Raw genomic sequence first — 60948 nt, forward strand, 5'->3', positions numbered from 1 at the left:
TTTTTATGGGTGTCGTTGGGATCGCCCATCCTTCAATGGCTTTGACCTTAGAAGGATCCACATGTATCCCTTCTTGACTAACAACATGACCCAAAAAGTTCACACTACGAAGCCAGAACTCACACTTAGAGAGTTTTGCGTATAAATTTTCGGTTCGTAGGGTTTCCAAGATTTGCCGGAGATGTCGACCATGCTCCTCTTTGCTTCGAGAATAGACTTGGATATCGTCGATGAAGACAATGACAAAACTATCAAGGAATGGTCGGCAGATTCGATTCATCAGGTCCATGAATGCGGCAGGGGCATTCGTTAGACCGAAGGGCATTACAACAAATTCGTAATGCCCATAACGAGTTCGGAAAGCGGTTTTGGGGATATCCTCTTCCCGGACCTTGAGTTGGTGGTATCCGAATCGCAGATCTATCTTACAGAAGTAACTTGCTCCTTGGAGCTGGTCAAATAGATCGTCGATTCGCGGAAGTGTATAGCGATTTTTGATAGTGAGCTTATTTAGATCCCTGTAGTCAATACACATCCTAAAGGAACCGTCCTTTTTCTTAACAAAGAGAATCGGAGCTCCCCAAGGTGAGAAGATGGGTCGGATAAATCCTTTGTTCAAAAGTTTGCTGAGTTGACTGGACAGTTCTTGCATCTCCGCAGGAGCCAACCTATAGGGCGATTTTTTTCGATGGGTGTAGCTCCTAGCACAAGGTCAATTTGGAACTCAACTTGTCTTTCTGGGGTATCCCCGGAAGATCTTCAGGAAAGACATCCGGGAAATCGCAAGCCACTGGGATGTCTCGAATATTGATCTCCTCCTTGGACTTATCCACTACGTGAGCCAGAAACGTCAAGTCTTTCTTTCGTAAATACTTTTGTGCCTTAATGCACGAGATAAGACGAAGGTTCTTACTAGGTTTGTCTCCGTATATAATTAGGGTTTTGCGGTTTGGGTGGTGAAGGCGAATGACCTTCTCGTGACACATAATTTCAGCATGGTGGGGGCTTAACCAGTCCATGGTGATAATCACATCAAAACTCCTAATAGTTACATCCATCAAGTTTATTTGAAGGACGTGATGATTTAAGGTCAGGGTACATCCTATGTAGATTTCCCCAGTGGATTATGTTTTCCCATTAGCCATTTCCACCGTAAAGGTTTCATTAAGCTTCTAGGGTTGTTGTTTTAGCAAGTGCTTGAATTTATTACTCACAAAGCTTCGTTCGGCCCCGGTATCAAATAGGATGCATGCATATGTGTGGTTTAGGAGAAACGTACCAGTGACAACAACGGGATCCTAAACCGCTTCTCCTTTACCCATGGTCAACACCCTCCATGCTTCTCCATTCCCGGGGTTGTTGACATTGGGGAAGTTTCGATGAAAATGCCCAGTCTTTCCAAATCCATAATATGTGTGGCTTGCCCCGACGTTGTTGTTGCGGTTGTTGGTGTTGTAATTACGGTTGTTGTTGTTGTTGTTGTTGGTTCCCTGATGCTGGTTCTGGGGAGGATAGGTCCTGCAGTATTTTGTAGTGTGACCCTTTCGATTGCAACTAGTACAATGCATCTCCCTGCATTCGCCATTGTGATGAAAATTGCACTTGTTGCACTTTGGGAGATTCCCGGAGTACTGCTTGGGGGCACTTGAGGTAGATGAGGTTGGAACATGTGGTGTGGAGGGAACTTGAGTGGTTACAACATGAACTATCGTTGTTTGTTATTTATTCGACGACTCTTAGCCTTGTCACCCATTTCTCTTGTTATTCTTTCCTTTCTTGTTGTCACTCTCCTTCTTGCCTTCAGTTTCCCCTAACTTCTCGCCCTTCTTCTTGTTGTGGTCGTACAGCTTCTTGGCCAACCTCTTGGCAGTGTCGAAGGTTTCAGGATTTGCAGTTATCGCATTTCCTTGAATTGGGGAGGTTAACCCCAAGATGAATCATTCGATTTTATTTCCCTATGAAGTAATCATGCTAGGGCACAACAGAGACAGTTCACTGAACCTTGATATGTATGCATCAATGTCGGAGTTTCAGACGGTGAGATTCCATAACTCTTGCTCCATTTCTGAATTTCGCGACGTGGGCAGTACTCGGCCATCAGCATTTCTTTCAACTGTGCCCACGACATGGCATTGGCTACGAGGAGAGTCATGGCCTCTATATGTCCATTCCACCAGGTGAGAGCTTGGTCAACGAATGTGCATGCGACAAACTTCACTTTCATCTCCTCGGGGCTTCACATATCTCGAACACCGATTCCACCTTTTCAATCCATCTATTTAGGGTTATCATTCCCCTTGTGCCATTAAAGGTTCGTGGCTTGGCGTTGGTGAAGTCTTTGTAAGAGCATTTCTTGGTAGTCCCTTGATTTATTTTGTTGTTCGAACTTCCAACCCCTTGTCCATTGTGTCCATCATTGTTCCCATTATGGATCTATGCTAGTGCCGCTGTGACCGCCGCAGATACAGCTGAGTTGATTTCTGGTGGTATCGACTCAGGGTTTCCACGGGCGGTTTGTTGTGGCATCTTTCTGTCATGGAGCGGAAAGATGTTGAGTGCCTAAAATTTTTGTGAGTTCGTGGTCCTATAAACTAGGTGTATTGTTTATATATTTAAAAGGTTAGGTTGATGCGCTCTTCTTGGTCACAAAGGGGTATGTTTTAAGTTTACTGACCATCGCGATTTCCACAGGGCATGCAATAGTTGTATTATGGAGGAAATGTAGTTGATCAGGCTATATTCACCCCCTTAATACAACTATGAACAGTCTCGGCTTAACCGAGATGCCAGGATCATCTTATTTGATTTGGTATTATATTCTTCTTCTTATATCGCACAAGTAAAGGTGTTTTATCGTTATATATTATTTGTTTTGTTCAGAGTTGTTTTAGTCCCTCTTTGGTTTATAGTTTCATATCAATGTGTGGTTAGATATGCCAGTTCACTATAAACAGAACTCTGATACCAACCTGTCACACCCCTGAACCAGACGGCGGAAACGTCCGAGGGCTCGCGTGACTTAAATTGAAATATCATCACAATGTATATATATGAAACATAACATAAACATCACCATGCATCAATATATTACAACTGACATTGTTCACATCAAGTACCTTGTCTAAATATTACATTTCCATAGTGAATTGATTGATAGTTTTTCAAAATATAACATCCTAATACACTTGGTATCGTTCTTCAATTTATCTGTTACCTGAGAATACAAATTATTTTGTAAACGTCAACATATGGAATGTTGGTGAGTTCATAAGCAGGGTTGATATGAAAATGTTTTGTGCAGTTTATAAAAACCTAGAAAATCCGATATTTTCTGAAACGACAATTGAATATACAAAAGTGTGAAGATCCATAGGTTTATGCATGAATGATTTCAAAAGCGTGTATAAATGAGAAGTTTTGCATTATAGTTATTGAAAATACAAGTGAATAGTGTTGATTTCCCTGAAAAACCCGATGTTATCCGATAAAATAATATGATTGTTTCGAATTATTATACCGTCACAACGAATGATTATGAACTCTCTTGATTACTTAGATAGTATTGGATTTATTATGTGAGTCGTTATAACCATGCATGATAATGACTAGTTTGTTTGTCTTGGTATTCTAGTGAACGCCGGAATTGATCTTAAGATTTTGTCACCGTAGATATGCCGAGTCTAACTATAGCGAACAACTGAGGTGTGGGGGAGTCACCCCCGTATAGATCTATACACAAACTCTCGCTCTCCCTCCAGGAGACTTTGATTATGAACGAATGATTATGAACTCTCTTGATTACTTAGATAGTATTGATTTTGTCAACGAATGATTATGAACTCTCTTGATTACTTAGATAGTATTGGATTTATTATGTGAGTCGTTATAACCATGCATGATAATGACTAGTTTGTTTGTCTTGGTATTCTAGTGAACGCCGGAATTGATCTTAAGATTTTGTCACCGTAGATATGCCGAGTCTAACTATAGCGAACAACTGAGGTGTGGGGGAGTCACCCCCGTATAGATCTATACACAAACTCTCGCTCTCCCTCCAGGAGACTTTGATTATAACTACAGGCTACGACCGACACTTATTGGTGTCGCCCGTTATTACTCACTTAATCCAATTGAATTTGATTAACCTTGATTAACGACCTGATTTTTGTTTACTTGAATAGAAGGTAAGCCTAACAATCGAGGAGAAGATGACCATGAGGTCCTACAAATCACGTTTGTTATTTATGGCTGTCGAGTATACGAAGGAAGCGTTGGCCTATTTCGCATATGATTTATTTGGACCTTACTAGCAATGTTAATGAGCCACAGAGGCCCAATAAACATGTATTATTTGTGTTAGGCCCAAAAGTCATATTAATGGGTCACAAAGGCCCAATAAGCATGATTAGAATTTTTTAAGCCCAACAATTTGAATGTTTACTTGTTTTTGTATAGTATAAATGTCAGGAATTTTGTTTGAACAATTGTTGGATCGCAAAGGCACGAAGTTTGTCGATTGTTTTATAACGATATTTAAATTTAAGAAAATATATGTATATTTTTTATTCTAAATTCATAAGTTATCTTAATAATAAAATAATTGACTCAAAAATATTGGTTTGACATTTTCAGCTCTTCTTTAAATAAAAATGACCATTTTAGTCACTTTTTATATAAAAAAAATGACATTTTAGGTCCTTAAACTATCTTTCTTGACTTTTTGGCCCAAGGACTTATTTAAATAATGTTTTCAGCCCAATGTTTACTTTTTGGCAGTTTCAACCCCTTTAGTAAAAAGATTTTCATTTATAATCCAAACTTTTCGCAACTTTTACAAATTTGACCCAAAATCAAAAAAATTTATATTTTTAATCCTTTTTGGAAAATAGGTCATTTCAACCCCTAAAATAGTTTTATTTACCTTTCTACCCATTGTTTTGAGAATTTTACCATTTCAGCCCCTTAAAAACCATATTTTTGCAAGTTTGGGCCTATGGGCCGAAAAGCCAAAATTTTAGCCCAATAGGGTACAATTTACATTTTTAGTCCTTTGAAAAGCATAATGTTCCTAAAAACTTCTATTTTAACTATTTAGACTCTTTTTATCCTTGTAAAAGTCGTAAATGACAACTTTTTCCCAACTTTTGTTTATTTGACAAAAATAGTCCAAAAATGAATTTTATGTTGTAGCATGCTTATTACAACCTTAGATGATAGTTTTTCTTAACCTTTTAAGTGTAATACATCCTAGATAACATATTTTTCCTCCTTGAACTATAGATCTCGAAATATCTTTCATTTTTGACACATATTTACCACATAAACACAAGAAATCACACATAACATACAAATACACATAGATCTACACATTTTACTTATATTCTCCCCTATAAAATATATGAAAACCAAAAATAGATGGGAATGAACTCACCTTGCTTAGTTGTTTTAGTTTTTGAAGAAGATAAGAAGAAGAGTTTTGGTCCTAACAACACCTTGATGTGGATCTCGAACTTGAGGTGATTCTAGGAGTATGATTACCACAAATGTTTAAGAGAAGGGATCTAATCATGAGAAAAGAGTTATATAATCCTTGGATATATATAACTTACCAAGAAGTGATGGTATTCTCTTGAAATCCTCTTGATACACAAGCAAAATTTCAAGATTTTGGAGTGGAAAGGAGGAGAATACTTGAGAGAGTTTGGAAGAAGTTTGATGTTGTGTGTGTGTTTTCCTTGTGCTCTAGGCCGAAGAAGAAAAAGAGAAGGGAAGAGAGAGGTGATGAAATGACTATCATGGATATATGTTGGATCTTTGCATGGAGATATGGGGTGTATTAAGGAGGTGGCACCTCCAAGGTCAACCCTCCCAAATACATCTTTTTCCATTTTTTTTTTGTTTTTTACATAGGCTGAGAGAGAGAGAGAGAGAGAGAGAAAAGGAAAAGAAAAGATTTGGGCCTTAGTGTTTGAGTTTTGTAATGTGAAGCCTAAATTGATAGTTTTCGGCCCATTTGGCCTTTGGAGTGGGTTACGGCCCAATCTTGCATGAAAGAATGGATTTGTGGCTCTTTAGGGCTTATTGGATTGTTATGGCCCAACAAGGCCCATTAAGGTAAACTAATCCATTTTAGGCCCATTATGGCCCTAAAGGTTAAGTTTCATGAAAGTGGGTCCAATGAGATCCCATTTAGGGGTTCTAAGCCCAAAATAGTTAAATTGGAAGTTTATTGGCCCATTAGGCCCAATAAGGAAATTCTAGTCCATATTGGACTTAAACCGGGATTTCTAGGGATTCCAACCTTTTGTTGACTATTTGAGTGTTTGTATAGTATGTTTGATGAAATTTTGTTGTCATTGAATAAGCATCTACATGCTTTCAAGTTTTAGTTACAATGTTATCCTTGCTAAGTGTTTACAATGCATCAGAATTCCTAGTTATGACAAGTGTTGATGGTAGTGATGTGATGATCCATGTTGCCCTTGTAACGTGATTTGACATCTTCTAGAGTATGACTTAGGCGAAACAAGATAAGTTGGTCCAGCTGATTTGCAAGTTCAAGTTCAGACGGAGCGACAACCTTGATCTCGAAAAGAGATTTGAGTACCAGGACCAGTTTTGACTCAAGGTCTGCTACTTGCTGAGTGACCTTGTCAACCGTGGAGTTTTCTGTAGCAACGTTATCTCTGAGTTCCAGCAAGGCAAAAGGATATGTAGTATTTTCATCGGAGGATCCAGTATCCAAAGTGGAACTTTTATACTGGTGATCAACATCATCTTTGCTCTTGTAATCACCCCGTGGAGCTTTTTCTAGTAGGAGAATCTTGATGAACTTCTAATGTGTTTTCTGCAGGAGGAGGAACAACGTAATTTTGCTCATATTCAAAATTTTCATCTGAAGCTTCCGAGGACGAAGAGACTCTAAAATTGAATTGAGCTTTAAAGGAGGATGGCTTGTAAAAAATGTTGAGCAAGGAGGGAATATGAATGACACCGACAATTGTGTTGTCATCTTCAAATACGACTTCTTCTGAGTCTTCATCATCGACAACTGGAGAAGAAACATATGCAACACTCACAAACTTTGGAGGAGGATCATCTAAGATATCGGTAAGAACATGAAGTTCTGAACTCTGTATATCCTTGACTGCATCGATGGAAGATTGAAGCTCTTGATGAATTTCTTCATTCGATGGATACACAAAGAGGATGCGACTATTGATTGCTCGTTGGCGCATCGAGATGAGAGTGTATTCCACTTGTTCTCTTGATAGCCCAATTCTCCTATGTGTGTACTGTAATGTTTTGAGCATTCTAACACTCCTAAGGTGTTCATGCAACCCTAGAAGCCTTGGATCTATGTTTGACTATGATACATGCAAAATTGATTTTCCAAGGGTCATGATCCTATCTAGCATACATGGGGAACTTTTAAACATAAAAGTAAGCTAGAAAACAAACCTTGTAGTAGTTTGGATTCCTTGAAAACCTTGTGAGCCTAGCACCCCAAGTGTGATGCCTCAAATGTCTCACACAACTCCAAATGCTATTGGAATGACTTTAAGAGAAATGAAGAACACTTAGAGATTGGCTATCCCTCTTCTTTCTTCCTTAATTGCCGATTTTGGTGAACATAAGGATCCTTATATAGTGTGTTACAATTAGGGTTACACCATGTAAACCCTAATTGTCATGACCTTTCATTTCCATGACCCATAGGTTCTATAAACACCATGGAGTATCCATGGAGCATCCTATGGGTTTTAGCCCAACTTGATAATCCATGGAGCATTAGCCTACTATACAAGTATGAGTGATTTACACAATCAATCCATATATTTAATTAGTCTTCTTTTGATCACTTAATAAATTCCAAATTAATTCTTGATCAATACTAATTAAATAATACTATTAATATATTAGAACTTATAATATATTAATAAACCTTAAGTGTTATTTCTCTCATTTTAGTCTATCAAAATGCATGATACCATGCAACCCAAATAGACCATGCTAATCGGGTCAAGTACATTCCAAATATAGTTATGAACTTAGACACCTAATCCAACATGTACGACATCAGTACGCTTAGCGTACTTGACCCTTTGGTCGTAAACACTGCGTACGCGACCTTACGCCTAGAATACAACCAAATCATGCACAAAAGTCTATTAAGTTCTTAATGCTTAAGATTTCAACGTACAACTTCAGATCTAAGTCTATTAAGATGTGTTAGGGTATACATTTGGAAACTTTATGCGCTTGCATGCCACATGGGTCCCCAATACTTCATTTCTCCCATTAAGATCACATTTTGAGACCTCAAACTCATGCATGGTCTCAATACAACCTTCAAGATGGAAACTTTATGCGTCAATCATGCTCAAGGAGCTGGAATTGCACAACTCACATAAGAGGGTCTAAGAACCAAAAATAGACTTCATAACAAAACCCTAACTGAAACTAGCAAAAGAGATGGAAAGGTTTGAACTTTTTATCTCCCCAAGCTTCCCAATGAGATCCAAATGTAGGATCCAAAAACTTTTCCACGTCCAAGGCTTGCTTCCACTTCATTCTCCTTGCTAGAACACCAAAAATGAGGTATTGGAGGCACTCACATGCTTAAGAGGCACACATAAAGGATTTTAGGGTTTTAGGGAAGTTTGAGAATGATGGAGGCTGGTTAGGGTAAGGTCCAAATGAATTAAGGATGTTTAAATATGTCAGAAGTCCGAATATTAGGGTTTTAGTCCTGAGCCACGCACACCTCGCATACTGCTTGGTACACCCTGCTTATGTGGACCACACCCATGACCAACTTCCCCCCCCCCCTATATGTTAAGCATACACCTATTTACGCCCAACGTACGTAGGGAACCTTTTGCAAATAAATTTCATTCCAAGGGAGAAAGAGTAATTACCCGAACCTTGATTGTTACAAGTTTTTATTACTAAGTTGTATAGTTCAGTTTGTAACATACACGAAACTCACCTGCATATTATGGGTGTTTACGACCATATTTTTTTTCTCCATTGTTTCAGTTTGCTTTCCAATTCGGTTTGACGATAATCCTTATCTGTTTTTCCATTTATTTCAGATTTTCAACTTAAATCGAAATGGGTTCTAGTGGGTAACGTAAATATGTCAGAAAGAGGTAGTTGCATTGGTGATGTAGCTAGAGCAGATGGCTGAAATGGAGGTAGTAGCGTCGAAGGAGCTCATAGTTGAGTTAACAAAGGCGGAGGTTATCCTAGCAGGTCATGATAGAAGCGGATAAAGTGGTGAGGGAGGCGACTGTAAATGTGGTAAGATAACATGCTAGGGTTAGGGTTTAAAATAATAGATAGAAAAAGAAAATATGCATCTTGAATTGGAAGTAGATTCTCTAACCTCTTTTTCCATCTTTTCAATTACACTCTTGGAAACCAAGAATAAACGCTTTAGTTTAATCCCAATGTATGAAACCTTGAGAGACTTTTTAGCAATAAAACAATTTTTAAAAAATGGAGAATATGCCAACATGCAGATACGAAGAGGACTCCTCATATCTTCATATGAACATAGATTTTGAGTATAGTAGACTTGTTCCTGCATATATTAGCAACTAATTGGTTTTCCTTGTGGTCATGTGATAATGGTACTAACGCACTTGAAAAATGAAAACTATGGGCATATGGCTATAGACGCGTACAAAATTGAAACGTATCAAAGAACCTATGATGAGGCCGTCTACCCCCCCCCCCTTCCAGGACATTGTGATTGGGAGGTTCCTGATGACCTTATGGTTGTTAACCCTCCGGTAATGGAAATACGTCAAGGTAGTTGATCGAAAACACCAACCGTATCCCCTCATAGGGTGAGGAACCGATAGTAAGAAGATGTACTATATATATATCATAGTACAACACATAATGTAAGGACTTGTAAGGAAATTTTCCTAAAGAAGTAAAAGAAGAGTAGCCAACGTAGTGGTGCATCAGGAGGTGGGACAAAAGCGACAAAAAACCAAGGGACGCAAGCGACAGAATACCAAGGGACGCACACGATAGAAAACCAAGGGATGCAAGCAACACACAACCAATAGACACAATACGAAGACGAAGCTTACTTTCCATGGTTCAATTTGAAAATTTTATTTTATTTTGAATTTTGTTTTTTTATGAAGTTTGTATAAGACAAAAAGTTGAGTTTTCCAACTGATAGGTGCATATTTAATCATGTATTTTGTGCATATCTGATACATGTGGAATGTACTAGTTTTAATCCTAACTAACTTAAACAAAAACAAACACACGATAGGTAGTGTACCTATCGATTAGTAGTTTAGTGAAGGTAACTAAGGTATCGAACACATGGAACGGTAAAAACAATCAAAGCTATTACTAATTTTAACTAATTTAAAACAATCATTAAATAAGCGGTTTTTCTCTAGTTTTGCAAGACTAGAAACTTAATCAATTACTTAAACACATAACAAAGAACAATTAACGACTAAAAGAAGAACAAATGACAACTAGATTCAATAATATTAAAAAGACTCCCGTTTAGATTCGATTCACTTATTCCTATGGTTGATTTCATGGCAAGTGCAATGGATTAATATATCATCAATTACCGATTTCTAATGTGATTAGGCTCATGTTCACTATTACTAACTATTTAACAAACAAGTCAATTCAAGCAGTGATTAACTGATTAAACTAACAAGTTTCCAAGTGTTCAGTTCGAATCAAGCAAGACTTGTAATAGTAGTTAATTAAATTGGTTGGTTCAATTAACTTATATATGGTTGGTCAGCATATATAGCTTACACATTGATTTACTTATCTCTAGTTAAACCTAGGTTATGTTTACAACACTAGGCTTATAATCTTGTTTTCACAAAATCATAAGAGGCAAGCAATCAAGAAGATGTTTATACAATCTCAATTTACTAGTAATCAACATAAAATAATTATCATTAACACATAAGGTTCTTTTAACAAGCTTAACATGATAAATATTCAAATCAATATAATCCAAAGCCACTTAATCAAACCATAATCTTAAGATCCTCTACTCTAAACGAAAGTAAGTTGTTTAGCCCATGACCTTAGCAGAAACAATCATAAAAACTGAATTCATCAATGCAAACATGATGTAAACAAAGGAATTAAGTAAGTAACCAATGATTTTTGCCATAGATCTCTTCAATTCAAAGCTTCTAGTCAAATTCTGAAATCTACAGCTCATAGGGATGTCTATGGCATCCAAAAGTCAATAAAAACTCCAAGTATTCATTCGTTATTCGAACAGAAACGATCCAAATATATAGATTCTGAAAAGCGGTGCAACACGACGTGTTTATGAATTTAAGACGTCGTGTTCTTCAAGGATAACACACTGTGTTCTTTTGCATTTTCATCTTCTTTCTTCAAAATCCAAGATTGAAGCTTCCAATCGCCAATTTCGCTTCCTTTTCCTTCAGAGATGTCTTTGTTGCTGAAAATGAAATTTTAAACTAATTAAGTATCTTTTATTCAATATTTGAGACAAAAACAGTATAAAGTATTAAGATGATGCATGAATTATATGATTAAATATGCCCATATCAATATTTCTACTACTTTTAACTACAATTATGTTTATTTTGGGATATAAGATACTTATTATGTTTGAATATGTTTTGTAGTAGCAAAGACATTCTTAGGTTGAAAAGGAAGCAAATGAGGAGCTGGAAGCAAGAAAGAGTGGGCTAATGAAACGACCCAAAAACACGACCCAAAAATTTCGTTTTTCCATATAATCAAAACCATAATATAAGTATCATAACATAAAACATACGCGATGTATCCCCAAAACATAATAAAATATTGTGTGGAAAACTGTATCATACTACATCATTCCAAAACATCAAGAGACATCCCCAGGATAAAAGCTATGCTGTGGTGTGTGCGATGCTGTCACCCCGAGCTCTTCCCTTTGCTTGCGGAAGTACCTGAAACCAAACTGAAACTGTAAGCACGAAGCTTAGTGAGCTCCCCCAAACTACCACATACCATACAATAACATATAAAACACATATTGGGCCTTGCCCACTGCATCGGGCCGAAGCCCGGAAACTGCATCGGACCGAAGTCCGGAACTGACTAGGACCTTGTCCCCTGCATCGGACCGAAGTCCGGAACTAACTGCATCGGACCGAAGTCCGGAACTGACTGGGACCTTGTCCTCTGCATCGGACCGACGTCCGGAACTAACTGCATCGGACCGAAGTCCGGAACTGATTGGGACCTTGTCCCATGCATCGGACCGAAGTCCGGAACTAACTGCATCGGACCGAAGTCCGGAACTATCTGACTGAACATGGCATAGCATAACACATCAACTAGCATAACACATATACGACATGCTACATCGGGCCGTGGCCCGGAACACATAATACTTAACACATAAAACATAGCACACAAATCTTGTTCGAACCACGAAGGCATCGAACATACTAACTACTGCATCGGACCTAAATCCGGGAACTACTGCTAACTGAATGGGCCGGCATTGTGGCCTTAGACCCATTCCTACTGGAAGGAAACTCACCTCGTAAGCTGGCTGCTGAGTGTGTGGCTCGGAAAGCTAACGGCGGCTGCTCCTGAATCTCCTCGGCTACAAGTCCATAAACACACTCAATCAAATACTAAACACTGCGCTTGGGGTAAAATGACTCTTTTACCCTCGGTCAAAGTCAACTCTCTTTTGGGCTGACTCGCCGAGTCCTACTCTCACTTTTCACTTTTACTCACTGCTACTCGTCGAGTCTGGCATCGACTCGACGAGTACCCTCTTGATCCAAGAACTCAGACAATCTTCATCCGACTCGCCGAGTCGTATGAACAGACTCGACGAGTTGTTCTTGATCCCAAGAAGATTGCCTTGGACTCGCCGAGTTGATGAACAACTCACCGAGTCCCTCCATCACTGAGTTCACCCTCAACTCGCTGAGTCCACTCCCTAACTCACCTCGTCCACTCGACACTGATAAAACTGAAGAACTCGGGACTCGCGACCCAACTCGTCGAGTCGTTCTTCTGACTCGCCGAGTTTCCGCCATGCAACAGATTTTTACTCGATTTTGTTTGAATCCAATGCATACAATTGATAGATCTGAGTCCAATAAGCTGATTTACCATGTAAAGTTTCCAACTTTACGTGCACAACCTCATGAATAAGGGAAATAAGGCTAAAAGATGCATAAAATGGGTAGATCTATGGTTATCATGCAATATAACTCCAAAAAGACAGTAGATCTGGGCTCTACAACACCCCAACATTCAGATCCATAGATATATCGACTTAATAAGACGTTCATGCAAGTGTAAGGCTTGGAACAAGCATCAACTAGCTCTTAGGAGAGCTCTAATGGAAGTTTAAAGCATATAACAAGATGGAACTCCGAAAATACCTCAATTAACTCTGATTTGGCCTTGGATCTTTGCACTACAACACTTCTCCTTGCTTCTTCCTTCTTCTCCTTCTTCACACCTTCACAAAATGGCACCAAAACACATATAAGCTCTTTAAGGGAGGTTTAAAGCTCTATCACTGCGTTCTCAGGGTGAGGGAGGCGAGAATGGGGGCTATAAGGTGGTATAAATAGTGGGCAACCCGGGGATTTTAGGGTTTCACCCAGACAGACGGACTCGCCGAGTCAGGGATATGGACTCGTTGAGTCCCCGGCTCACGCGTGCCCTCAGGCGCGACCCTACTCGGCGAGTCAGGCTAGAACTCGCCGAGTCCCTCTTGAAAAACTCACTATAATTACCAATAAATCAACATACCGGGAACGGGTCGTTACAATTCTCCCCCACTTGTCTCGGACTTCGTCCTCGAAGTCTGCTACGGCTGGATCTGCAAATAACTCTAGGTAGTGCGCTCTCGTTTCCTCTTCAGCCTCACACGTCCATTCAGACCCCTTCCGGTGCTGCCACTGCACCTTTACTAGCTGAATTACCTTGTTCCTCAAGGTCTTGGTCTTCCGTTCCAGAATCGCGACTGGCTTCTCGATATAATTTAGGCCGCTATCAACCTGAATGTCCTCTAAGGGAATGACTGCTGTCTCATCCACCAAACACTTCCTCAACTGCGACACGTGGAAGGTGTTGTGTATCTGACTAAGCTCCTCAGGGAGATCTAACCGATAAGCAACCCGACCCACCCGGGCCAAAACCCTGAAAGGACCAATAAATCTGGGGCCCAATTTTCCCCTCTTCCGGAACCTGATGACACCTTTCCAAGGTGAGACTTTAAGAATAACCATATCTCCCACCTGGAACTCCAAGTTCGAACGCCTCCTGTCGGCGTAGCTCTTCTGCCGACTCTGCGCAGTCTGCAGCCTACTACGGACCTGCTGGATCAACTCAGTCATCTTGAGCACCACTTCGGTGCTCCCGATGACTTTCTGACCGACCTCGCCCCAACAAATCGGGGTCCTGCACTTCCTGCCATATAACATCTCAAAAGGAGGTCGATCAATGCTCGCATGATAACTGTTGTTATACGAGAATTCCGCTAACGGAAGATACGTATCCCAACTGCCCCCAAAATCTAAAACACATGCCCTAAGCATGTCCTCGAGAGTCTGAATCTTCCTCTCGCTCTGCCCGTCAGTCTGAGGATGAAAAGCGGTGTTGAAATGGAGACGAGTACCCATCTCATCGTGGAACCGCTTCCAGAATCTGGACGTGAAACGAACATCTCGGTCCGACACCACCGATACCGGCACTCCATGACGTGCCACAATCTCTCGCACATAGATATCGGCTAACTTTTCCGCCGATATACTCTCCTGAATCGGAATAAAATGGGCACTCTTTGTCAACCGATCCACTACTACCCATATCGAGTCCACCCTGCGTGCAGTCCTGGGGAGTTTGGTGACAAAATCCATGGTGATATCCTCCCATTTCCACACGGGAATGTCTAACGGCTGCATCTTGCCGTGAGGTCTCTGGTGCTCCGCCTTGACCTTCCGGCAGGTCAAACATCTCTCCACATACCAAGCGACATCTCGCTTCATGCAGGGCCACCAATAATCAGATCGAAGATCTCGATACATCTTCGTCGCTCCTGGGTGGATAGAAAATCGAGACTTATGAGCCTCGTCCATCAATACTTGTCGTACCCCACCCCAGTACGGTACCCACACCCTACCATGAAGCGTCAACAAACCCCGACTGTCGTAATCAAACGAAGCTACTCGGCCCACTATTCTCTCGCACTTCTGCCTCTCCTCCTTGAGGCCCTCCATCTGAGCCTCCTTGATCCGCTCCAACAACAGAGTGATCACTGTCATCCTCATACACAGATCTCTGATAGGGGCCGTCGACACCTTGCGGCTCAGGGCGTCGGCCACCACATTGGCCTTCCCTGGATGATAAAGGATCTCACAGTCATAGTCCTTCAGCACGTCTAACCATCTCCTCTGTCTCATGTTCAAACTCGGCTGATCCATAAGATATCGCAAACTCTTGTGATCCGTGTAAATAGTACAGCAGACCCCATAAAGGTAATGTCTCCAAATCCTGAGGGCAAACACAACTGCCCCCAGCTCCAAATCGTGGGTAGGATAATTAGCCTCGTGAGGCTTCAACTGTCTCGAGGCATAAGCTACTACATGGCCTCGCTGCATCAATACTGCTCTCATACCTGTGATCGATGCATCACAATAGACTATGAAATCCTCTACTCCTTCTGGCAAGGTAAGGATCGGAGCCTCGCACAATCTCTGCCTGAGAGTCTCGAACGCCGCCTGCTGCTCAGGCCCCCAACGAAAAACCACCGACTTCTTGGTTAGCCGGGTGAGCGGCACTGCTATTTTGGAGAAGTCCTGAATAAATCTCCGATAATACCCTGCCAACCCCAGGAAGCTCCGAATCTCAGATGGAGACCTCGGGACCTCCCACTGCATCACGGCCTCAATCTTGGCCGGATCTACCAAAATACCCTTCTGGTTGACGAGATGACCAAGAAACTGCACCTCGCGCAACCAGAACTCACACTTGGAGAACTTTGCGAAAAGTCTCTCCCTCCTCAAAGTCTCCAACACCTCCCGCAGGTGCTCCTCGTGCTGCCCCTGTGTCTTGGAATACACCAAGATGTCATCTATAAACACTATCACCGACCGATCCAGCATCGGTCTGCACACGCGGTTCATGAGATCCATGAACGCGGCTGGGGCATTGGTGAGCCCAAATGGCATCACCACGAACTCATAATGACCATACCGGGTCCTGAAAGTAGTCTTCTGTACATCCTCATCTCTAACCCTCATCTGGTGATAACCGGAGCGTAGATCGATCTTGGAGAACCAAGACGCTCCCTGAAGCTGATCAAACAAGTCATCTATCCTCGGAAGTGGGTAACGGTTCTTCACCGTTACTTTGTTCAACTCCCGATAATCAATGCACATACGATGCGACCCATCCTTCTTCCTCACAAATAAGATCGGCGCTCCCCAAGGTGAACTGCTCGGCCGAATGAAACCCTTGTCTAACAGCTCCTGAAGCTATGTAGACAACTCCTGCATCTCAGGGGGAGCAAGTCGATACGGTGCTTTGGCTATCGGAGCCGCACCAGGAACTAGGTCGATCCTGAACTCAACCTGCCTCTCTGGAGGTATCCCCGGCAAATCCTCGGGAAACACATCCGGGTAGTCACGAACAATGGGAACATCATCAATCGTCGTCTTGCCCTTCTCCCGGGCATCCAAGACGTAAGCTACATAACCGGCGCAACCCTGCTGAACATAGCGCCTCGCCCTTGCGGCGGAACAAAAGATCGGTCCTCGCTGGGGCCTCTCGCCCTGAATCACTATCTCTCCCCCACTGGGAGTGCGAACCCTCACTAGCTGTAGCTCACAATCAATCACCGCCCCATTGGGGCTCAGCCAATCCATGCCCATAATAACTTTATTCCCACGCCCACAATAACTTTATTCCCACACAGGGGAATAGGAACCAGGTCCACTGAAAACTGCTCATCAAATATCTGAAGGGAACACCCTCTATGTACTCTGCCGACCCTCACGGTCCTATCATCTGCTATCTCAACCTCTATTGGACAATCCAGCTCCTCGGGAGCTCTGCTAAATCTCTTGCTAAGCGCAAGCGATACAAATGATCGGGTAGCCCCCGAATCGAACAATACCAAAGCAGGGATGCCATTCACCGAGAACGACCCTAAATAAAACATATCATCAAGTAATATTCAAACGATATAATAACAATTAAAGATGAAGGAAAGATTCATACCCGTCACCACATCAGGAGTCGCTCGCGCCTCCTCTGCTGTCATCTGAAATGCCCTGCTCTTCGCCACCGGCGCATCAGCTCGGCCCTGCCGACCATCCGTAATCCTCAGGGTGGCAGGGGCAGGTGCAACCACCTTCCCTGCTGCAGCTAAACTGGGATACTGGGACCTTTTATGTCCCCTCTGATTGCACTGAAAGCAAATCAGATCTGATGTTGTAACCGTAGTAGCAGGGGCCGTACAATCCCTACTCAAATGCCCAGTCCGACCGCACTTGTAGCAGCCGGAACTCCCTGCCTTGCACGCCCCCTCGTGCAATCTCCCACACTTGCCACACCGACCTTGGCTCTGCTGACCCCTAGACCTGTGATCTGAAACCTTGGGCTTTTTGCCCATACTGCCTGAACCTGAAAACGCCTCCGGTTTCCTCTTCTTCTCCATCTCAAGATCAATCTCCCTCTCTCTAGCTCTGGCAATCATGTCGTCCAGCGTTTTACAACTGGACCGGCTCACAAACATGCGAATGTCACTCCGCAGCATCTCATGATAACGGGCCTTCTTCATCTCCTCATCGGCTGCATACTGAGGAACAAGAAGGGCCCTCTCCCTGAACTTGGCGGTGATCTCCGCCACTGTCTCTGTAGTCTGGGTAAGGTCCTGAAACTCCCTAGCTAACTGCTGCACCTCAATGACTGGTGCAAACTCCGCCCTGAACCTGGTAGAGAAATCAGCCCAGGTCATGGCATCCAATACCGCATCATCCCCGATGGCATGTCCGACCTCCTCCCACCAATCCCGTGCCCTGTCCTTCAGAAGACAGGACGCCAATCTGACCTTGTCCCCCTCGGGACACCTGCTAGTGCGGAAAGCGTTGGCCACATCCGCCAACCATCTGGTACTCGCTATGGGGTCCCGCGCCCCATGATAGTCTGGAGCCCCGCATGCCCTGAACTCCCTGAACGTAAGTGTGCGCGACCCCATCACGGCCGCCATCTCAGCACGAAAAGTACTCAATCTCTCATCCATCAGCTCTAAAATACCCTCCTTGATCGAACCGAAGATCACAGGAGTCTGCTCTATTATGATGCGGGTAACCTCAGAAGAAAGGAACTCCCTAGTCTGCTCATCCATCTGCCCGGCCTCTGGGCCTGATCCCGATCCTGATCCCCCTCCGGCATCTGAACTGCCGGCTGCTGGCCTCGGACGCAAAACTACCATTCTGAAACATATCATAACAACATCAGAACACTGAAATATCTCAAGGGACCATAATACTACTACTAGCTTCCTGGTCTTGTCTTGGCCTTCCTTAATTCGAGTACGGATCCTCTGCTTTCAGTAGTATGGGCCCCTACTACCTTCCACATCTATCCGTACTTTCCTCAAGAACTGCCTTGACTCCACCAAGTCACTTCTACTACTGCCATTCTCTGCTACTCTCATCCTAGGCTTGCCCTAGGGAAACTTCAAGCTCAACGCGACTGGTCCTCAGCGCTGTAGGTCTCCTCATAATGCCAGTTAGCCACCACCTAAACACCATCACATGTGATGAGGATCAGATAATCCTTCAAGTAAAAGATCCGTCCCTACAACGGTTGGACTCAAACAAAAGCTGCGCAATAGGGCCAGTTCCAGCACTCTGGGATTATTCAAACCTGATCACATGTGGTGTGACGTGTTCACCTAATGGCTAACTCCCACTACTCAGAACCCCACCAAGCACGAAGCAAGCATCATTCGGACAAGGGAAACAGACTCAGGCAAAACTATTCTTATAACAAGAAACTGCACTAGCATAGGATGCTAGGCTCATACTATCAGGAATAACCTAAACAGGCTATCCTACTGCTGTCTACTCAATTCTAGCATGCAATACTCATAAAGTTGTAGCACATAAGCAGGCACATAAGGCATTCTCCTAGATCCTTAGCCCTATACTAGCATGCTGTTCTACTGAAACTAAAACTGAACAAATAACTTGTATGGGTAATTTGGGAGTACTTACTTGAGCTCGGTTGACCGCATGCACACACCTCTATCTTGTTAAAAACAATTCTTTCTTTCTAAGTGCTTTCAAAATTCTTTTTGTAAAACATTTTTATTCTACTAAAATCTTTTATTTCCCTTAGTTTGAGTTCAGATACACCCGGAAGTGTATCCGAATCCCTCAAACCAGGGCTCTGATACCAACTTGAAACGACCCAAAAACACGACCCAAAAATTTCGTTTTTCCATATAATCAAAACCATAATATAAGTATCATAACATAAAACATACGCAATGTATCCCCAAAACATAATAAAATATTGTGCGGAAAACTGTATCATACTACATCATTCCAAAACATCAAGAGACATCCCCAGGATAAAAGCTATGCTGTGGTGTGTGCGATGCTGTCACCCCGAGCTCTTCCCTTTGCTTGCGGAAGTACCTGAAACCAAACTGAAACTGTAAGCACGAAGCTTAGTGAGCTCCCCCAAACTACCACATACCATACAATAACATATAAAACACATATTGGGCCTTGCCCACTGCATCGGGCCGAAGCCCGGAAACTGCATCGGATCGAAGTCCGGAACTGACTGGGACCTTGTCCCCTGCATCGGACCGAAGTCCGGAACTAACTGCATCGGACCGAAGTCCGGAACTGACTGGGACCTTGTCCCCTGCATCGGACCGAAGTCCGGAACTAACTGCATCGGACCGAAGTCCGGAACTTTCTGACTGAACATGGCATAGCATAACATATCAACTAGCATAACACATATACGACATGCTACATCGGGCCGTGGCCCGGAACACATAAAACATAGCACACAAATCCTGTTCGAACCACGAAGGCATCGAACATACTAACTACTGCATCGGACCTAAATCTGGGAACTACTGCTAACTGAACGGGCCGGCATTGTGGCCTTAGACCCGTTCCTACTGGAAGGAAACTCACCTCGTAAGCTGGCTGCTGAGTGTGTGGCTCGGAAAGCTAACGGCGGCTGCTCCTGAATCTCCTCGGCTACAAGTCCATAAACACACTCAATCAAATACTAAACACTGCGCTTGGGGTAAAATGACTCTTTTACCCTCGGTCAAAGTCAACTCTCTTTTGGGCTGACTCGCCGAGTTGGGCCACCCAACTCGCCGAGTCCTACTCTCATTTTTCACTTTTACTCACTGCTACTCGTCGAGTCTGGCATCGACTCGACGAGTACCCTCTTGATCCAAGAACTCAGACAATCTTCATCCGACTCGCCGAGCCGTATGAACAGACTCGACGAGTTGTTCTTGATCCCAAGAAGATTGCCTTGGACTCGCCGAGTTGATGAACAACTTGCCGAGTCCCTCCATCACTGAGTTCACCCTCAACTCGCTGAGTCCACTCCCTAACTCACCTCGTCCACTCGACACTGATAAAACTGAAGAACTCGGGACTCGCGACCCAACTCGTCGAGTCGTTCTTCCGACTCGCCGAGTTGCCGCCATGCAACAGATTTTTACTCGATTTTGTTTGAATCCAATGCATACAATTGATAGATCTGAGTCCAATAAGCTGATTTACCACGTAAAGTTTCCAACTTTACGTGCACAACCTCATGAATAAGGGAAATAAGGCTAAAAGATGCATAAAATGGGTAGATCTATGGTTATCATGCAATATAACTCCAAAAAGACAGTAGATCTGGGCTCTACAACACCCCAACATTCAGATCCATAGATATATCGACTTAATAAGACGTTCATGCAAGTGTAAGGCTTGGAACAAGCATCAACTAGCTCTTAGGAGAGCTCTAATGGAAGTTTAAAGCATATAACAAGATGGAACTCCGAAAATACCTCAATTAACTCTGATTTGGCCTTGGATCTTTGCACTACAACACTTCTCCTTGCTTCTTCCTTCTTCTCCTTCTTCACACCTTCACAAAATGGCACCAAAACACATATAAGCTCTTCAAGGGAGGTTTAAGGCTCTATCACTGCGTTCTCAGGGTGAGGGAGGCGAGAATGGGGGCTATAAGGTGGTATAAATAGTGGGGAACCCGGGGATTTTAGGGTTTCACCCAGACAGACGGACTCGCCGAGTCAGGGATATGGACTCGTCGAGTCCCCGGCTCACGCGTGCCCTCAGGCGTGACCCTACTCGGCGAGTCAGGCTAGAACTCGTCGAGTCCCTCTTGAAAAACTCACTATAATTACCAATAAATCAACATACCGGGAATGGGTCGTTACAGCTAAGATGTTTGAAGGCAAAAGAGGCAAAAATTTCTGAAGTGCGCGACATCGGAATTCAGGCCACGTCGTGGGGAGTAGAAGTTTCTTGATTTGAGAAGCTAACTTGGAGAATGCGCGAGGAACCAAGTTGCCATGCCGTGGAGCCTATTCGCCATGAGAGTCGGAATTATGGAAACTATATATATTCAAACATTAGGTCGAATTGAGAGAGTTTGGGCCGATTTTCTTAGGGGGTTGCGATTAAAATCATCTAGAAAACCTTGGGAAGATAAGATATCATTTGGAGCTCAAGAGTTAAAGAGATCTAGAAGAAATCTACATAGATCTATTCGGTTTGCTAGCATTACTCATGTTTAGTCTTAGTTGCATTGATTTAGTGTGTTCTTCTGTACTTCTGTTTGGTGAAGATAAACCTGAACCTTATGTGTTGATTTTGATTTATGGATGATTATTGTTGATTTTGCTTATGTTTGATAATCAAAACCCTATCATGTTTTACGTCTAGTCTTTGAATGACTTGATATGAGTTTATAATGTATATTTATGCATAACATTATGTTTTGAATGTAAAAAATAACCTTGTATTTATATAAAAATGTGGTTTTTAAACGAAAAATATGTATTTAAACGGTTTAGAATGTAATAAAAAATATATTTATACGGTTTCAAATGAAAAATGGTCAGCATTAAATAAAATTGGAAAAAATAATGTTCGATTTGAAACGCAAAAACAATGTCAAAATTGAAAGAAAAAAAAATTACCTTAGTGTCAAAATCGAAAAAAAAAAATTAAAACTTAGTGTCTTTTTTGGAAACAAAATTCAATTTTGACATGTCAGCATGCCACATCATCAAAAACGATACGTCATCATGCCACATCAGCAGGTAACCAGGTTGACTGGTCAAGTGGTCAGAATTGTAAAAAATAAGAAAACACAGTGTCAAATTAGAATTTTGGTGTAAACTTAATATCTTTTGTGCTATTTACCCTTTAAAATGTTTGAGTTTATAAGAAAAATGAAAAAATTATTAAATTAAAGTGTTTTTTCTCTTTTAAATTTAAACAAATAATTTAGATAAATAAAAAAGAGAAATTAATGAGACTTTAATTTAGTAATTTTGAAATTATAAGGAGAGTCCACTAATGAATACGATATCATTAATTATTACATTTAAATATTATATCAAACTAGGTGTGAGATCCTATTACTATGCAGGTTGATTAATAAAATATTAAATATTAAGATGTAAAATTTTGAAATATATACGAACGAAACGATGAAAGCTATGTCTTTTTGATTAATAAATTTTAAAATAGATATATCGTCTTTATAAAAAAATGGGCAATGCACGGAACAACAACGCAACATATTACCCATTTGAGAAATTAAATATCCTCCTACTTTTCTTCCTAAAAATCCTCCTACCCAATTAAATGATGACATGTGTCATATTAGTATATTAAAATATCATTAAATGAGCATTAAATGTTACACATATCACTATTTCATTGAGTAGGACAATATGTAGGAACCAAAAGTAGGAGGATATTTAATTTCTCTACCCATTTATACTAACAAAACATCAAATAGTATTTGTGTCTACTAAAGCTGTTATATTTTCTGATTTTTGTTGATAGTTATGTTCCAATAACTCAAGAAAAAGTTGGTTGTATAACATACGCTGAAGTTGAAAAAAATTATATGACATTATTAATTTAGGTTATCCGATGATGAAACTGTAAGAAACTATATATATATATATATATATATATATATATATATATATATATATATATATATATATATATATATATATATATATATATATATATATATATATATATATATATGTATTTATTGATGATATTTGAGAAATATGAAACTGTGATGTAGGAATCTCATTCCCATTACACCAGCAAATATCCAAATCAATGTTTTTTACTGCAATACCCTCATTCTATACAACTTTTGACACATTGAACAAACTTTTTAAAAGAAAATTAAAAATTAATCATTATACCCCTAATTATTTGAAAGGAAAATGGATTTTATATTCTATTTAAATAAAATAATAAAATTTTGATAAAATTTTATAAGAATGTTGCAACTTTATATTCTATGTCATGGTGGGATGAAAAAAAATAGTGGGAGGAATAGTATTTCCTTAAACCAAAATATTTGATTATTATACCATCTTGCTTTCATTTTTTCTTCTACAACATTTATTTTAGAACTTGTCTTGCACAATCCAACCCTACATAAGAATCATTGGGTAAAAGAAAAGAAAAAGAGCAATACTTGTTCATAAGAGAAGGAAACAGTGTTTGGTGGATGTATGACCAATGAGTTAACTTACGTCTTGATGAATCAAAATCAAAAAGTGAAAAAAAAAAAAAAAAAAAAAAGAACAAATGTAGAACTTGGTCAAAGATACTTGCATAGTATTTGACAAACTCCAAATAATTGTCCCCATTTCCTTATAGTTGTGATTTTTTAAATCAGTTTTAAATCCAACTTCAGTTGTTTATGCTTTTATATCCATTATATAGTCCATCTTCTTTCAAACTATATGGATAAGTGTTGGCACATTGATCCACCTGTAACACTCTCTTCTAAGAAGAACATCATCACCCATAAATGCAGTTTTATCAATGAACTTCGGGTATATGATTAAACAGACATCAATCAGAGAAGCAAACTCTCAAAATTCCATGATTGCTCCAAATTTACGTAATAATCATGATGAGATTCTCAAACTGGAAAATGATTAGAAAAATGTTTACGCACTAAAATGCCTTAGGAGGTACAATGTAGTAAATGGGTACAACTTTAAAGTGAAGTTGGAAACTAAAATAAGACATCAAACTAAAGTAAAATCATAAGGATGGAGTAGGAGACATAATCAATTAAATTCAGTTGTTCCTCAATTCAACTACTTCGGGCATCTGTGAAATTGGCAAGAGTTTCATCATTGGAGATTTGGGGATAAACCCCCAAACATTTTTGGGTTTCAGAACGTCAGCTGCATATAAACAACAAAAATTTCATTAGTAATTAAAATCATGGGGTAATTCAAATTATAAGACGGATGATTAAAGTCAGAACTATACCAACAAAGCCCCGAATTCCGATATTGGAAAGAAAAAACTCGGCCTGTAGCGTAGCAGCCAAAAACAAAGCCCACTTTTTGTGGTAAGGGTAACATACGAGCATGGGCCCAGTGCCAGACTTCCGATGCACGGTTTGAAGTAGAACTCCTTTTTGAGTTGTTACCGAAAAAGACATTTCTTGAAATACAAGGCTTAGGTAAAAACTGAAGGAGTGGTATTTTAAAAAAATAATTACCCATATATATATATATATATATATATATATATAGTTAGGTTAATGTGAGATGATCTAATTTTGTAAGACCGTGAGACGCAATCTTAGTCATTCATTTGGTAGATAAAACAAAAAACATTTTTAAAATGGAAAATAATTGAAAATTTTCGAATTTTTTTTTCAAATATTATTTTTGAAATTTATATTTTCCAAAAAAAAAAATACAAAAAAATATAAAACAAAATAAAAAAAATACCTTTTTTACATAGTCTAGTAGAATAAATAAAATATTCAATATATCTAAGAAATCTAGTATAATATTCTAACATTCTAAAAATCACATTAAAATATTTACAGTGTAATATTCTATTAGAATATTTCACGTATTTTTCAAAAAAATAAATGGTAATTTTATTTATTTATATTTATATTTTTTTTAGGTAATCAAAGTTCCGAAAATAATAATTAAAAAAAGAATTTTTGGATTTTTTCTTTTATTTTGCATTTTAAAATTATTTTTAGATTTGGTCTCACAGTCTCATAAAATTAGCATGGTATCAAATGAACCTGAAAATATATATATATATATATATATATATATATATATATATATATATATATATATATATATATATATTCAAAGTAATTATTGTGTTATTGTATGCATAAATATGGGTCAATCAATTTTACTTATTTATTAGTGTATATTATTGAATTAAATATAATTGAAAAATATTATCTAAATTAATTATCAGGGTATTTTAGTCAGTTAATATAGATTTAATAAATGAAAATTGCATATTTTAAGGGATCATAGATTCTATTAATTTTAAAAATCCAATTTTAAGAATTATAATTCTTTTTATTCGGACATTCGGACCGAATATGTTTATGAGTATATTCAAAAATAAAAATATTCTTGAAACATAAATAATAAAAATATTCTTGAACCTATTTCTTGATCATGACTTTAAAAACTTCTTGCAAAATAACAAATTCTTGAACAATCAATTGAAGAATAAAAACAAAAAATATATTATTTCTTATAAAATACGGATAACAATTGTTATTACATTTATTGTTAAAGAATAAAACTAAAAAAACTTTCAAAACAGGAAAGAAAACATCAAAATCTAACAACGACACTAATACATTCTAAAAGAATAATGTTGCTTAGAATCACTTTCAATTGTGTGGTACGTTCTTCAAACATCAACTTATGTGAAAACAAAACCAAATTGTAGTTTAGATTCGAATAATGCATTAGCAAATGAAAAATAAAAAACTAAATTCCTTTGGAAAATATGTGGACTTGTGAATTGCACCAAAACCAATAACCAAGAATTGTAGAACATGCATATGTCAGTGAGAAAATATTCATACTCCATTCCAACAGAATTAGAATTCATGATTCCATTCCAACAGAATTGGAATTTGTAAATCCATTCCTATAAAATTGGAATCTCACCGATATCATCCATTGAATCATCTACAGAAACAAATTGATTTTTATCATATAAGAAGAAGTAAATTTGATATGAAAATAGTGACAAACTACCTTCACTTTGTACTTTACATATAAGAAGAAGGTTATTGACACAACCTCTTTAATTTTTCATGAACCTAGTCCACCATCAGAGGAGAAGACCGACGATCAGAGTGAGGATGAGGGCCGACTCCTTCGCATGGAAGAGAATCAGCCAGAGCAGCAGCATCCGACGACAAGGGAAAAAACGGACGATTAGCGTTACCGACGGGAACACGAACCAGATTGGCCTCCATAGCCATAGGAAGAGAGTTCGAGACCTCGACAGAAAGCGGTGGTCCAACATCAACACTTTTTTCATAGAATTTCCATATTAATTCTTCAAGACTTAACCCAGTTTCAATAAAGAAGGAATCGAAGAAGGTGAAACCTGATGAGCGTCGACGATCTTCATAGCACCATCAGAATGCGACAATGACATTTGGGGAGCCATTTCTCTGGATCAATATCCTCTGGTGTATCGACAATAGATGGTGGTTTTAAGAGGTTAGTAAGATCCAACAACAAATGATGGTGGTGATGATCTTTTGTTTTGGAGCTAGGGTTAGGGAGGACCGAATGGGATAAAATACAATATTGTTGATTGTTTTAAAAACGGATAAAGGTAGGTCAAAGTAATTACCATAATTATAGGGGTGTATTTGTAGAAATTACTAATCAAATTACTAAATTACCCTTATTTATTTGTTTGATTATTTATTTATTTTTTAAATTTTGATTGGCCCACATTTATGCATACAATAACACCATAATTACTTTAAACACCTGAACCTATATATATATATATATATATATATATATATATATATATATATATATATATATATATATATAGGAGTAGGATCAAATGAGAACACTTAAATGTTGAGAATACGAGAACAGATCACAACCTTGTAAATAATTAGATCTATGACAATTATTAACTGGACCATTTTTGAATATTTATAAAACTGATGTGCTAAATTTGTAACTTTGAAATGGAGAGAATGGTACAATAGGAAATCCATATAATTTAATTAAATAGAAATTCCTATAATTTCTCTATCTCTCTCTCTCTCTCTCTCTCTCTCTCTCTCTCTTTCTCTCTCTCTCCCCCTCTCTACTTAACTAGAAAACACTAATCTAATTATTTTGAAAAAATCGGCGCACACCCCCACCTTCTTGACCACTGTTTTCGTTCATCGTCTTTTGCCATCCTCCATCGTCGACCATCGCACAACCACCATCGAGCCTCCTCCTTAGTCTAAACTTGGTCATTCACACGATTGCTCCCCTCTTTGGATCTTCACGATTTCAACAACAATAGAGTTCATTTTATCTTAAATGGGCAAACATAGGGGAGAACCAAAAAAACAGAGAATCATTCGATCTAGGGAGAGCTTTCTGGAGCGTGTAAATAGATATGAATTAGAACCAAGAAATCATTCATCTTCATCACGCATATACTTTCATCTTCTTAACTACACTCCATCGCACCATCACTACCCATCTACGCAGCCTACGCCACATCGACTTCAGCCCACCATCTTCACATAATCAACATACAACCTGTAACAAATCGATTGCTCCAGGAGGATATCATCAACGTCACTCCATCTTTGTTGATTCACCGATTTCTTGTGATAAACATCATAACTACACATGTAAGTCGACTTATTAAGAGCATCATTACACACACCCCAGAAAGCTCTCCCCGGTTTGCCACTTTCATTTTAACTTTCTTTGTTCTTCATTTTTCTAGGTGAATTGTAGACCACTATTCTTCATTTACAAACCCTATATCTCTTGGTTCTAATTCATCTCATACCAGCCCTTATAATTAATGGAAGAGATAGCCACTCAAAGCTGTAATCAAATTCAAGGTAAAAGGTTGTGCACATAAGTTGTTTGATGAAATACGTGAGAGAGGTAGTCATTTGTGAATATTAGGGTATTCATTTGTTAATAACACTATATTCATTTGTAAATAGAAGTGTAACCATGTGTGAATGAGTGTATTTATTTATGATTAGAGGTATTCTTTTATTCATTTGTGAATACCAGGGTATTCATTTGTTAATAACAATGTATTCATTTGTAAATAACAGTGTAATCATGTGTGAATAAGTGTAATTATTTATAATTAAAGGTATTCTTTTATGAAGAATGATAATTTTTACACCCCTTTTATTTTCGGTTGATTAAAAGAAATGAATTGAATTACTTGTAAATTGATATGTATTCATTTGTGGTTGTAGTATTATTAGTTTTTTTTTTTTTTTTTTTTTTAATTTTATTTTTTAAATCATTTATGAATACAAATGTATTGATTTGGTGTTGGATTTCTATTAATGTTTTTTTTTAAAAAGACGTGAAATAGGAGAAAAAAATATTTTTTATGAAAAAAAATTTAATTTTTTTTAGTTTTTAATTTTTTTTGATAAAAATGTATTTTTATATTTCATTAATAAGAAAAATAAAAAATCAAATATTTCCTTCTTTTTTGGTAATTAATCCTAAATTTAAGGGAATTTGATTGATTTTATTTTATTTTAATTTAAGTAAAATATACAATTACTAATATGCCCTTATATATTGATTGGTCTAGAACTATTCTCGCGTTCTCAACCTTTTCTGTGTTCTCATTTGATATATATTATTAATACTATTGACGACGGTGAGTCTAACAACCGTCATCCAAATCTGAGCCGTTTAAACTCCACGAACTTTGAATCTCAGCCGCATAAACTCGTATTTTACAGTTAATCGGAGGTTTTCAGCAGACGACTGCCCCACCTCCCACGTTCCTCCGCTCCATCTTCTTCGTCGACCACATAATAGAAACCGTAGCAGCGATTCCTGATAGTTCTCGGTGATGTTACATCTTCCTCGGTCACGTCTCTTTCCTCTTTGATCTTTGTTCTGCTTTACATAAAACTAGGCGAATTCCCGCGTGTTGCGCATAATACAATTATATTGTGTAATATCCTGATTTTTTAACGGGTGGTTATTGGTTAGAAGTTTGTATGACCAAGTTAATAAAATTCATCAACATCAAGATTAAAACCCGAGATATCCAATTTAAAAGACAAAACCTCTACTAAGTGGCTTCACTCTACATTGACATTTAATGAAGTATACATTTCGGTTTATGTTTTATATTTAAATATATAAATATCTTTTTAACTATTAGAAAAATATTTCTATGATGTTTGATGTATGCTTGTCATTTGAAACCATATTTATGTCAACCAATAACATATATGTATATACTTGGTGGAATACTGAAGAGTTTGTTTTAACTTAGACTAATAAATGATTTTAATGTATTAAAAAGATCAAATTAATGAGGTTAAAGTGAATGATTTAATTAAGTTAAAAAAAACTTATGTGAAAGTTCAAAAGCTTGTGTAACTTTCAAATGAATAATATGCAATAAGAAGACATTTATTATAAAATAAAATCCAAGATTAGTGAATAACTAAAAAAATTCATATTTTTAACAATACTAGTACTTTTTGTTAGATGTTTGTTTTATAATTTCAAAATTTATTATCATTTCTATTATTAATTATTAAGAATTTTTTGTAGGTTTAAATTGGGCAAGTAGGTTGTTCGAGCTATGTGTCTTTTAATAAAAGCTCAAATATTGTTTTATTGCGACTAATATGTTTAATTCATTATTCAATTAGTGTTGATTTAAGAAAATCATTGCATTGATCATTTTCAAGAATATGAACCATGTGAACAGAAAAAAAAAAATAGAATTAAAAACCAAAATATACAACTTATACAACAAACAAACAAAAATTAACGATGGTAAAGAGTAAAGTTTTGGGCATCATCTTTAAAAACATCAACACATTCAAATATTTCATTAAAACAACTTATAGAATATATAACAAAAAAAACTACCAATTTTCTCAAAATGCGATAAACTTTTGAGCTCATTAAAGTGAATTTATACATCTCAATATGAACTTCAGCACAAAAACTTGCATATTATTCAAATGTGAGGTAATATTCAACTTAAATATTTGTTCAATCTTGGAGTGTTTATAAATCAATTCAAAAAATTATACATATTACATAATAAGTAGAGTTGGAATCGTAAAACTTGAAGTTAAATCATCACCCTTGATTGTTCCATTCACCAATTCAAATTTACCCTCAATAATAAAAACTTATAAGAAAGGGATGGTGTATAGCCTTTCCTTTCAAAAAAATTTACCGTACCTGTATGCTAAATAGAATATAGTACCTGTAGTGAATGGAATAGTGCATCTTTATGTAATAGTTTTTACCCCGAATATAACATGTGACATACCGAAAACAACCATACAGTGACCAGTTGGTAAAAACAAAAAATATATATTGAAATTTATATGAAAAACAATACACTCATAAGAGTCTTTTTTTCTTCTTTAAAGGTCCATAATCCTTGCAAAATATGATAAAGATGTTCCTATTATTCACCGTATTTATACTCGGTATTGTTATGTTTAATGATGTTCATGTTATTTTTACATTAAAGAACCAATTAATAATCATTATTAAAAAATCTTTTGAGTGGTATTAATTAAATTATGGGGTTTCAAATGCATAAGAATCAAGGAAATAAGAAATTTTTGGGGTTTCAAATGCATAAAAATCAAGGAAAATTGCTTCCTTTGTAAGAACATATGAAGATCGATGGTGTTGGATAGAGTATAGAATAGGATTAGTGTCGACGCATTCTTCCCCAAATCTTCTCCCACCTTCCCCTGACTTTGTGCTCCTCCAACTACTCTCTGTATGGTATTTATACCAACAAATTACAGAGGGAGAGCGTTTGATTTAGGGTATCAGGTTAGGGGTTTTGCTTTCCCACATCCCCTTCTCTACATATGCTACCCCCATTCTTGCCTCTTCCTCACTATATCTAAAATTTCTGCTTGAATATCTTTGTTGTTTTCGTTAACATGTGATTTTTGATTCATTTTTCATTTGGATTAATCGGTTTCTTCAAATACATCGTATCAACTTTTAGTTGTTTTTATAAGTTAATGAAATTTTGTTCGTGATTCCTTTGTCCAGTTTTATGATGTTAGTTTCATGTAATCGTCTATGATTTGTGCATGTTACGGTTCTGATTTAAGGGATTTTTGATGTTAATTACCGAAACAGGTGAATTGAATAACACAATGAGAAGATGATGATGATTTGCACTTCCTCTGCATCATCGTTTACATTTTTCTCAACTCTATGATCATCCTCCATTAATCAATCATCTTCCATATGCTTATGCTTTTGTTAAAGTAACAATTTTGACTTCTGGGTTATTTGTTTAATTTTCTAAATTGTTTATGCACATAATGATTTGTCTATTTTTGTGATATGTATGAGACTGCACTTGATTGGTTGTTGCTTGTGTGTGGGTGAACAAGAAGGAGAATCAAAAAGAGGAGTCGTGCATCAGGTGGTAATTCAATCTTCAAATATGTTTCTTGCTAGTTTTTTTTTTGTTGTTAGTGATGGAACAAATAATATGATAGTTAAATATATCTCTTTTTTGGGTTTGCTTTTAGTTGTAGAAATCAACATAAATAGACAGAGATGTTGTATGGTATATTTCTTTTGAGTGCAATCATAAGGAAAAGAAAAGTTTTTTCTTGTCTCAAAAAAATAAAAGTTGTTATGATTCTTAATGTGATAAAGTCGTTTAGAACTTAATATTCTCTATTGAGTTACTTATTTCTAATTGAAGCAAATTCAAAGTTGTTTAGTTTTAATGTTCTTATAAAAGCCACAAGGAAGTTTCGTTTTTTTCTTTGCTTTCCATCATAACCATGAACTATGATCATATCATAGATTCGTAGATGTTTTTTTTAATCTTTGTGTGTATGTTTAGGGAGAAGAAATGCTTGAGAAAGGAGGAATGACAGTTTTGAAGGCTTATCAGTTCCATTATCATGAAGGTTTAGATCAAATCCTAACGTTACATATATGATGATATATTGATATAGTGTTTCTTCCATGGCATGGTTTATGTCCAACCAAGAGACAAGTTTTGTTACATTGGAACAACATGTTTTGGCATATCCTCCAAGTAAGTCAGAGTTACCATAATTAATTACCCTTTGTCTTTACCTTCTTATGTATAAACTCAAAAAATAGAAATTTTGATTCTTTTTGAGTGATTGATATATATATATATATATATATATATATATATATATATATATATATATATATATATATATATATATATATATATATATATATATATATATATATATATATATTGCAGGTTCCAGATAATTCATAATTATATTATATTTATTTTATTTTTATCTAATCTTTCCATGTGGGTTGGTAAAGGAAGAGACGTTGGGTTAAATCAAATAGCCCTGTTTGAAGGCAAAGTCGTAGGTGGAAATGGAGTTTTAAGCAAGGACGTGTACAAAGTTGGTGAAATGTTTGACTTTTTCAGAATGCTCTATTTCTACTTCACTACAATTGGTCAATTTACAAGTGAACTTTTTTTTTTCTTTTATTACATCTTTTTTTTTTGTACACTTGAGGATAATTTTATTGTTTTTTGTAATGCTATATAAGTACTTTCATGTTTCTTCCATTTATTTGAAACCATTGTATACTTACTCTTCTGATGGTAAAGTTTCAAAGTTAGGAATTTGTGATTATGATTCCAATTCTTTTGTTTCATGCTGAAAATAATAGAAAGTGTAATGAGCGGGATTCAAAATTGGTTTAAGTAATATAATGTTAAGATAATGTGGCGTAATAAAAATTAGCCCTTCTACATGTAAGAAATTGTTTTTTTAATGTTACTTTCATCAGTTATAAAGTTTAATGAGACAATGTATTTGTACATCAACACCTTCTCCACTTACACGCTATGAATGTATCTTGGTAAGTTTTAATTGCTAAATGTTTATTAATTTTAATTGTAAAAAGAACTATGCTAACTAATTATTTAACTTGGTATAATATATTATTCATTAAAATTTCCAACTATCCATTTTGAAAAAAAAAAAAAAAAAAAGAAGTAATCAATCTCATTACACATATTTTGAAAATGGTAATGGGATAATCTATTATTAATGATGCTAACTTTTGCCTAATTTAGGAGCACTTATTTGTAACTCTTTTTTTTTTTTGATTTTCAATTGCTTTGTCCCAAAAATACTCTAGTTTTTATGTAAAATTATGAGCAATGAGCCAGTTTTTAGAAAATTTTTCCAAAATACCCTTATGTTTTTTTAAGTAAAATCATAAATACAAGTATCATACTTTATGGAGCACATTTGCAACTTAAAGTATGATGCTTCTTTTCCATTCTAGCTTTGGTAAGAAAAGTAAAAGTAATAATTATGGGTTATTTGTCATACGAAAATTATATATATATATATATCCCCTCCCCTATTCTAATAAATAAAACCAGCAATCAATCAGCCTCCCTAAATCGATTTTTCCCGCTCTTTTTTCTAAGTGAATTTCCAAAATTACCATTTGGTCAATTTTACTCATCCCTCAGAAAAATCAGGAACATGATCTTCACTGTTTAAAATCCAAAAATCAGGGATTTGAATCGGTGCTCTACTTATCTTTCGGTCTTCATTCTCTTCCTGATTTTCTGTAGTGTTTCCTTATCTGATCCCTGATTTTTTGAATTCAACAGTTCTTAATCTGTTTTGAAATCACGATAAATTTTTTTACAAATAAGGAACGTAATCTATCCAAAATTGAAATCGATAGAGCATGGCTTCTATGGTAAAATTCGGTTCAATACTTGTCCCATTCAAACCCTCGATCCAATCAATGGTTAATCATTAATGGTTATCCTTATTCTTCTTCTCTGGATTCAAGGCGATGTCTAGGTCGTGAAGCTATGGCGCCGTCTCCACCCTCCCAGCTCCGATAATTCGGTTTGAAATTTAGGTTTGTCTTTCTACCCTTCCCCTTGATGTTTCCGGGTGGGATGAAATTGAAGTCTTTTCGGTATTTTTTTTTGGATGAAATTGATGTATTTTCAGTATTTTATTTGCTAAGATTACGGTTTTGGACTCTGAATTTTTCCATTTACAGACCAGACGCAGTTAAGCACATTCTATCCTCACCCCTCTTCCCGGTTGAGCTCTCTGTCAAAGATATGGTCAAAAACTGGGTCAAACTATTTTTAAAATTTGATAAAGTTGAGGTGAATTCTTTAGAGAAGATGATGGAACAAAGGCAAAGGTTTGTGAATGGGTTATTTATGCATATTTTTAACTCAAATGGGATTATTTTTTCCTGTTTTAGTTTGTTAAAATTTCATCTGTGCACTATTTTTTAGGTGATTTCCACCTGGATTGCAGGTTTCAGCTAGAGTTGCGAAAGTATCTTTCACTTAGGAGACATAAGTAAGATTTCAATTTTTATAAAGAGAGGTAATTCTTATCTTTTCTCTATGGTTTGTTTTGATTAGGGTTGTTAGTCTAATTTTCATAAGTAATAAGTATGATGGGAACAATAGTCGTGATGTAAATAGGCCAACCCTTTTGCAACTCAATTGAATAAATTCAGTAGGTTTATTTCTTAGAAGATGATTATGAGTCAAGAACCTTGTGAAGCTCTTTGATTTCAATTAGCTATGATTGTTGAAAAATCATTTCATTACTGATTCAAATTTCAAGATTGCAGCCCTCAATTTAAGGTATGCCCGCTATAAAATCTACATATTTTTTGATACCATTCAATTCTACCCTTAAAATCATGCATTACAAATGACCTTGCTAATTGCTATCAATGCGAATTATATTCGTGATACTTCAAATGGGTATATTGTTAACATTTGGTGATCAAATGCCGGTAAATTCTTTCTTCAATCCTTACAGTTTTCTATCTTTCAAAGTTTACCCAATTTTTAGTTTCATTATGATTCCATATTTATTGTTACACAGAGAATATGAAATCTGAATTCATGTCAACATATTTGAAATTGATGGAAGACAAATGATAAGGCTTTTATATAACCTGTATCCTTTTAATCCATTTATATAAAACTGACATTATATATTTCTTTTCATTTCACCTTAGCTATCAGCTTACAAGAAGCCTGTTGTGGAAATATTAGATGATAGGTACATTTTTCCATTTTTTTTAAATATTTTATGATCAAATACAGTCAATGTATTTGATGTAATTTTCGTTTTCGGTATGCAAGAATTTATATTCTATTACCCTTGAAGGTGAACCACACAATTTCCTCTAATAAATTGGATATTTATCACTTAACATACTTCTTTTTGTTACGATTCTAAGCATATTTCCATTTATTTACCATTTTACCCTTGGCTTCTGAGTTGACAAGGATGACCAGGATTCAGTTGAAGTTATTTGTAGAGTTATGAATTGTCTTACTCCTCAGACATACCTTTCATCAACTATCATGAACTTTTATATACGGGAAATTTATCATTTCATCTTTTAACAATTAAAAAAAGTATTTTACATATATACCCTTCAAAAATATGTCCAAGTAGCCGACATGACTTGCTTTTTTTCGGCTAGATATCTTCAACAGATGACATCATCAGAAAAAATATAAGCAAATTTGCATTTTTTTCAATACATATTTCTATAACAAACTCCAAAAGGTATCCACTTTTAAGTACTTCTCTAAATTATCTTTGTTTACTAATTTGTTTTTAGAGTTAAATGCAAGAATTAGCAACATACTTAATTACTTATGCTGATTTGTTTATTATAGCATATTATTTTTATTCCTCTTTATTATAGCATTCTACTTAGAAAATTTAACTCAGTTAGAGCATATTCATCCACATATTTGCTTAATTTTTTTTTATTGTTGATTGAAATTTGTTTGTTGGTTTTTAGGTGTGCGAAGAAGTGGGTCAACCTATATGCCAAAGACTACAAAAACTCAAAAAAGACTATCTGGTATAGATTGTGTGTCTACTCTGATTTTGGTTGTATGTCTTAAACAAAGGTAAAAGAAGCTAAAGAGTAAATTTTTAGCTAGGAATTAATTTCAGCGTCAATGATTTTACACTTGCTTTAAAATTTAAAATTATTTCTATCATTTTTAGACGACTTGAGTTAAATTTAATTATTACAGTGTAAATGCATGATTAATTTGAACTACTTGGAAGGAAGATAGTAAAACGTGATGGGATTTCTTTTAGATCTATTTTAAACATAATTCATCTAATCCTAATCCAGAAAAAAAAACATCATGAGTTACAAACATATTATGTACCAATGTAACCAATTTTGATTATTTATCTTGCATTTAGCCCTTTATTTTTTTTTTCTTTCATATAGCAAAGTGTGAGGGAAATTTTCTTTTATCCTTCAGCATCATTTATCCAGACATATTTGGTTAGATTAAGATATTAATAATTTACTTTTAACTTATTTTTAATAATAGGATTCTACTTTAACTTTTCCTATTACAACATTGTACTTTGAAAAATATCGTCCAAATAAGTCAAAGTGTGTTTCTATTTCTTGCATCTATCCTTACAAGTTTGGGCTAAACACAAGAAATATAGAATTTTTCACTTTTCAGTCTGTTATAATATCCCAATGCTTTTGTTATTTCTTGGTGTGCGAAGTATGATCTTATCTTCTTCTACTTGGTGTTCATAAATTTGATGTTACTAATGGTTGATGATATCATAGATTACCAAACATGTAAACATTTTTTTTGCAAAACCAACTCATTCTTCTTATACTTACATTAAATTAGGAATGTTAATTTATTTAAACTTTTGAGAATAAAATATTTTTAAATATCTAGAAACCGGAGAATTTCAAGTGATTTATAGATCGGTTTCAAAATCTTAAGAACCGATATAATCAATTTCACTTCCAAAATTAGTATGTTCTAAAAACCAATTAAAATATAAAAATAATATATTAAGATCAAGACAAGCTTAGAAGAAATCTTGTTCGCCCATTATTTTATTTTCTATTTATTAGGTTTTATTGGTAACCAATTAATTTGGATAACAATGTAACCTAACTCGTTTAATTTTTATCATAAAAGTAATTATGTTGCTCATTCTTGAAGGAAATGTGTTTGTTTAAAACAATAATGTCAAAATTGAAAATTTTCACAATATGCTTTTTGGTTTGTTGTTTGGATATGATAGTAGATAGGAATCAAGGGGAAAGGTTTATTGTCGGTTTTGAATTTGACTTTGGAAGCCCTACATTATAAGATAAAAGGTTAACAAATTTGTATGTGTAAGAGGCTTTTTATTTTAATTAGTAAGAATTTATTATATTTGTTAAATACGAGGAAGACCAATATGGATAAACAAGAGGGGTTTCAATTTACGTGAGAGCAGTAAAGAATTTTTTAAATTTATTGTGTTTTGTTAATTTATTTTTATTATGTTTTTGTTATATTAAAATTCTTGTATATCAATGCTATTTGCATGATTGATTGTCTTTTTTTTTTTTACACTTTATTCAAATTTATATCCTTTCTATCAAAATCATTAACTTAATTTAATAAAATTTTAATAAAAAATTGATGTTCCATCATTATTTTTAATCATCAATATCATTTTTTTTATTACCCGTGGTTTCCACGGGTTTTAACCTAGTATATATATATATATATATATATATATATATATATATATATATATATATATATATATATATATATAGGCTTAGGTTATTTTGTTTTACTAACTATTGTGTGTCAGAATGCACAAATCTGGACCAAATGATGAATTCATGAATGGACATGATTTGAGAGTGTATGATATTACAATGAGATAGCATATACCATATAATCACACAAATTTTAGCAAAAGGGTATTTTGGACAATTAACTACAATTATAAAAGGAAATTTTCGGATATTTATGGATAATTAATTCTCTTAATTTTAAAAATATGATTTTTTTAATTAATTCAATTTTAATTCTAACATAATTCTATTGGAATATTATTGAATAATAACAAAGTTCTAGAATCCGTGTTTGAAAAATAACCACATTGTAACATATTCTGTCAGAATAAAATAATGTCAATCATAAACTACTAAATACATTCTGAAAAGAATACACAAAATAGATTGTTGAACTAATAATATACCAAATAAATAATTGTGATTCTTTGAATAATAACAACATTCTGAAAGAATAACAAGTGTAATTCTTAAAAAATAACAACATGCTTAAACATTGAGTGTGATCATTATTTAATTCATTCTTCAAACCTTTCCCATCAATTTTTCAAGCCATTCTTCAAGCCATTTCTATCACAAATTCTGTTAGAATGCAACAGTAAAATTCTTTTAGAATACATTATAAACATATAAATATTAAAATTTTGTCAAAATAAAACAGTAAAATTCTAGCAGAATTTATTATCAACATATAAATAATTAACCAAAACCATAATCGGAAGATATGAATAAAAAAATTAACATATTTTTATCCTCTCAATTCATTAACAATCAAATGAATAACATATATCTAAACATTCTAAAGCATGTATAAATGTATTCTGATAGAATTACTAGCAACACATGTTTTATGTAATATTTATATTCTCATAAAATGAACATGTGTTTGCATTCTGATATGAAAAAAATCCCCAACTTAACCCTCTTCATGCAAATTCTGATAGAATGTCAGCTTAATCCTTATCATCAAAGACAAGTTTAGAACAATCAAATATCAAGAACAAATGGAAAATCAAGAACCATCTATCATTAAAATAAAATCAAATAGTCTTGGATAAAATCAGTGCCACTGCCACCATTTTCACATAACTAAAATAAAATTAGTGCACTTAAAACATGAACAAATTGACCCTTGTTAAAGTCCAAAATAAGAGCTGTTGAAATCCCCTGAAAATAAACCACCTTACGATCGGAAAATGGTCGCTCCAGTTGAAGATTCTGAGAAGTTCATAGCCTTTGCTGACAAGCTTCTCTAGCTCATGTCCATCGCCACTGCCACCGTTTTCACTAAAATCATCGTAGTATTTTCCAAACACAGACATCATGACATTGTTTAAGGAAGCGAGATGGAGGATCTTTTTAACTTCCACGACATCATTTTCCTCCACTGATGACAAAACTTGACTAACCATTTTTAACCCGATGTTTTGCCTGAAAGCCCCAAACCCAGCAACCCTCTAAGGGCTAAACAAATGGGTCGAAGAGATTCTTCGAAGGTTACACTAGTAGTCACCGTAGGGAGAGACACCCATGGCACGGTGAAACAACAGTTCGTACGCTGACTCTTTCACCGGACGATCAGTAAACGCCGAGCTGTTTAGTATCTCCTTGGCTGTTTCTGGGACGATCAGAAAACGCCATGAGAGGTTTAGCGTTAAAAGAAGTAGAGAGCTTCGCCAAGGACCTGTGTGTTAAAGAAGAAGTGAATGCGAAAATAAGGCCTAAATCTTCATACATACCGCTGCTCGGTGTTGCACAATGGCGAAATCGAAGAAACGGCGGTGGGGAGGCGAAATAATTTTGTGAGCGACGACTAATAAAGGGATGTTGGTTTTTTAGGGTTTAAGTAATTAAGGAGAGATTAATTGAATGATTTTTTTTACCATAATTAGATATACTAAGTTTACCATTATACCCTTTTTTAATTTAATTAATGATTTATTGTTTCCTAAATTCTCATTGGTGCATTTAAGCACACACTACTTGCTAGAAACATTTGAACCTAACTCTCTCTCTCTGTATATATATATATATATATATATATATATATATATATATATATATATATATATATATATATATATATATATATATATCGAAAGAAAGAGAGAATTATATAAGATATCAAATTAATGATAGATATGTGTAATAAGATCAACCTAAAATCCAAACCTAAATATAAACTACTTACTAATACATTGTTTTTGTATTGGAATACGACTAATCACTAAAATGTTATTAATGATTCTCGATGATTAAAAAACAATCAATGGAAAAATCTATTCTTAAAAAAAAAAAAAAAAAAAAAACAATTCATCGTCACATTAGCAGCCCGCCACATTGCTCCTAATGCATTGTATAAAAAAAATAAAATTAACAAAAAACAACTTTATTTGAATGATATAACTATATTGGATAAAGTTGTCATAATACAATGCTAAAATAAGAACACATGAAAGTATGATGCTAGAAAAGAAACTATAACTAGATTTGTCATAATATTATGATAAATATCACGTTGTTGTGATGAAAGTACGATGTTGTAATAAAAAGAAGTTGAAAGTAGGATGTTATACTCTATATAACTAGACAAACAAAAAAAAATTCACAAATCAACATTTTTTTGAAAAAATAACATCAAAATTTGAACCGGAACTTTTTTATTCACAAAATACCCTTCTGGTTGTACTTTTAAAAACTATGACGATTTGTATAAAACAAATATATTTGTATCCATTTTCAATAAAAATAATGTTGTTTTTATTATTTATGCATTGTACTTTCAAATATAGCATCATATTTAATTTTTAATTATAATTTTCACAAAAAATTATGTTATTTTCTTTAATAAGCATTGTACTTTCAAATATAGCAACATGCTTTCTTTTTTAATTCATATTTTCAAAAAAATTATGTTTTTTTTTCTTATTAAACCATTGTAGTTTCAAAGTACGATGGTTAAATAATAAAATAAAACAAAAAATTAAAAAAATAAAGAGTTAGAAATGAATGTTAAATAGATAATTAGAAAAACTAATAAAAGTACATTTCACAAATCACCATTTTTTTGAAAAAATAACATCAAAATATGAAATGGGACTTTTTTTTTTTCACAAAATACCCTTCTGGTTGTATTTTTAAAAACAGTGATGATTTGTATAAAAACAAATATATTTGTATCAATCTTCAATAAAGTGATGTTATTTTTCTTATTTATTCATTGTACTTTCAAATCTAGCATCATACTTTAATTTTTAATTATTATTTTCACAAAAAATCATGTTATTTTCTTATTTAAGCATTGTACTTTCAAATATAGCATCATACTTTCGTTTTTAATTCATATTTTCAAAAAAAAATTATGTTGTTTTTCTTATTAAACAATTGTACTTTCATAGTACAACGGTTAAATAAGAAAATAAAAAAAAAATAAAAAAAAATGAAGATTTAGAAATGAATGTTAAATATATAAGTAGGCAAACAAAAAAAAGTACATTCACAAATCACAACAAAAATGTAGATTTAGAAATGAATATTAAATATATAATTACACAATCAAAAAAAGTACATTTCACAGATCACCATTTTAAAAAAAAATAATTTCGAAATATGAACTGGAACTTTTTTGTTCACAAGATACCCTTCTGGTTGTAGTTTTAAAAACAATGATCATTTGTATAAAACAAATATATTTGTATCAATTTATGACATTAATCTTATATTCAATAAAAATTATGTTATTTTCTTAATTGAAATTATAAACTGGATTACGCTTTTCATAATAATTTTTAGACATATTTATGGTTCGAGAGTTTTAAATGTATGAAATCACGTAGTACATTCATGTTTTTTTGGTCCTTATGGTGAAACACATTATTGTTTAGGTACCATACGTTAAAGTATCTTACTAGGTTTGTCCTTCTGGGTGGTTTTATCTGAATCGATAAGAATGTTGACTTTCAGATCTACAATGAATAATATTTTAGTTTTTTAGTCTTAAATTGAACGTGTTGTTTATTTTATCTTATGTATGCAACACAATTATAGATATTATTTCAAAAGATAGAAAGATAATTAGATAGATTTTTCATGTACATAATTAATATATAAAGGAATGAAAGTAATATACTAAGATAAATCAATATATTGTTTATACTTGTCAATCCGTCCACCGGACGGATATGACACTAGTTACTATGTGTCAGTTAAAACTCATTTATCTTGTGTTTTTCTAGTTACCATGTTTACTTTATTTATTTATTATTATTTTTTAACAACTGGCATGTTTAATTTTTTTTATTATAAATGATGCCAATTAATATATATATATATATATATATATATATATATATATATATATATATATATATATATATATATATATATATATATATATCTTAAAATAGTAAACTTGTAATTTTTTTGGCAGAATTGATCCGGTTGGGCTTCAAAGTTAAGAATAATAAATTTGGATGTTTTTTTTGGCAAATTTGCTACTCATTCTTTAGCCATTTTGACACTTTTGGTCCTTGCAATCAACTTTGATCCTTTTTCTTAAAAGTTGTTAGTTCCTACCCCTTTAATTTTTTGCTCCTCATAGCCATTTTGACACTTTTGGTCCTTGCAATCAACTTTGATCCCTTTGCTAAAAAGTTGTTAATTTCTACCCCTTTAATTCTTTAGCCATTTTGACACTTCTGGTCCTTATAGTAAATTTTTTTACGTTTTTTCATAAAAACATGAAAAAAACGGTCCGGGGCAAAGCCCAGGCTTTTCATCCTTGCATTTTCTACGTCTGTCATATTTATCGATTCGGAAACAACATTGCTTCTGGCCCCCGCGTAGCGGGGGTAACCTTTCTAGTTATAAACATATAAATACTACCCTCTAGTTAAATTCATTTATCTTGTGGTTTTTACTTAATTTATTTATCCTTTAGTTGAAATTCATTTATCTTGTGGTTTTTATTTACTTTATTAGGTATTTATCAAAAAAAGGCAACAACTATCGAAATCTGAAAAAAAAAACACATTTACATCTCCGGATGCCTGTAAAAAGATTGGTGTACAGTGGTTCTAGAGTGCAAATCCCAACATAAAAACCCTAGTCCTGAAGGAAAGAGAAAGAGCACTCAATAATGGAGTCAAGAATGTAAGTTCATGAGATTGAAGCTTACAACAAGAAACATAACTTAACTGCGGGGAAGCATGTTATTTCATGGAGGGCATGAAAAAGACATACAATTACCAGAGTGAGTAATTTATAACAATGGAAGTTCTAGTTGATTGTGCAGTTTATTAGATCGGAAGTAACTTAACGTTTACATATCATAAAGTTTTTGTTAGGGTTTTCTATTATATCACTACTACAAAAAAGAGCATTACCGACGACCAAAAGTCCAAAACCGTCAGTAATCCATTGCTAATAGGCTTTGCCGACGGAATTGCAACAGAACAAAATTTGTCGGTATATTCTTGTCGCTAATTGTTAGTAATGGATTTCCGAAGGCTACGACAAAACTTTAGCGACTGATATTTCTGTCAGTATCCGATCAACGACGGAAATACTTTTTCAACGGATTATCAACGGAAACTGTTTGCAACGGATTACTAACGAAATAACACTAACAGATTACCGACGGGATCTATGAATAACTTACTAACAAATTAGCGATAGATTAGTGACGGATTTTGGTAGTATAAAAAATTATAAATTAAAAAAAAATAAAAATAATTAAATATTCAACACAAAAAAAATCTAAAAACATACATTAAACCTATATTTTAAAACTAACAAATATAAATTCACCAAAAGGGTATTCATTAGTCATTCATTGATTCATTTGCTTATTTTACTTCTCTATGGAAAGACAAACAAAAACCATCTTAAAAAGTAACTCCACCACCTCCATCCTAACAAAGATGTTCCTTGAAATGCCACAATTGATGTCAATGTTTGTTTGTATTCACTCCCTACAATAGAACCACACATATATAATATAAATTATTTGTAATAATGAAAATGACTAAAACATTATAATAAGAATTATGAAACTACTTAATCATATAATAATCACTGAGTTGGGGTTTCTTTCTCAAAACCAAATTTCTGAATCGTCAACGGCTGGAACCACCATCCTTAGCAGTTGAAGAAAACTTGAAAGTACCCCTAAATTCAATCAATGTATTCATACATTTTTATATAAATAAATAAATAAATAAACCATTAATGTTGAAAATATGTAAATGGAATAACCCCTATCATATATACTTATAAAGGTAATATTTTTTCTTGAATCTCATGCATTGGAAACCCCATTTTTTTAACTTCCTCAAACCACATTCATTTGAAACATCCTTTTTTTAACTAATGCAACTCAAAAGTTTTCTTAATTATGATTTAACACTCAAAAGTTTTATAACTTATATTATGTTTAATTAGCATTTAGTGAAAAATTTACTATAAAAAGGCCAATCTTTTGGGAATACATGCATACAAATCATATACAAATTTCATAAAGAAAACAAACTTAAAGGTTTTTGTGTTTGGTTGAGGTCTTATGACCACTTTTGGAGATATGCTATTATATTAGAGTTTTTAATTTGTAAGTTTGTTATACTAATTCGTTTTTATATTTTCTTCGTTTTTGGATTATTATAATGCAGTCGTTGTATATTGTGGTTTAATCGTTAATATATTGATCATATGTTATATATGGTGATGTCGAAAATATTTAATTAAATATTTTAAATATGTTGTTTTTTGTTTTGTAATTGTACCGTTTGAAAAAGATAATTAATTAAAACTCATACATATGTTATATTTTTCATCTCTCTCTCTCTCTCTTTCTCTCTCTCTCTCTCTCTATATATATATATATATATATATATATATATTATAATAGAGGTCAAAACACTTTAACCAAAATTAATTTAAAATCTAATATTTCAAATGCTTTTTAATAATGATTGTAAAAATTTCAATATGTGTTACTTAATTGATTGATTAATAAAAATATTAATGTTCTGAAACTCCTAACTCTTAAAATTATATTATTTAATTTGTTAGTTAACTAAAATAATTTTCCTACTTAAAGATAATATTTTTATGTTTGGTTACTCATATTTGTTTATGTAATTAGAAAACAAGGTGAACATAGAATGACTACATCAATTATTCAATTTCACATATAAATCGATACCACTAGAGAGGTATGTTGTCTTTAACTTGTGGTAGGAGATCCACATATCCTTTTTAATTATTTATATTGATGTTTAGTAATATCTATTTTATATTCATATTCACCATAATTTTTTAGATACAAATTAAGGAATATGATTCTTGACGCACCAACATAAAGTCAAACGCACGCCTTGCAAAATATGTAATTAAAATTAAATATCTTATTTACTAATCGACTTATTTTAAAACTCTTGATGATATTTATGTATATTGATATATTTTGTATGACTTTATTCTTAATTTCAATGTTTAATATTTAAAAGTTCATATATGAAACCTTAGATGTTTTGGTGTAATATAAATAGTGCAATACAAAGTTTATTAGTTCATTATCGTTTATTAACAACTCATTCAAAACAACTTATTTCTTATTTTATCCAAAAAATATTATCAGACATAAGAAAAGTAGATTATATTAATGTTATACAAAAACTTATAATATATATTGGATATTTTAAAAGTAATAATAAGTTTATAAGGTATGGACTATATTAGATAGTATCAAAATGTAAATTGATGAATTTTCATGTTATTTGATAATTCGGTTAATGCCTAAAACGTGACGAAAAATATAAATTTCAACATATTTTTATTTTTTTTCCATAATTATTTTAACCACATAAATGCATTCTTGCGCAACGCGTGAGATTACGCCTAGTTCTAATAAAAGAGTAGTTTTTAATCTCCTTTTGACATGTGTCACCATATTAAGCCTCATAATTAATGCAATTTTATTTTTCTTTTGTCATGTTTCACCTTATTATGTCTTATAATTAATGCATACCATTTGTCAACATATTGATTATCCATTTCAAATTTCAAATTTTAAATTTCTCATTCTAATTACATTAAATTAATAACATTAGAATAAAAATTAAAATAAAATTAATACAAATTATAAAGTGATATAATTTTACATATTTATTTAAATCAATGATTATAATTTTATATAACTAAAAAAACCTCTTAATTAATAATTTATTTAAAATAAGTTATTAATAATTTTAAATTTTAACTATTAAAGTTTAATTAATTTTATAACCGTGGTTCTCACGGGTTATAAACTAGTAATATGATATACACATACTTTCTATTGGTTGGTTTCACTAGTAGCAATTATTGGAAGCTCTGCAACATCTTCCCCAAATACAACAAACATTCTGGTTGTAACAACCTTTGACCTACACAATTTATAATAATAATAATAATAACTTTGTATAGCATATGAAAATAAATATAAAATGAAAAGTGTAAGCTTACTCTATTGACCTCGTAGCACAATGTATCCATGTGAAGTTAGAATCATCCATTGTCTGTCTATTGGTCGAAGAAAAAGAAAAGAAAAAAAGAATTAGATGTTAAAAGTAAAAAATTAAAAATTAACTAAATTTTTTTATGCTTGCTTACCCATAAGCCACTAATGGAATAAAATCACTTCTAGTAATTTTATATATTAATCAATTGGGTGTTGGGTGTAGGGAGTGAATACAAATAAACATTGACATCAATTGTGGCATTTCAAGGAACATCTTTGTTAGGAAGGAGGTGGTGGAGTTACTTTTTAAGATGATTTTTGTTTTAGTCTTTCCATGAAGAAGTAAAATAATAAAATGAATCAATGAATGGATAATGAATATCCTTTTGGTGGATTTATATTTGTTGGTTTTAAAATATAGGTTTAATATATGTTTTTAGATTTTTTTGTGTTGAATATTTAATTATTTTTAATTTTTTCTTGAATTTATAATTTTTTTATACTACTAAAATCCGTCACTAATCTGTCACAAAGATATGTCGCTTGTAAGTAAGTTATTCATAGATTCCGTCTGTAATCTCTTAGTGTTAGTCCGTTAGTAATCCGTTGCAAACACATTTTGTCGGTAATCTGTTGAAAAAGTATTTTCGTCGTTGATCGGTTACTAATTACTGACGGAAAAATCAGTCGCTAAAATTTTGTCATAGCTGTCAGAAATCCGTTACTAACAATTAGCAACAAGAATATACCCACAGATTTTGTTCTATTGCAATTCCATTGGTAAAGCCTATTAGCGACGGATTACCGACGGTTTTGGCCGTCGGTAATGCTCTTTTTTGTAGTAGTGATATAATAGAAAACCCTAACAAAAACTTTATGATATGTAAACGTTAAGTTACTTCCGATCTAATAAACTGCACAACCAACTAGAACTTCTATTGTTATAAATTACTCACTCCGGTGATTGTATGTCTTTTTCTTGCCCTCCATGAAATGACATGCTTCCCCGCTGCTAAGTTATGTTTCTTGCTGTAAGCTTCAATCTCATGATCTTCCATTCTTGGCTCCATTATTGAGTGCTCTTTCTCCTTCCTTCAAGATCAGGGTTTTTATGCTGGGATCTGCACTCTAGAACCACTGCACCAATCTTTTTATAGGCACTCGAAGATGTAAATGTGTTTTTTTTGTTTTTTCACATTTACGGTAGTTGTTGCTTTTTTAGATAAATACCTAATAAAGTAAATAAAAACCACAAGATAAATGAATTTTAACTAACGGATAAATAAAGTAAGTAAAAACCACAACATAAATGAATTTTAAGTATAGGGTAGTATTTATATGTTTATAGTTGGCATCATCTATATATAAAAAAAAAAAAATTAAACATGTCAGCTGTTAAAATAATAATAATAAATAAATAAAGTAAACATGGTAATTAGAAAACACAAGATAAATGAGTTTTAACTGGCACATAGTAACTAGTGTCATACCCGTCCGGTGGACGGATTGAGAAGTATAAACATTATATTGATTTATCTTAGTTTTATAACATATTACTTTCATTCAGTTCTATATTGGTTATGTACATGATAAATCTATTCAAACCGAAAACGAGAGGTTTGATTGAAAACTGGGATCTACGGGGGCAGAGTTCCGAACCGAAAAATCATTTTTTCTCGAAGTATTCGGGCACTCCGGTGCTTTCTTCTAGTGATAGGGAGGTTTCCTAGGCTTGGGGCGTTTGGGAGGTTTAGAGAGAGAGTGTGAGTAGATAGAAAAAGAGATGGCAAAAGGCGTGAAAAATCGGTTGGCCCTCACACCCCTTTTATAGGTCGAGGCTGTTGTCTACGCTAGGCATTCCTTGGAACGTTGCGCGTACGAGGGTACGCAGCGGGTTCGTACGTCAACGTGTCGATTTGCTGATGGTGCATCGTGGCTTCTTTCGGACTGAGCAATGCGAGACCGCTGGGCATATAGGCTTCGTACGCGAGGCGTCCGATGGTACATTAGGCGTAGTCCTCGCACAAGCCTCACATTTTACACCTTCGATTCTAAAATTCGTAACTTTCGCATACGAGCTCCGTTTTCGATGTTCTTTATATCTACGCGTAGGTGGAGACGTATTCTACAACTTTCGTCTAGACTCCGTCAGCTAATTTTGACTTTATTTTTAAAGTTATATTTTTAATAGGCTGGGACAGGAAAAGTCTATTAAAAATTCATAACTTTGTCGTCTGACATTCGTTTTCATATATGCTTTTATCGTTGAGCTGCTATTGATGGGATCTTCGATTTTCATTTAGATTGTGTCGGCTAAAAATCGCTCGATCTAAAATCCGAACTCGGGGCTGCACACTGTTATGCCAAATCATAGAAAATTCATAACTTCCTCATACAAAGTCAGATTTTGACGTTCTTTTTATGCACGCTCTTGTTTTAACGTATACTATGACTTTCGTTTAGATCGCTAAGGATAAAAAGCATTTTATCGTAAACTCACTTTTTACGCCACACAGTTTCGTACTAGTTTTGTCACGAAACTTCGATAGGTCATAACTTATTCGTTATAACTCGGATTTCGGCGTTCTTTATATCTCCGGAATCCTTGTCACGATCACTACAACTTTCTTAATAGATATCGGGTTTATCTAACATTTTATTTTTGATGCTTATTTTCATTCTTAACATATTATATCATTATAAACAAGTATAAAACACATAAATTCACATAATTCACATAATACTCAATTAATTCCTTTCTATTAATTCAAAATGAGTTACATTTGTTGACCCTAACTATTACATCATACTATTAATGCTTAGTCTTAAAACACGGGAGATACAGAAGCCATGACCACAATTTCGGTGTTAGCCAAAGCGTGGACCGTGTAATAAGGTGAGAAATGTCCATTTTTTTATTTTCCAACTTCTTCAATAAAACTCTGAAAATTCCGAAACTTCACGTAGAGCTTCTCTCGAACATCCTAAGCATGCTCCAATCTTCAAACACACCTAAAACATCCACAAAAACTGTGAAATGTAGATATATCCTCGATATTATCCCGAAAATGTAAAATGCATATACTCCTAACTACCAAATGTGTCTCAAGTGAGACTTGAACCCATGAGCTCTCAAATGAGAGGATCACTCCTTACCGCTAGGCTAAAGGCCCTTTGGCCACATATCTCGACCACAAGTTCCCATCAAACAACTTATCACAAGAATCAACAAAATACAAAATGCATCATTCTCATAACTAACGCACACCAACGATAATGGCAGTTGTTGGTCCCAAAACTACTCCTTTAGACACCTAAAACAACCATCTTGAACATGACTTATCTGATTTCAAAGGAAGCAGACCCTTATTTCCTCAATTTACAATCTCCATTGAAACGTCTATATTGTCAACATCTAGAAAATCCCAATGTAACCATATCACAAGAACCCTCTTATGCTTTCCTACATTTGTCACGCCAACAATAACTACCCAAATCTTCCAAATGAATATCATAAGCCTTAAATCTCTCATTTTTTGTGGTGACAGAACCTACAACTTCGCTCTCGTCCTCCACTAGGTTTTCGACCCAAATTCTAAAATCATATGCTTGATATCTTCTTCCCATGAATATAAGAGGATGAAAAATAATCCTGATGTAGTAATCGACAACTCCAATAATCGACTGAAATCATATTCTCCTCCACTTGAATCAGACTTCATCCTCGAAATCCGCCTTGGCTAGGTTGCAGAAGACAACCCTAAAAATAATACTGAAAGACTAATAATCGCCTATCTGATATATATTCCCAAGTCATTTCGACTAGGAACACTGCCATCCACAGAGAAAAGAGTACCCAAAACAAATTGACCATAATCACTTAACTAATCCCTTATATGGAAAACCATGCCCAAAAAAGAAAAAGAAAAAGGGCTTCCGCTGCTCACTTGACTTCCTGACGAGTAACCACTATCCTACTGCTCCAACTCGTAACCATCAGTGTACAACATATTAGTCATATTTCCCATAACTTAATTGTAAAATTTATAACTAATTTGAAGCTTCCTCTTTCCATTGTAATGCCAATTCTTATATGCATGGTTACAAAAAAAGGGGAGGGGGTACATGATGATGATGATGATGATAAGAACAACAACAACAACAACAACAACAACAACAACAACAACAACAACAACAACAACAACAACAATAATAATAATAATAATAATAATAATAATAATAATAATAATAATAATAATTAAAGGGTTTGATTTAAGGCGTGTTAGGCACATAGCGTTTAAGAGCTTCCATCTTCTAACGTTTGACAAAACGCTCCGTTTTTAACAAAAGGCTCTTTTAGTACTACATGCATTTATCGTTTAGTTTAAACAAAACACTCTAAATTTAAAAGCTATCTCATGCAACGTTTAACAAAACGGTTCCCGTTACCTGCTACTCGCTACCAGCTAGTTTTGCCAAACACGGTCCATATGTTTTGAAGTTTATAGTCTAATTTTAACACGTTTCAAATTATACACATCCATGATACCTGCGAAGGGGTTACAATTCTAAAACCAAGTCGTAACACGATACGAAATTAAACGGGTTTGGATTGAGATTTTTGACCCGCCAACCCGCTTATTTAATGGCCAGGTTAGGTTATGTGTTTCAGTCTGTGGGTCAACCTGCTAATATTAATTATATTAAAAAAAATTATATTCATTTATGTATTATGACTTATGAGTGTTGGGTACCCTACTCAATAAAAAAATCCAATCTTTGATTCATTGTTATTAAAAAAGACCACATAATATTCTTATTCTTTACCTTACTAAGTTACTACTTCACCGTCGTTCACCCATCAGTACCACCTCCCGTAGGCGTCACACACCAACAACCCACCGGTGGAAAGTCGCAAACTACCGATACACTTGCGCTCCGCCTGCCCACCACCGTCGATGAAACCTACCTGTAAACCCGCAAACCTGTATAATTAAACATGTTATGTTGGTTGTGCTGAGTTGATGTTTCTGACCTACCAACCTGAATACATATATGGGTTGGATTGGATTGATGTATTTTGATCCGCCGACTCACCAACCAGTGACCCGTGAACCTAACCTGACCCAATTCCTGACCTGGGATGATTGATGTCCTAGTGATAAAATTGATACACTTGCAAATGCTAGGGTTTAATTTTACGTGATTTAAACTTAAAGGACAAAATGATGACAAAACCAAAATGCCAAATTTTATCAATAACCCTTTCACAAATTCGAAAATAAAAAGATCAATTTTTAAACGAACTTAACAATTGTGGTTGTATATCACTTTGTTAAAATCCAAGGTCTAATGTGAAAATATATATTTCTTTTTCTTTTCGTTTTCTATTTTTTAATTTTCCCCAAGAAAACCTCTGTTCCAGTCTCAGCTGCATCTGCTATCCGCTCACCTCTCGCCGCCTCCACCATACGCCGTTGAAGCTCTCCGACAAACGGCTTTGTCTATTCCACCTGAAGGTTCAGGTTTCTTTATATTCTTCTACTTCTTCATACATAGCTCGTCTCCCTTTATTTATAAGTATCTTTTTTTTTTTTTTTCCAATCTGATTTTATTAATTCAAGTTAGTTCAGTCGTAATTATATGATGTTAATGTTTCGAGATGTCGTTCCGGTTTGTTTGTATTACATTTATGTGTAATGCACTGCTTTTCATTGGGGATTCAATTGTATTTTGGGAATTAGGGCTTTGAGAAATTCGAATTGACAGAATTTCTTCTGGAATTAGATAATGTGGATTTGTTAAAGCAATTAGGTAAGTACATTCTGTCTTTCATTTCGTCCCTCTGCAATCATTATTGAGGATTAGATATCAGGAGTATAGTTAGATTAAAATTATGTATAGATCTATCTCAGGTAATTTCTTCATTTTTTCTTTAATGAATTCTGGACTTTTTAATAATAATACTGATATTTGACAAGTTATCATATTTTATTGGTTGATGTTGTATGATCATATGTATGTAGATCATTATTATCATCAGAGTGTAAAGATGGGGAGAAAAGCTGGTGAGCTGCATATAAACGCAAAGAAGTTTGGTGGACTTTCAAAACCTTGTATGAAGGATATGATTACATTTCTTGGGTGTTTGTCACTTAATCATAACTCTGATGAAAAATGCACTCGTCAACGCCAACTACTAGACACCTGTTTGGAATCACAGGTCTCCTTATAAAAATAAAGTTTCAATAATTTTCATTTCGTATTTCATTAATATATCTTATTATTTTGCATTGCAGAGTGGCAAAAAAAGAAAACCTTGGGGAACCCTCAATTATCACTTGCAGAGGCTCAACAGAGGGAGGAAGTAGTAGTAACTTAAAGCATTGCATTGCAGAGATTAGATTATTCGCATGTTTGATAGATAACTTACCTTTATTTTTGCTTTAATTACCGATTTTGATTGATTATTATAAATGGGTAACTAACTAATAGGTAAGGTACCTACTCCAAATCATACAATGTGGTATAATATCTGTATGAAATAAGTTTTCAAGAATTAATACACTTTGCTGCATGGATATTCAGTTCTGTAATTTCATAAAATGCAAGTATGGTATTTACTTCTTTACTTTAATCAATATAACGTGTATGGTATGATGTATTGTTTCAATATATGATGTGTGTGTAATGATGGACAGGTAGTGAAAACCTATAAACTGTTGATCGTAACATTTTTTTTTTTTTTATGAGTTTATTGGTCAAATTTGAGAAAACGAATGTGACTAAAAGTAATTTGGAAAATGTGTGATGATCTTTTTGAACATTTTATGTATGTACATTGATTAATAACGTCTAGTAAATTTCAAATATGTATCATATACAAGTAGTCGTTTGAATGGGTTAGAATGGGTCATAATTGTCCTGGTCTCAAGGCATCATTGTTCACGTGCCTATGTATTAGGAATTAGGTATTCTTTTGTATTTTCTTTGTGTATAAATACCTGTATCGGAAGTTACATCCATGAAGAAGCTCGCATTGATGCCGATCTTGCTCGTCAGGCTACGACCCAACTACCCTCCACTCTAATTCCCCCTTCCACACCGTTATTCCCGGTCGCCAATCAGGTCTCTCGCACCAACACCCACAACACTCGTCCCTCCACTCACTCCTCTGGCAGTTCATCCAACAATTGTGGTCCTGAAAATCGTCGGTGTCGCCTCCACCGTCAATTATGAACAAGCCAAGTCACGACGCTATAAACTGTTGGCAACGGGGCAACCAAACCGACTACCCGTCCCGCCGGCCCAATTCCACTTCTCGTGATCCAACTCGACAAACCCATCTCACTAGTGGACCAAGTCCATCCACCATCATGGATCCGGCCTGGTACTTCGATACAGGTGCCACTGATCATGTCTTACTGGATCTGAGCAAGCTATAAATCACCGAACCTTACACAAGCGACGACAAACTTCAAGTTAGGAACGGTAACCACTTAATTATAACTCATTCTGGCTCTTCTTCTATCTCTTCATTGCAATTACCCAAAGTCTTCATTGTTCCCAAATTAACCAAAAACCTGCTAAGTGTTTCCCAACACACACACGATAATAATGTCTATATAGAATTTTGGCCTAACCATTGTACTGTCAAGACTTTTCAAGGCAAACCTCTCATTCAAGGCCATGTTGGAGGCGGTCTCTATCGATTGTCATCTTCTCCAAATAAAACAACCAAGACCCTCTCTGGGATTTCCACTTCCATGGTTGGCTAGCACAACAGGCTTGCGCACCCACATGAGACAATTCTTCGACGTCTTGTTTCTACCTACAAACTTCCCACTTCCTCAACTAAACTCCAATCATGCCAGTTAGGAAAAAGTCACAAACTTCCTTTTCCTTTAAATCATGTTTCTTGTAACAAACCATTTGAATTGGTTTATTCGGATGTTTAGGGACCATCCCCTTGTTTTCAATAAATGGCAATCAATACTTTGTTCTTTTTGTGGATGATTTTACTAAATTTGTGTGGATATACTTTATCTCTACCAAAGCACAAGTCTTACAAACATTTGTCAATTTTCGCAACATGATTCAAACTCAGTTTAGCTGTGAAATAAAAAATGTTCAATCATATTCGGGTGGAGAATTCCGATCTGTCTCCACTTATCTTAAATCTTGTGGCATTCACCACCGGGTGTTGTGTCCTTATACATCAGAACAAAACGGATATGTCGAACGTTGTAACCGTGTTCATACATCCCTCTTCATACAGGGCCACCAATACTCCTTCCTTAGATCCAAATACATCTTTGTGGCCCCGGGGTGGATCGAAAATTTCGATCTATGAGCCTCCTCCATCAATGTAGCACGGGTACCGCCCACAAACGGTACCCAGATCCTGCCCTGATAAGTCATAAGGCCTCGACTATCCGATATAAACTCAGAAACCATCCCAACAACCCGCTCTCTCTTCTGCATCTCCGGATGCACGGCCTCGGCCTGAGCCCCACGAATGGCGTCCAGAACTGGAGCTATCACGGTCAATCTCAAACATACATCTCGCAGGGGAGTACTCTCCACCCTGCGACTCAACGCGTCGGCTACCACATTAGCCTTGCCCGGGTGGTACAAGATCTCACAATCATAATCCTTGACCACGTCTAACCATCTCCTCTGCCGCATATTTAGGTTAGGCTGATCCATCAAGTACTTCAAACTCTTATGGTCCGTGTAAATCGTACAACGAACCCCATACAAGTAGTGCCGCCAAATCTTGAGGGCGAACACCACTGCCCCCAACTCCAAATCATGTGTGGGGTACCTCGTCTCGTGAGGCTTCAACTGCCTCGATGCATAAGCTATCACATGACCCCTTTGCATCAATACCGCCCCCAATCCTAGGATCGATGCATCACAGAATACCACAAAACCTTCCATACCTTCCGGAAGGGCTAATACTGGAGCTTCACACAACCTTTGGCGAAGCGTCTCAAAGGAGGTCTGCTGCTCGGGACCCCATGCAAATGCCACACCCTTCCGGGTCAATCTGGTGAGTGGAACCGCAATCTTGGAGAAATCCTTAATAAATCTCCGATAATACCCTGCCAACCCGAGGAAACTCCGTATCTCAGAAGGTGACCTCGGCACCTCCCACCTCATCACTGCGTCAACCTTGGCCGGATCGACCAATATCCCCTTCTGGTTAACGAGATGTCCCAGAAACTGGACCTCCCGTAACCAGAAATCGCACTTGGAGAACTTTGCGTAAAGTTTCTCCGCTCTCAAAACCCCAAGCACCTCTCTCAAATGCTCCTCGTGCTGCTCACTAGATCTCGAATATACCAGAATATCATCAATGAAAACAATCACCGACCGATCCAACATCGGCCGACATACCCTATTCATGAGGTCCATGAACACAGCCGGGGCATTAGTGAGCCCAAAAGGCATCACCACAAACTCATAATGCCCATAACGCGTCCTGAATGCTGTCTTCTGGACGTCCTCGTCCCGCACTCTCACCTGATGATAGCCCGACCTCAAATCAATCTTGGAGAACCAAGATGCTCCCTGTAGCTGATCGAATAAATCGTCGATCCTCGGCAGCGGGTAACGGTTCTTGACCGTCAGCTTATTCAATTCCCGGTAATCAATACACATGCGATGCGAGCCATCCTTCTTCTTCACAAACAAGATGGGTGCTCCCCACGGCGAGCTACTCGGCCGAATAAACCCCTTCCCCAGCAACTCCTGAAGTTGCGAGGATAACTCCTGCATCTCTGGAGGCGCAAGGCGATACGGCACCTTAGCAATAGGTGCGGCCCCCGGAACCAAATCGATGCCAAACTCCACTTGCCTCGCGGGAGGCACACCTGGTAACTCTTCGGGAAATACATCTGGAAACTCCCGCACCACCGGAACTTCCTCCACAGAGCTCGGTCTCTCGGAGATCATTCGCGCATCCATCACATACGCTACATAACCCTTACAGCCCTGCTGTAAACACTGCCTCGCCCTAGCAGCCGAACAAAAGGTTGATCCAGAACGTGTACCCTCGCCGTATACTGAAAGAACTCCCCCACTAGGATCTCGTACAGTCACCAACTGTCGCTCGCAATCGATAACCGCACCGAATCGGCTCAACCAATCCATGCCCACTATAACACAAACATCACCCATCGCAATCGGGATCAGGTCGATCGGAAACTCGACCCCGAATATCTCCAATGCACATCCCCGGAAGACCTCTGTAGCACAAATCACTCTGTCGGCGGCTATGGAAACCCGCAGGGGCCGACTCAATACTCCACGACTAACACTGATACGCTGACTAAATGCCAAAGACACAAAAGATCGACTCGCACCCGAGTCAAATAACACTAAAGCAGGTACAGAATTCACAAGGAAGGTACCTAAGCATAGCATGATATAAGCATAATATCTCAACATCATAAACAATAATGAAAAGGAAACATACCAGCCACAACGTCGGGTGCGGCGCGGACCTCTTCCGCAGTCAGCTGGAAGGCTCTCTCCTGAGCCCTTGGTGCTTCGGCCTTTACGGGCCGACTCTCTGCAGCAGCAGCTCTGATGGCGGCGGGGGCAGACCCCTGAGATGCCCCGCGCAGCAGTGGACACTCCGCCTTCCGGTGTCCAGTCTGGTTGCAGTGGAAGCACACTGCAAATCCCTTGGGGCAGTCCTTAGCCATATGCCCCTCCTTGCCACATTTGTAGCAAGACCCTGCCCGACAGGCGCCATCGTGACCCTTGCCGCACTTCCCACAAGTGCGGCCCTTCTGGCTCCCGGGTCTGGGATCAGCGGGCTTGGCCCGCTTGGCTGCCGGCTGGGACTGTGCCGGCCGCCGATCCCTCCCCATAGACTCCGCCTCCTCCCTGGCCTGAGTCTCAAGCTCAATCTCCCTCTTCCGAGCATTTGCCTGAAGCTCGGCAAATGTCCGGTACGAGGAGTTCGCAGCGAACTCCCGAATATCCCGTCTCAAAATGCTCAGATAACGGCTCATACGTGCCTGCTCGGTGGATACGTGCTCACGGCAAAACATCGCCCTCTCCTGAAACATCCTCGTAATCGCTGTAACTGACTCGGTACCCTGCTTGAGGGTCAGAAACTCCTGTGCCAGACGTTCCCTCTCCACCTGAGGAACATACTCATCTCGGAACATGGAAGTGAACCTCTCCCAGGTCACTGCCGCAAGCTCGGTCGGTGTGAAATGCGCAGTCACAAACTTCCACCAGTCCTTCGCTCCCAAGCGAAGCTGGTTCAGCGCGAACCGAACCTTCAAATGCTCAGGGGACGAGCAAGTGAAGAAGCATCCCTCCATATCAGATATCCACCTCATAGCTGCCACCGGGTCCTGTGTACCATCAAACTCTGGTGGCTTGGTGTTGCTGAACTCCGTGAACAACATCGCATCACCTCCCTGGGGTCTTGCCGCAGCAATCGCTGCGGTAGCTGCTGCAACCGCAGCTTCAGAAAGAGCGGCATAGCGCTCGTCAAACGTCTCAATCAAAGCGGTCTTAATGGACCCAAACATCTCTGGTATCTCGGCTCTGATGACCGCAGCCACCTCCTCATGAATGATCTGTCGAATGTCCTCATCACTAGATCCGGCATCCTCCGGCATGTGTCGTGTCCTCACCATGATCAACCTCTGAAATACAACATGTGATAATTAGAATTCACTCGAACACCCTTACATTCAACAATCCACCCCTCCTTGATTCTTGGCATCCCCAGATTCTTGTTTGAACTGTGTACCGCTCCGGTGCTTTTAGTAGTACGGGCCCAATACTACTGTCCGCACCGTCTCGGTACACACCCCAAATCGTCCTCTTCGGATCCCAGTCCCCAAGTACTCTATTATACTTAAATCTCTCTGAACAGATCTCACACAAAACCCTAGCTGTTACCTAATTACTCTCAGCGTCTCGTAGCAGCTCACCATTCCCTAAGCTAAGGCATCACAAAACAGGCCACTCTAGCCCTATCGGCAATACCTAGCCTACTCTAGCATGCACACACATCACAATAATAGTTATTACATAACAAAAGATATTTTGGGAATTCACCGTTCGGGCGCTGACTGATCGTACACACGTTTCTTCCTGGAAAACCCTTTACTCTTAGAAAATTTTGGTTTTTATTTTGAAAATATCTCTCCATTTCCTCAGTTTGAGTTCAAATACTCCCGAAGGTGTACCCGATTCCCTCAAACCAAGGCTCTGATACCAATTTGTAACACTGATTTTTCAAACAAAATTTTTGATTTTTATAAAAGCATAATTTCATCAATATTCATAGAAACAACCCCTTTTAATTGTTCAACAAGGTATTACAAAATCCCAAGATCAAAATGTCAAGCTCCAAACATGTGTGTACGGATCAAGCCGGCGCCTTCCCACGGTCGTCACTAGCACCTGAAACAAATAACGTCAACACTGTAAGCACAAAGCTTAGTGAGTTTCCCAAAATACTACATATAACACACATTAGCCACTCGAGGCTATAACTCTGTGGGTCCGTGCACCCAAACTCTACGAACCCTCAGGTTCTAACTCTGTAAACATGCACAGCATCAAACATATAAAGTAATGCAGTACAACACATAACATACATAGCATACAATTACTCTATCACATAACTCTGGTTACCTACTCAAGGTAAAGTATAGTGAGAAGACTCACCTCGTATGTCTCGGTAAACCGTAACCCTGGAATCGCTAAACACTCGATCTGCCGAGCTGAAGTCCCCCTATAGCACAATATATCTCTAATTAACACTTTCCCAACTAGGGTTGACCATACCATAACAGGACAATCTAGGTCAACGCTGGTCAACGGTCAACTTGACCGGACTCGGCGAGTACACTATAGCGACTCGGCGAGTCTGAGCGAAATCACCAATTTCCCTGAAATCCTCTCTTGACACGTCGAGCATCCCTTCCCAACTCGACGAGCTCCACCTGGAACGAGTTGTGGGGCCACCACGACTCAACTCGCCGAGTCCCAAGAACGACTCGGCGAGTCCGGTTTGACTCGGTCCACCTGTCCATCCTGACTCCCCCTTGACCCACTGAGTTCACTCATCCCAGCTCGGCGAGGCCACTCGCTGAGTGGTCGTGCATCATTCAAGCTACTCGCCGAGTCTGTTCTTCGGACTCGGCGAGTCAGAGCCATGCACTGACTCAATCTCGCTCTAAAGGCCAGATCCAGTCCACTAATCCATAGATCCAGTCCCCTCATGCTTATTTAGCACGTAAAGTCACAATCTTGATGCATAAATAACCTCTACATGATCACAAATGATGTTTTTGACTCTACTACTTCAACACAAGGCCAAGGACTCCATTTCCACCCATAAAGCTTGATGAGTGAGGCCCTCTGGACCTCTATGGATCCAGATCCATGGTCTCAACTCAAAGAGGGAACAAAAGGGCACCAAATCACCCCACAAATGATCATATTAAGCCCTAACGTGCATCAAGTTTCACCAAACAGAAAATGGTCCGAAATATTACCTTTAAAGTGATGATCCAAGCTCCAATCCACAAAATAGCAACCTCCTTTGCCTCCTCTTGCCTAGAGCCTCCTTCTTCTTGCTAAACAACACTCACAAGGTCAAGATTTGCTCTCAATCCTTCACCAAACGCTCAAGAACTCTAGGGACACACTCTGGGGGTTGGATGAGCGCAAATGATGGCCATAAGGCCCCTTAAATAGGCCACAAACCCGGGGATTTAGGGTTCCATAACACAGCGCAGACTCGCCGAGTCCATACCCTGGACTCGTCGAGTCCAAGCGCGCACCTTCGCTCAACCCCGCGTACCGACTCGGCGAGTCTGAGCCCTGACTCGCCGAGTCCCTCTTACAAAATAATTCAATTAAACTTACATTATACCTGGTAAAAATCGGGATGTTACACTCTCGTATCTATATCTCCAGACATGTCATATTCAATGAAGATGTTTTCCTATATGCAACTCCAAAATCACCTACTCCTTCCTTTGCTTCACTCTCACCTATGGAACCCATTCTTGCTACTCTCCTTAGTCATGCAACCTCAATCCCACGTCCACCTTCCCCACCCCCATCTATACCTTCTCATTCCGTGTCTACCACCTCTTCTACACCCTCCCCCTCTCCATGTCCTTCTCATTAACGTCCCACTGTTAGTTCTCAAGCTAAACAAGCACATCATTTTCTTCGTCCAACTGCCAAAACTCACCATCCAATGATTACTTGAGCCCATACAAACTCTCTCAAACCACACTCCTTTCTTGCTTCCACCTCCACTCCTCCCATAATTGAACCTCACAATATTCCAGCAGCCCTTAAAAACCCTTTTTGGTTCCATGCA

The 60948-nt window shown here is 36.3% G+C and overlaps 1 protein-coding gene and 2 long non-coding RNA genes across 4 annotated transcripts; all 3 read left to right on the forward strand.

Moving 5' to 3' along the window:
* Window positions 1–31024: 31024 nt before the first annotated feature.
* On the forward strand, window positions 31025–32978 carry LOC145031995 (uncharacterized). The gene is made up of 5 exons (XR_013677060.1): window positions 31025–31210; window positions 31529–31820; window positions 32253–32319; window positions 32368–32450; window positions 32723–32978. It is a non-coding gene; the product is annotated as an uncharacterized LOC145031995 (long non-coding RNA).
* An 849-nt stretch (window positions 32979–33827) lies between these two features.
* Window positions 33828–36651, forward strand: LOC145029196 (uncharacterized). The gene is made up of 4 exons (XR_013676411.1): window positions 33828–34303; window positions 34451–34600; window positions 34698–35484; window positions 36242–36651. It is a non-coding gene; the product is annotated as an uncharacterized LOC145029196 (long non-coding RNA).
* Window positions 36652–51959: 15308 nt separating this feature from the next.
* On the forward strand, window positions 51960–53214 carry LOC145029197 (uncharacterized). 2 transcript variants are annotated; one of them, XM_078977797.1, is made up of 3 exons: window positions 51960–52093; window positions 52595–52791; window positions 52868–53214. In XM_078977797.1, exons 2-3 carry the CDS (start codon window positions 52621–52623, stop codon window positions 52937–52939), a joined length of 243 nt encoding a protein of 80 aa, XP_078833923.1. In that variant the 5' UTR covers window positions 51960–52093; window positions 52595–52620; the 3' UTR covers window positions 52940–53214. The 2 variants fall into 2 exon arrangements, with proteins under 2 accessions (XP_078833923.1, XP_078833924.1); XM_078977798.1 differs by having other exon boundaries at window positions 51960–52087.
* Window positions 53215–60948: the final 7734 nt, after the last annotated feature.

Source organism: Lactuca saligna, chromosome 2, assembly GCF_052625555.1.
Source record: "Lactuca saligna cultivar CGN05327 chromosome 2, ASM5262555v1, whole genome shotgun sequence".
Lineage (NCBI taxonomy): Eukaryota > Viridiplantae > Streptophyta > Magnoliopsida > Asterales > Asteraceae > Lactuca > Lactuca saligna.

Bases quoted from the DNA above. Each gene is read 5' to 3' on its own strand.
- LOC145029197 (XM_078977797.1), top strand. From the start codon at position 52,621: ATGGGGAGAAAAGCTGGTGAGCTGCATATAAACGCAAAGAAGTTTGGT. The intron at 52,792-52,867 runs GTCTCCTTATAA...TTTGCATTGCAG, and splicing joins ACACCTGTTTGGAATCACAG to AGTGGCAAAAAAAGAAAACC.